The following is a 72,089-nucleotide window of genomic DNA, read 5'->3' as shown; positions in this document are numbered from 1 at the left end:
CCTTTGTTTCTGTTGATGACACGCCCATTGGCCCTGTCCCCAAGCCAGTAACTTGAGAGTCGTTTTTTATTCTCTTTTCCCTACAGCTGATGAGCTGTCATACCCAACAGTCCGACCCTCTCAGTTCTCACCACCACTCTCCCACACTGGTCCTTAGATCCCACACAGGGACCACACTCACTCTCAATGCCTTCACCTCCAGCCTCTCTGCCCTGGACTGCTTTTTGAGAGGTAACATCACATGCTTGTCCAGAAGGCTCTAGTCATTAGTCGTATCACAACCAGACTCCTTGGCCTAGTTCTCAAAACCCTCTGTAACCTCACACCACCAATCCCGTTCTACCATCTTTCCTGCTACCCCTTGATACACTCTCAACTCCAGCCAAATTATCAAAGACCCACTTTCTGCCTTACTCTCCCCCATCGATGCCTGGCCCCATGCTTGTGCATATACTCTTTTTTTCCACCAGATATCCTGATCTCTCTTCTTTAATGGGGTACATGTGATATTTCAGTACATGTAAACAATGTATAATGATCAAACCATGGTAACTGGGATTTTCAGCACATCAAATATTTATAGTTTCTTTGTGTTGGGAGCATTCAAAATCGTCTCCTCTGTCTATTTTGAAGTATACAATAAATTGCTGTTAACTTCAGCACACCCTACTGTGCTACAGCACATGGGAATTTATTCCTCATATCTAACAGTAATTTTATAACCATTAACCAACCACTCCCTGTCTCCCCTCCTCCACACTCTTCTCAGACTCTGGCAACTACTATTCTACTCTCTATTTCTATGAGTTTAGCTTTTTTAGTGCCCACATATGAAAACTGCCTAATATCTTGATGAGACATCCCCAGAAGGATCCCCTCCCAAAGCCCTAACACTCTCCAGGCAAATGGCAGCTTGTTAGACTCAAATGAGCCAAGATTCTGCTCTTTTTACCGGTCATGTAGTCCTGTCTATAGGACTTAAATATAAAGCTGGCTAAGTATGATACATTACTTCAAATGTAGTCCTCAGTGCTTTGTTTGAAATATAAGTAGGTAAGTTGGCTTTCAGTTACATATTCAGAAAGAACAGGTGCATCACTTATGCCCTGGCAACCAAGTTTCACCATATCTGGCCCTTGTCAATAAGAGTTACTTACTCTGTAAATCAGGGGGTCCTGATTCTCCCTCTGGGACAGCCTGAGGCACACCACTCCTCTGGCACCCGCCAAGATCCCATAGAGAAGGTATCACCTCTTCTCTGAGTGGATGAGAAAAAGCTGGTTTCCTAAGCGAGCCAGGGGCTGTGGGAACACCACCCAAATCCTCGTTCTTCCCCATCAGGCCAGGAGAGACTGGAGGCAGCATTAAGCTTTTCTTCCATCCACACCTCCACCTTGTGAGTCTGCGTTCTCTCTAGGAACCACTGGTGCAGACGGAAGACAGCAACTCCTAGCTATACTCCTGAACCTGGAAAGTGACTCCTTAATGGAATCACTAATCCTTCCCTTTCTGCCATCTCGGCATGTGCACAAGCTCCACCTCTGTGGTGGCCAGCGCTAAGGCCACATGGTGTTGGAGGCCTCTCTGGTGCTTTCTCTGAGCTGGCTCTCCTGCTGTGAATTTCCACTGCCCTCCATCAGGGTCGTTTCTAGTCCTGATGCTGCGTTAGAATGGTCCACGGAGCTCTGCAAGCGCTAAAATTCCCACCCCTGCCCAGCTCAACCGCAACCTCCAGGAGATCGGGCCAGGCGTCTGTTCTCTTTACATCACTGGAGCACCCTCGTGTGTAGTTTGGCATGAGGAGAATGGGCCCACAACAGTGTCCTGAATTACAATATTAACGCCCACATGAGTGCAAAATTAAGTCACTCTCCCTTGGGAATGCCCCCTACCCCAACACATACCACATGCCTAGGGATCCCCCACGTGCCCATCATTTCCAAAGCATCCTTTCCCAGAGCTGCCCCACGGGACACACAGACTCCTGGTGAGTGTGGTGAGCAGTCAGCTCAGTGCCCTCCCAGCTGGAAGAAGCCCAGCATCCTCTGCCTGTGGCTGTCCCTGTTTCCCTCGTGGGAGGGAGCCCCATTAACGGTTTTTACAATGTCTTCCACATTTGCAAATAAAATGAACTCTGCCCACCTTAAGAACTCAGTGGAGAGCTGAAAGAAAGAAATCAATTTTTGAAGCCAAATTCACTGAACTAAATTCATAATTTAAAAAAACCTCTTAGATTCTTTCACTGTATTTCCCCCTGTAGTTATTTTTTTATTACTATATTTCAAATTCCTACTTCTGACACCCCTTCTTCACTGAAGTTCAACCTGTTCATTTTTTAAAATATATCTACATCTATTAAATGTCAAGAATGATGGATCCAAACCAACACCAAAGGTAAGGGCACGTTATCCTGTTCTAGGAAGAAACTGGTTACACACATTGTTTACCTCAAACCCCAGCACTTGATTCAGTTCAGGTGCCACTAATTTTGCTACATTAAATTATCTTGCAAAAAAATTCAAACATTCTGAGATCCTTTGCTACTTGTTTTAAATATTATTCATATATTGTCAAAAAATTCTTGATTTTCTTTGTGTGCTCTTTCTGAATAAACGGTTTCCCTTCATTTTCCAAGGTGACTATATTTTGTCTTGAGATCAAAATATTTCCCAAGAAACATATGGCCCATGCCATGGAAAAGCCCTCCCCATATGTCGGAATTTAATTTACAGCCACACGCCTACCTTCAGCAGGATGGATACAGAGATGAGAAATAGCCGCAGCGGCGGTTCCCCGGTTCATCTTTCCCTTGAAGCATCCTAAACTCTGGGGAAGAGAAAACCAAGTATTTTAGAATGGTCAGGTTGGTGTTGCCAAAACAGGGACAAGAGGCCCATAAAGATGATGGCACCGTAAAAAGGTGGCCAGGCTGAACTGCAAAATCATCTAGGAGAAAAGGGAAGGACTAAAATATTTCGTGCTCCTGCGATGCTGTAGGCACAGTGTTCATCCTACTTATCCCAAAAACATAACGAAAAAAACAGGAGGGCCGGGCGCGGGGGCTCACGCCTGTAATCCCAGCACTCTGGGAGGCCGAGGCGTGCGGATCACGAGGTCAAGAGATCGAGACCATCCTGGTCAACATGGTGAAATCCCATCTCTACTAAAAATACCAAAAAAATTAGCCGGGCGTGGTGGTGTGTGCCTGTAGTCCCAGCTACTCGGGAGGCTGAGGCAGGAGAATTGCTTGAAACGGGAAAAGGAAGTTGCAGTGAGCGGGGATCGCTACTGCACTCCAGCCTGGCAATAGAGCAAGACTCTGTCTCAAAAAAAAAAAAAAGAAAGAAAGAAAAAGAAAGAAAGAAACAAGCAGGAGACCTTGTTGTCGCTAAGGATATATTGTGAAAAATCTCTAAAAATAAATTTCAAACTTGCAGCTTACTGAAAAATTACTGTTACCAAAGGCTGGAGAAGACCTTTGGTAACAAGCTCTTCTTCCAGCTGGGAGGGCACTGAGCTGACTGTTCACCACACTCACCAGGAGTCTGTGCGTCCCACGGGGCAGCTCTGGGAAAGGGTAAGCTTTGGAAATGATGGGCATGCGGGGGACTCCTAGGCATGTGGTATGTGTTGGGGGAGGGGGCATTTCAAAGGCAGAGTGACTAAATTTCACACTCATGTGGGCGTTAATACCAAAGCCCCTTACCACTGCTCTATCTCCATCATTGGCATTATTTCCTAAAGCGTGGCTGAGGCTCAGGAATGTGATGAAGTTCATTAAAAAAAAAATGAGAAAAAGGGGTTAAAAACTAAAAAAAAAAAAAAAAAAAGTAAAAGTGAGGGAAGGGCTGGAAGCTAGGGATACACATTGGCTACCTATTGCTGAGTTTAAAATTACCCTCAAAACTTAGTGACTTAAAACAACAAACATGCATGCTGTCACAGGTTCTGTGGGTCAGAAATTCAGAAGTGCTCTGGGCCAGGCTGGATGGCTCATACCTATAATCCTAGCACTTTAGGAGGCCGGGGTGGGTGGATCACTTGAGGTCAGAAGTTCCAGACTAGCCTGGCCAACATAGCGAAACCCCATCTCTACTAAAAATACAAAAACATTAGTTGGACGTGGTGGCGTGTGCCTGCAGTCCCAACTACTTGGGAGGCTGAGACAGGAGAATCGCTTGAACCCAAGAGGCGGAGGTTGCTGTGAGCCAAGAATGCGCCATGGGCAGCACGAGCAAAACTTCATCTCAAAAAAAAAAAAAAGAAATAAGTCACTAGGTCCAGCCCACATTCATAAGGAGGGGAATTAGACTCCACCCCTTGAAAGAAGAGTATCAGAGAACTTGCACTTGGTGGTTTTATTTTAAAACCACCACAGAAAGAGTGAGGGAGCAGTAGTTTGGTAGCAGGGAATTTTGTTGTGTGCATAACTTGGCAATAAGAACACTACTTTTACGTTCTAACACAGTTGCTTCCAAACAGCCAGGTCGAAGTGCCCTGACCCCTCAGTCCCATTTATGATCACCTCCAATGCTAACAATCTGGTCTGGCGCAGTGGCTCACGACTGTAACCCCAGCACTCTGGGAGGCCAAGGTGGGTGGATCATGAGGTCAAGAGGTCGAGACCATCCTGGCCAACATGGTGAAACCCCATCTCTACTAAAACTACAAAAATTAGCTGGGCGTGGTGGCATACACCTGTAGTCCCAGCTACTCAGGAGGCTGAGGCAGGAGAATTGCTTGAACCCGGGAGGCAAAGGTTGCAGTGAGCCGAGATCATGCTACCGCACTCCAGCCTGTATAACAGAGTAAGGCTCTGTCTCTCTCCCTCTCTCTGTATATATGTATGTGATGATATTCAAGCAATCTTGCAAACCACTTTATGTTTAGGTGCTCAAAGCCAATAAGCAATTGTATCAACCTTATTAAGAAGATCATGAACCTGTGGGGAGGCCCAGGCTAAGTTCACTGTCCTCAGACTGACCTCCCAGATTTCACTGACTCTTGCAGTTAAATAGAATGTGTTGAACAATTTGCACATTTGACCCATGTATTAAATTCATGTAATTTTGTAGCAAGAGATGGCTTTGTCCCTGCACAGGCTCCCTCACTCCATCTCAGATAAAAATAAGCAAAGCGCCGCTTTTAGAAGCTTTGTATACTTTCTTCCCCTCTGACAGCCTTCAAGTGGCAGCGTATGATTTGGTCCCTGAGACATACAAAGTGTTTTAATTAAAGGTTGTCTAAAAATACAGAACGTTTCCACAACCACATCTGCCATTAACTCTTCTGACATCTGGCGGCATTAAGTCCTAGAAGATTCTTACATGTTAAAAAGAACCCAAGTATGCCTCTGCTGTCTGTTTGCTCCGGCAAAAGCAAGGAGCCTGTTTGTCGTTGGTGACCACAGTAATTACGGGCACCGTGGCGCCGGCTACAATTTGTTCTTACAACTTCAGAAACAAGTGTACAGATTTTGTGACATTTTGCTGAATGGCGTTATTGAAACATTCTGTGTGGAGGAGTAATGGCTTAAACATCCACCAGACCCATCCAAGGTACCAGCTTTCTACCACAGTTGATCACCAACTCCCCATGACTTTGGAAAAGTCTATCAACTCCCTTGGGCTCCAGGCTTGTTTTTTACTCCATCATTGCCATCGAACAATGACAACAGGCCAAGGACCAAGGACCGTGCGAAGTACTGTATGTTGATGACAGCACCTAATCCTGTCTCATCCCCATGAGCAGGTCCCATTATGTCAATTTTATGTGTTCTTCATTTTGATTGTCTATGCTTTATATCATGGTAAAGAAAGGCTTTCCAGCAGGATTCAGTGTCTCAAGCCTATAATTCCAGCAATTTGGGAGGCTAAGGCAGGAAGATCGCTTGAGCCCAGAAGTTTGAGACCAGCCTGGGCAACATAGTGAGACCTTGTGTTTAAATTTTTTTTATTTTTTTGGAGACGGAGTCTCACTCTGTTACCCTGGCTGGAGCACAGTGGCACAATCTTGGATCACTGCAACCTCTACTTCCTGGGTTCAAGTGATTCTCCTGCCTCAGCCTTCCTAGTAGCTGGGACTACAGGCATGCACCACCACGCCCAGCTAATTTTTGTATTTTTAGTAGAGATGGGGTTTCACCATGTTGCAGGCTGGTCTCGAACTCATGACCTCAGATGATTTGCCCGCCTCAGCCTCCTAGATTGCTAGGATTACAGGCGTAAGCCACCACGCCCAATCTAAATTTTTTTTTTTTTTTCTGACAAAGAAAGGCTTCTCTTTAAGAAGCACTGGAGGGTAGTGGTAAACAGCATATACATTAGAGAAAGAGTATTGAGGGTCAAAGGCTGGCTCTTCCATTTACTGTTAAAGCTGAGTGATCTTGAACTAACTACTTAGCCTCTCTGTGCCTCCGTTTTTCCCATCAATAAAATTCAGGTCTCAAATTTAACAAGATTTATAGGCTTGTTAACATGAATTAAATAAGTTAAAGAGCTTAGAACAGTGCTTGATACATAATGAGTTTGGCCAGAGAACGGTTAATCTGGTATGATCTTGAACCAGTCCTTCACTGCACCAAAGAGGTAGACTAGGGAATTCGATCCTTGATTAGTCAAGGGAGAGGAAAAATACGCTTTCAGGAATGACCTCTGTGCAGACGCCTCAGGAGACACCTACCTGAGCCTGAAAAAGAAAAGCCTTAAGGCTTTCCCGCAGGCCAGGCTACCTGACAGATAAGGCGGAGCCCGCCGCAATGCCAGTCTTCTTTTAGCGACAAGGCCATGAACGGCAGCAAGGCCCTGTCAGATGCACCTCAACAAAGGCCACCTGCACTGCAGGGCAGATGTCATGACATTTCATGCAGATTTCCAAGCTGCTGGGGCCCATTAGGCCCATCATGAGACTCCCTTCCTCAAATTCTCTGTAATCTCTCTGACGACCTTATAGTTGATCAACACCCAGAAGCCTGAATCCAACTTTGGCTACAGGTTTGCTTTGGCCCGCAAATGGACAGCAGCAATGCACGAATAAAATCTTTGCTCTTTCCAGATACTCCTTCCAGATATTCCTCCCTACAAAGGAGATGCTGCCATACCTATTCAATCCAAGGCTGCTGTGGATAGTGCCGGAGTCCTGGTCTTTAAGATAAGAGGCTGAAGGGAAGTTCCCTTAAACAGGAACCCACTTTACATATCTTTGCAAAGGTAACAAAAGATAAAGATTTCATTCACCGGAACCTGAGGAGTGGAGTAAAAAATGTAGATTACTGACAGAAGAGGCTTCAAATAGGAGAGAAGAATTTCTTTCGGGGCTTTTGGCAGCTGGAGGTCATGAATAGACACATATCTGCATTGCAGGAAAGAGTGAACATGTACACACATTCAGCCACCAGAAAACCTGAATCATCACCAGCTGCACAATGACCCAGCCCAAGAGGTCACATGGCACATTTAGAGCACGCTTCCCAGGTTCATACCCATTAACTCATTTACCTCTCACAATACCCCAGTGGGTGGGTACTTGCCTCATCCTACAGATGAGGAAACTGAGGCTTAGAGAGGTTATATTAATTACCAAGGTCACACAGTAGGTGAGTAACAGAGCCAGTACTAGAACTTGGGCCTCCTGACTCCTTCTTGTGAGGTTGAGGCCTTCTTCTCTAAACCCCACAAGCTCCCTGGACTGCTATAATGGATGCCACAGCCCACACAGAAAAGGAATATCTCCTTAATCTCAGTTCTATTGAGTTGAATATTGTGTTTATGGGAACAGCTGCAGTCTGCGAGAAGGATACTTAGAGAAGGAGACATGGAAAAGAATTTTTAAGAAGTTTTTCCATGCATTAAGAATCTCCCCCTTCTTCCTCCAAACCACCACTTGGAGACTTTTCAAGAGACTAAGAAAAACTGGAGGTGTTTTTAATTCTATTATTCTAAGGGACTTTTAATTCTTTTTATTGGTACTATACAAACTTGGGGCCACAGGGGCACCAGTTACAGTTAGATTATATATACAAAACACACTAGCTTCAGAAGCATCTCAATCCCGGGATTCCACACTTCTAAGAACACAATATCCGGGTGAATATTATCTAAGCAGTAGTGTTTGTGCCAAGTCCCCGTAAGAAAATGTGCCTTTTCGCCTTGTGGGCCCTGCAGCCTACATAAGGGACAGCACAGAAGGCAGATCATTCAGGGTAGAATGAGGCTTGCAAGGCTGTCCTGGGGACTCCTACAATCAGGAAGTGACGGAGTTCCAAGAATTCCATGTGGATCCAGAACCGTGAGCTCTCTCTGGTTCCCTTTGTTGTAAATCTCCTATACTCCTAGTCCAGGAAAAGAGGACTGCTCCTCAGAATTCTTTAGTCATAACACAATGTCACTCATAAGACATAAGAGCACACCATTTGTGTAAAAATCGCTGGAAGAAACTGAGCCAGGGACCAGGCATTCTTGTCTCACTAGAATGAGTTATCTCTCTTCTCCATCAAAACAAAAATTTTCTCCACCTTCTCATCTTCCCTTTACTCTCAAATCCTAGACATGTTTGTGAGCCCATCATTCCGACACGGATGATTCATGTCAAAAAAACACCACAGATTTTTTAAATTTTTATGGACAGGTTCTCACTCTGATACCCAGGCTGGAGTGCAGTAGTGCAATCATAGCTGGCTGCAGCCTCCGACTCCTGGGCTCAAGAGATCCTCCCACCCCAGCCTCCTGAGTAACTGGGACTACAGGCACATGCCGCCACACCCAGCGAATTGTGTGTTTTTTGTAGAAATGGGCTCTCACTATGTTGCCCAGGCTGGTCTCAAACTCCTGGGCTCAAGTGAACCTCCCAAAGTGCTGAGATTACAGGAGTGAACCGCTGCCCCCGCCCCCACAGATTTTATTGAGCCCTCATCAGACAAAGCTTCTCATCAGCTTTCAATGCCAGCAACACCCCCCTCATCTTAAACAGTCACCCACCCCCTTGGCTTCCATGGTGAGGCGCTGCCTTAAGTAGTTGTCTTAATCCTAATCCTCTGGCTGGGCCTTGCCACCTTGCTGCAGGCTTTCATTCCTCTACATTCCCATTTTATTTTCCCTCAATGACTCCATCCTAAACTTTCATTTTATTACCCTGTGTCTCTTCCCTGGGCAGTCTCAATGCACACAGCTTCATTACCATCCAAAATGTCAGAACACTTAGTGCTCAAAAGTGCCCTAATTGTACACTTCAAATCTCCACTTGAGCGTCTCCAAGAGGATGCATGTTCAGTGTGTCTAAAACTGAACATGTTATCAACCCTTCAAACTTGGTTCTCTGCCAGTATTCCTCCCCTCAGTAAATACCAAAACTAATAATATGATAGCTAATATACACTGTTTACCAGATGCCAAGCACCAGTCTACACATATTACACGTGACTTCTATAAGTCTCTTACTTTGCATAGAAACTCTGAGGGGTCGCACTTTATTAGCTCTCTATTACAAATTAAGAAATTACAAGAGGTCAGGGGATTTTCCTGAGGCACTCTGTTAATACACAGTGGATTCACAGTCTGCATAGTTGCTGATCTGGTTTGACTGTGCCTCCACCCAAATCTCATCTTGAATTGTAGCTCCCATAATTCCTATGTGTTGTGGGAGGCACCCGGGGGGTAATTGAATCATGGGGGCAAGTCTTTCCTGTGTTGTTCTCGTGATAATGAGTAAATCTCATGAGATCTGATGGTTTTATAAACAGGAGTTTCCGTGCACATGCTCTCCCTTGCCTGACACCATGTAAGACGTCCCTTTGCTCTTCCTTCTTCTTCCACCATGACTGTGAGGCCTCCCCAGCCTTGTGGAACTCCGAACCCATTAAACCTCTTTGTCTTTATAAATTACTTAGTCTGAGGTATGTCTTTATTAGCAGCGTGAAAACAGACTAACAAAGTTGTCAAGCCAGAAACTAGGGAGGCCTCACTGACATTTGCCCTTGTTAACACCCTAATTCCTCACCCAGTTCTGCTTATTTTTGCTTCTAAACAGACGTTGACTCTGTTCTCACAACTCCCTATCGTGGCTACCTCCTGTTTCAGCTTCCATGCTTCTTTCTGAGATGCCTGCAATGGCCTAACCATCTTCCTATGTCTAACACATGGCAGCCAAAATGACTTGCAAAATTTGAATCTGATCACTTATGCCCTTCATGTCTTCCCCTTGCTTTTTAAACAGAACCAAATTCCTAATGATAACCCACATAGATTCTGAGGGTCTGCTGTCCTCCCTCTCCAATTCTCCGGCATGTCATGTACACACTGTCTTCACTTCTTGTTCTGGGCTGCAGCCACACTGTTCTTTCAGTCCCAGGACTGAAATCTTCTTTGCTTTTTGAAATCCTTCTTCTTCTACCCCTGCTCTTCCCCGTGCCTAGAATGTTCTTTACCAGCTCTCTACATAGTTAACACCTACTTGTTCATCAGATCTCAGACCACATTCATTTGTTCAGCAAAAATCCTTTGCCCCCAAATAGTGTGTTCTTTTCTTCCTGGCACTAATCTCATTTAATTTTACAAGCATTCGTTTCACCATTGGATTGATGTCTATCTCCCTACTGGCTGGAAGCACCTTGAAGGCACCAACCATGTCTGTTTTGTTCACCACAGCATCCTTCTTTAACCAGCACAAGACCCGGAAAATAGCTGGCACCCATTGATGTCTGTTGCATGGATAGATGGATGGACACACAGATATGAAATGAAGACGGACAGTGAGAAGCCCAGCCTACTGCCCATTTTTGTCCTCCACATTCATCTGAAAGATGATCTTTTTTCTTCTTTGCACACTCAGTCATGTCTTCGGTATGTGTGTGTATGTCAAGCACTGGAAGACAAGTGATTCCTATAAACCTGAAAAGAGGCTGGCTACCAGGCTCATGATAGCAATGAATAAAACTGGAGGAAAAACAAAAAAATACAGGGTTCTAATCACCGCAGGAGACAGTGCGAAGAGCACTAATGTGGTGTCTGCAAACGTGTTTCCAGGCACACCTTTGTCATCCATTAGCTGCACAATCCTACAGAAATCTATTAGCTTAGTTTCTCCAAATGTTATTTTTTTTTTAAGTTGGAGATACAATGTTGTCTTTGTCTTTAAAATTCCTGTTTGCTTATTAATGTTTCAGTTATTTCTATTAAAGCATTTGAATTCATTACATAGAGCATTTCACATAGGATATAAGATGGAGGTTTAAAATTAGAAAATTCATATAAGAAATAAGTATGGCTTTTAAAGTTCATTTGGCATTGTTTTCAGGCCAGATACGAGTGTTTTGCTGCATTTTAAAACAGCAATTTATATGTTCCATTTCTTTTATTCACTGTAGCCATATATTTAACACTCTATAAACTTTAACATGGAAGAAGCCATGTTACTTAATTATCAAAATTATTAATTTATGTTTATCATAAATGTTGCTAAATAGAGTTAGTTTATATACTACTGTTCAGGGCTGCAGCGTATCATCTGTCAAACTTCAAAACATATTTTCTTTTTTTAAAAAAATCAATAAACTATAAGCACCACAAGTTGAGCTTCATCTTTTTGCTGAATTCTATTTGCACACTTTCCAGAAGTTACTTCTGAAAGGGAAGAAAAGCAAACTTCAGATCTGTGTTGAGTCTAATTAAGATAAGTACATTGGGTGACTTGGAATGAGACCCACACCACCAGGAAACTTCGGTTCATTTCCCAAGTGTAAATAAACACATCCACTTTGCTGTTAATAAAAGCAACGGCAGGGCAATAAAAAGCTTGGCTGACATGAATAAAGATGAAGTTGTGAATACTTAATGACAAAATGAGTTAAGAGAAGCAGACCTGGAATAAGTTAGTCTGAATACATGTGAATTTCCACCAGTGAGGGCAGGACCTCTAAGTTTCACAGTAATGCTGAGCTTCAAATGTGTGAGTTCCATAAATTCATTTTCAAACAAGACTTTGAGGTTTATTTTAGATCTGGCATTTAAAATGCAGTAGAGAAGCAATGCTCATGAATGGTGTACTTGGTGTTTCTTTTTCAGGTGGTGGGTGAACATGGGTTGAAGAGGAGACCAAGTTGGAGATTTACAGACATTCAATTCCCTTTTATATAAAGGTTAATTCCAAATGTACCATCTTAGAAACCTGTTTAAAAGTGTTCATATCCAGAAAGCAAATGAACAGGAAGGAAGAGAGATGCAGGTGGTAGCCATATTTTGTTTAGGGCTCATACAAACTTGCAGACTGGCAAACAGGTTTGTAAGCATCAGCTGGGAGATCTTGGGAAAGTCCCTTCCCCACTATGGGACTCAGTTTTCCAAGCAATACACTTTTTATTTTAAAATGGATGTCTTCCAAAATCCCTTTAGCTATAATATCATAGGATGCTGTAAGAGTATTTTCATGATTTCATGGAAGCATAAGTTGAAATTTTTATTTTATTTATTTATTTATTTGACGGAGTTTTGCTCTTGTTGCCCAGGCTGGAGTGCAATGGTGTGATCTTGACTCACCACAACCTCCACCTCCCAGGTTCAAGCAATTCTTCTGCCTCAGCCTCCCGAGAAGCTGGGATTACAGGCATGCACCACCACTCTCGGCTAATTTTGTATTTTTAGTAGAGATAGGGTTTCTTCACGTTGGTCAGGCTATTCCCGAACTCCCAACCTCAGGTGATCTGCCCACCTCGGTCTCCCAAAGTGTTGGGATTACAGGCGTGAGCCACTGCGCCCGACCAAGTTGAAATTATTTCTGCCTTTGAGTTTTCATTAAAAAGATTTGCCTTCTTATTTGCACTTGAGTATCTTGTAAGTTTGGTTGCTGAAAGTTGTTCCAGACAACTTGAACTACTCTATGGCACCATTCCATCATTAATTCAACAAACACTTACTGAGTGCCAGGTACCATGTCTCCAATAAGTGTCAGGGGATCCTCGAGTAAAAACCAAGCTTAGAAATGAAAGCTTTCATTTGAATTTGGTCACCAGGGAGGCCCTCTCTGTTCAGCATGGGATCCCTACAATCACCTTTATTTCAGTCTTTTCTAACTATATTGGTATTCCCAGTTTTGATCTATATAACTAAAATAAAATTTACGGATGTTTAAGTCTTTGTTACGGCACCAAACTAGACAGACTTAAGAAATTTAAGGAGAGTATTTGGAAGAGTTTACTATATGACATAGAGTATGTGAAACACCTGAAACTTACTTTGAGTGGCCTAAGAGTATACTGAGAGATAGGTGGCCCCCCTCAGAGGCAGCCAAAACTGAGGTTCAATAAGATGTCCTGACATCTGCCAATTAAGAAATAAATACTTTAGGATACTATGAGATAGAAAACTCATTTCATGTATTAGCCCGAAATTCCAAGAAATGATTTGCAATAAAGCTGTTTCTCAATGAGTAGCTGTATGTAGCATGATGAGTAAGTGATAGCAAGAATTCACTTATTTAAAGATGATTGACAGTTCTCCCAAGTAACACTGAAGGAGTCATCTGCTACAAAAAGTTACTTATTTACCCCCATAAGTACTCTGTATTTATGTAAATATAAAACAAACATTTATTAGTATGGGTACTGTGTGGAAAGCAGAGGATTAGCAATGCATTAAAAATGATCTCTACCCCTTTTCATATAATTTAGAGAGAAAAGATAGTGACATAAGTATTCTAGATGTCCAATTTTTAATGGCGGAGTAATGATAGTCCTGCTCCTTTTATATCTTTGAAATCAACCCAAAAATAACAAAGAGTAAATATAAATGTGAAATACATAGTTTGGAGACACACACACACACTACATTTGCAGGAAACAATTCATTGTTGAGGAATAACAACCTCCATTACAAGCGGCCCTATTTCTGCCAAGCTCTGTTGACTAGATAGAAGTTTGAATTCTAAAACGATTCACCCACATGTACAAAACCCTGAGTAATGAGAAACCAGGGACAATTCCTGCTGGCCTAAAACACAGTCCTGATCTCCCCCACTGAAACTTCCTAAAAACAGCTAGTCCAGGGGGAACTTTTCATATTTGAAACAGTAGGAATTTTTGTAAGAAAATATTATATAAAAATGTCACAAGAAAAAAAATGGATACAGAAACTGAAAGAATAAGTGACAAAGAATCCACATGAGAAAACATGAAAGGAGATGAAAATTATAATCAACATGCTGCTATGAATTTTTAAAACTGGAAACAGTTACAACTAACAAAACGAGCACAAGGCAAAAACAAAGAGCTAGAAAAGCTACTAGAAGATTATAAGGAAATGATATATGAACTGGTAGAACTCAAGAAAGAAGTAAAATGAATAAATCATTACTAAAAAAGGTTACATTGGAAGCAGTACAAGAGAGAAAGAGAATTCCTGAAAACATAGTAATGGACATAAACACAAGAATAAAAAAATTATTTTAGGAAATATAAACCAACAAAACATTGTTTAAAGTTTTTTCAATTTTAACTGAAAAATAGACAAAGCACATAAAACATTATAATGGTCACATAGGAAGAGAACTGAAATAAGGAGCTAAATTAAAGGTATATTTTAAACTGTAGTTCAAGAGACTCATCAAAAAAAAGAGGAAGCTTTGAATTGAAAGAGCATATTGTTTCCCAGTTGTGGGGGATGAGAAGGAAGGCAGAGAAAATGGATACAAAATAAACATCAGTACATATTATAGTAAAATTCCCTGATTTCATAAACAAATAATTATTTTGCTAGCCTGAAAAAAAAAAAAAAAGATCAAATTGTTTACTAGGGAGATGAAAAAAAATCGGCTGGGCACAGTGGCTCACCTTTGTAATTCCAGCATTTTGGGTGGCCGAGGCAGGCAGATCGCCTGAGGTCAGAAGTTCGAGACCAGCCTGACCAACATGGTGAAACCCCATCTCTACTAAAAATACAAAATTAACCGGGCATGGTGGCACATTCCTGTAATCCCAGCTACTCAGGAGGCTGAGGCAGGAGAATCACTTGAACCCAGGAGGCAGAGAGTGCCTGGCATCCATATTGGCCAGGATGGTCTCCATCTCCTGACCTGATGATCTGCCCGCCTCGACCTCTCAAAGTGCTGGGATTACAGGCGTGAGCCACTGTGCCCCGCCTAGCCCAATTTTTAAAATGAGCAAATGATCTGAGATTTAAATAGCTATTTCTTCAAAGAAGATATTCAAATGTCCCATAAGCACATGAAAACAAAAAAATTCTACATCATTAGTCTTTAGAGGACTGCAATCCAAAACCACAATAAGATACCACTTCTCACCTACTAGAATGGCTAAAATCAAAAAGATGGACAATAACATCTGTTGGTGAGGATGTAGAGAAATTAGAACCCTCCTACATTGCTGGTGGGGATTTGGAAATGGTGCAGCCACTTGCCAAACAGCTTGGTAAAACCTCAAAAAACTAAATATAGAATCATAATTTGATCCAGCAATTTTACTCTTAAGATATCTGTCTTAATTCATTCAGGCTGCTATAATAAAATGGCTTAAACTGGGTAGCTTATAAATAACAGAAGTTTATTTTCTCACACTGCTACAGACTGGGGTGTTCAAGATCAAGGCACTGGCAAATTTGGTGTCTAGTGAGGCCCCATTTTCTGCTTCATAAATGGTTGTCTTTGTGCCATAGTCTTGCACAGCAGAAGGGACAAGGCAACTTTATGGGACCTCTTTTGTAAGGGTAGTAACCTCATTCATGAGGACTCTGTGCTCATGACCTCATCACCTTTCCAAAGCCCCATCTCCAAATATGAACATTTGTGATTAGATTTCAACATACAAAAATTTGGGGGGAACAAAAACATCCAAACTGTAGCAATATCCGAGAGAAATAAAAACACATGTCCTACCAAAAACTTGTACTTAAGTATTCATAGCAACTTTATTCACCATAGCCAAAAAGTAGAAACAACCAAAATCTTCATCACATGATGAACTGATAAACAAAATGTGTTCTATTCCTACTATGAAATATTATTCAACCGTAGAAAGAAATGAAGTTCTGATACATGAATGAAGCTTTGAAACATTATGCTAGTATTTTAAAGAAGCCAGAAACAAAAGGCCACAGATCCCATTAATATGAAATGCTCAGAACAGGCAAATTTATAAAAAACAGAAAGTATTTTAACGATTGCCAGAGACTAGGGGGAGGGATGCATGGGAGTGGCTGTTCATGGCTATGAGGCTTTTTTTGGAGGTGATGAAAATATTCTGGAATTAGATAGTGACACTGTGTAAATCTATTTTTAAAAACACTCAATTGATAACATTAAAAGCGTGAATTTTATGGTATGTAAATTACTTCTAAACGAAGCTGTTATTTTTTAAAATAAGAGAGAAGAAGGAGGTGCTTTGACATGATTATCAAAATATGTATAATAAAGAAAAAAACAAGGTGATATAGTATGTTTTACATGTGTGTAAAAAACAGATAAATCGGAAGAGATATAGATTATATACAGATATATAGAGAGAAATTTACTGACAGGTGTGGGAGGGCAGCTAACATTTTATTCTATATCCTTTTATGCTTTTTGCTGTTTGAACTATGTGCAGGTGTGATATCTATTAAAATAATATGAATTCAATGGCTTACTCTAAGGAAGACCATGATCATCAGCATATGAGAGGCAGACAAAATGCTCTCCACAGCAAGATGAGCACCCACACAGCAGGTAGAACATGGGAGGACTCCAAGTGGAAAGAAAATTTAATACAAGTCTATGAACCCCAGCACTTTGGGAAGCCAAGGCAGGCGGATGACCTGAAGTCAGGAGTTTGAGAGCAGCCTGGCCAACATGGCAAAACCCCATCTCTAATAAAACTACAAAAAAAATTAGCCGGGCGTGGTGTCACCTGCCTGTAGTCCCAGCTACTCAGGAGACTGAGGCATGAGAATGGCTTGAACCTGGGCGGCGGAGGTTGCAGTGAGCCGAGATTGCACCATTGCACTCAGCCTGAGTGACAGAACAAGACTCCATCTCAATTAAAAAAAAAAAAAAAAAAGATAGAAAAGAAATGTAATACAAATCTAAAAAGATCTGCTGACTCCATTTAATCAGAGCCAAAAGCACTCGCGTCAGAAAGAACTAAAAGAGCAAACAAGTGAGGATCGCCTCTACCGTGGTGTGGCAGGCTAGAGTACAGGTGTCTATAATGGAGGTAGACCTTTGCAACTTGCTAAGCATAACAATACTCACTACTAAAAAATTCAGTGGCATTTATTAACAGCTCTATCACTCTCTTAAATGAAAAAGGGAAAGAATAAGGCAAAACTCTAGGCCAAGCATTGTCTCTAATGAATAATCTAGTATGTTGAATACTCAAAAGTAATGACTCATTTTTCAATGTTTTCTCTCTAACATGTGTTACATTTTGGAGAAAAACAATGACACCAGAATCCCCTGATTCTCCACTGATATCTCCCGTCTTCCTTTCCCACCTTCTTTCCCTCCATACTCTTGTAACCTGCAATAATAATAAATACTTCTAAAGCAAATGCATCTGAAAAGATCCCAGAATTCAGCATGACTCTCCATCAGAGTGACTGTCAGTCAGGACCTCATCAGGGTCCCCGGCACCTGGTGCTGAGGACACAGAGCAAGTCACCAACCACAGCTGCCTTCATCTTTCAGCAGGTACAGCAAGTGTTACATATTTCTCCAAATATTGTTATCATTATGCATACCATCACACTTGGGAGCATTACGGTTTTCTGGCCAAGGCTGAAATGGGAGTACTGGGGCCCATTCTTGCGTTCCCAAGTTCAAGGCTGTACAATCTACGTCTGTTAAAATGTATGTGTCCTCTAACCCACTATTTCTCTTCAAGATATTTATCTTAGAAAAATGACAAATATCCTGTGCAAAATGATTCATATAGGAAGATACATTGAATCGTGGTTTGTAATAGCGAATATGCAGGAAAACAAAATACCTGTTATTATGGAGATGGTTAACCAAATTATGATGTATCCATACTATGAAATATGACATTGCACTTAAAAAGAATGAGACAGATCTACTAGATATACTCACATGGAAAGCTTTTCAAGATTATCAACAAAGGAAAAAATCAAGGTGCAGAACAGTGGGGTATTCAAATAAACACATATATCTTCATATAAGAACATAAATACATTGGAAAACGACTGGAAGTATTCACACCAAATTGATCATGGTTTTGATGGGCAAAGAGACTAGGAAGAGGGCTGAAAGTGAAACATTTGGTTTCGTCTACATTAATTGGATTTCTTTACAACAAACATGTTTTTGTGTATTACCTGTGTAACTAAGACAAAAAACAAAACACTAACTTTGTGAAAATTTTGAAAAATACAAAAATACTTAAAGCAGCAGATTAAATGTACTTATAACCCTACTGTCCAGAAATAGCTACAATTAATATTTGAATGAATTTTCTCCCAATGTTCTGTAGACCTTTTTACCATGAATTGTTCCAAGGTTTTAAAACTGTAAAGTCCACACTAGAGAGCATCAACCATGATGATGTTGAGCAAGGGTTGCACCCCCTTAAATTCTATTAAAAATCAGTCTAGACCCGGCGCGGTAGCTCATGTCTGTAATCTCAGCACTTTGGAAGGCTGAGGTGGGCGGACTGCCTGGGGTGGGGAGTTCAAAACCAGACTGAAAACATGGACAAACCCCATCTCTACTAAAAATACAAAATTAGCTGGGCATGGTGGCACATGCCTGTAATCCAAGCTACTTGGGAGGCTGAGTCAGGAGAATCACTTGAACCTGGGAGGTAAGGTTGTGGCGAACTGAGATTGCTCCACTGTACTCCGGCCTGAACAAGAAGAGCAAAACTCCATCTCAAAAGAAAAAAAAAATTAGTCCAACATGGCATGGACATAATAATTTCAATTAAATGTGAAAACTTATAACTTATAGTACAGAAAACAACAGAAATGAAATGCCCTGAAGTGTCAGAACAGATTATGCTATCACTTATGATTGATGCAGCCCTTAAACCCAATTGTAAACCCGATTTTAAAATATGCAATGATTATATTAAGCTGCTTTTATAATCCAAATAAATCTTCATAATCTTTCAAGTTCTTTCGGGAGCAAAATTTTTAAAAGTGAAATTTTGCTCCTTTTCATCCCTGCTATAAATTCCACAACACCAAATACCAAGGTCTAGCAAGCATGCCAATGCCAGAATCAAAGCGAGATCTCCAATAATGACAAGTCAGAGGGAGGGGAACTGTGAAAAGTATCTCTCCACCTCACCTCATAGGAAACCCAGGCTTGATCCTGTAGGTGGCCTAGCCTGGAAAAAAATAGATGTGACATCTTACTTCTCCCACTGTCTGATTCAAAATGATCTGATCTGTAACAAGCTCAAGATTGGGCAGTGACAGAAGTACATTTTCAGGATGTTCACTGGGAAGTGACCACAACCACCGCACTATCTGATGTGGAGGAGTTCTCATAAGTAGAGCTTGCTGAAGAGAGACAGAAAGAATCTCAAAAGTAGATGAGGGGTGTTGTGTTTTGTAGATTCTCTATTAGTCAGCAATCAGAGAATAGAAAGAATTATGTTTCAACAAAGCAGAGTTGAGAAAGGCAACTAAAGGGGAAAGAGGTGGGATAAAGATTCACTGAAGAAAAAGAAAACACACCAAAAGAGTAAAAAAATCCTCATTGGGGATAGTAAATGCCAAAACTGATGTTGCAGAAAATTGAATTAGTAACGTGAAAAACAACTAGAAAATCATTCTCAGATTTAAAAGAAAGTGATCATTAGACTAGAATGATAAAACGATTTATAAAGGATTATGGAACATATTCTGACATATACAAAATTGAGATTCCTTAAAAGCAAACCATAACAAATAAGAAAATAATCATCTAAAACATAATAAAAGAAAATTTCCCTTAGATCAGCAATTCTCAAAATGTGGTCTTCAAACATTGTGGGTCCCAGGACACTTTCAGAGAGTACTCAAAGTCAAAACTATTTTCATCATAAAGTGATGATGTTATTTGCTTTTTTCACTGTTTTAGTAGTGACAGTCATAGCACAAAAGCAATAATGGAAAAAACTCTAGCACCTTAGCTCAAGTCAAGGCAGTAGCACCAAACTGTATTTGTAGCCATTACTTTCTTTACACCCATGCACTTATGTTTTTAAAAATGCCAGTTGCATTTAAGAATGTCCTCAGTTAAACATTAAAAGTATTAATTTTATCACATCTTGGCCCTTGTAAACAAGCATTTGATACGCTGAGTGATGATTATAGTATGGTATTCAACCTTGAAGCCACCCCAGGCATTCTCTCCTCCTAGGATTCACACTCTTGCATAGGCTCCTCTCACACTAACCAGGGATGACCTCTATAACCAACAGAATGTTGCAAAAATAATGGTGCGTGACTTCCAAGGCTAAGTTATAAACTATAACATTTTTCCTTTCTCTCTTAGATTGCTTCCTCTAGACAAGCCAGCTGTCAGCTTATAAAGACCCTTAAGAAGCCCCAGGGAGGTTTTCACGAGAGGAATTGAGGTCTAACCAATAACCGGCATTAACTTGTCAGGTACATGAATGAGCCATCTTAGAAATGGATCTTCCAGCCCCAGTCAACCCTTGTGATGAAACTGTGTGAGATAATAAATGTTTATTTTTGTGTTAAGTTGCTAAATTTGGGGGTAATTTGTTAGACCCTAAAATCCTATGCCACACAGCATAGTACAATGGTTGCTCCATTAGTGTACAAGAATGGTTTATTTATTGCTCACGCTACAGGCTCTTGATGAAACAGTATCCACTTTGAAAATTTGTAGTCCTCACAGAAGAGGGGAAGGAGGGAGGAGCATGACTTGGTTTCAGGCTTTCACCTGGAAGTGACACATGTGTTTCCTGTTTATAAGGGGGTTATTTTTAGGTGAATTAATTGCCAGTGGAATTAGCCACTTCCTTCATGAAATAGCATTTTTACTGACCAACTATGGGTATTCATATATGAGAAAGGGAATAAAGGGAAAAGAGGTGGGATAAGAATTAACTGAAGAAAAAAAAACCACAGTTGCAGATATTTATCTCAAAAATGAACTAAGTGAATTGTCACTTCAAGGACAACTGACAGCATTTGTTGCCAATGATAAAACTTGGGCTTTTAAAGGAAAATAAAAATTTTGGAAAATGTATATCTGCCACTATGAATCTGGCAGTTTTCCAATATATAAGGTTTTTCTGATACAATGATAGCAATATTAAACAATGTGACTTTTCTAACATAGTATAATGAAATGTGTCAGCATTCAGGAGATCTACACAGTTCAGTCAATCAATATTTTCTAAATGACCAATGCATCCATTCTAAATGCAAGATAGAGCAATGGATTTTAATGTAATGCAGGACAAAGAGATCATTAATATGATTTTCACAGTTCATGTTGCAACTCACCTTTAAGAAATTACCACTTGCCAAGTTTTGGCGAAATATCAAAGAAAATATCCATAATCATTCAAAAAACTTTTAAAATATCCCCTCTCTTCTCTAATTACATAGCTGGGTGACACTGGGTTTTCTTCAAATGCTTCAGTCAAAACAATGTCATACAGCAAAGTGGATAAAGAAGCAGACATAAGAATCTCACCATTTTAACATACTCCCTCTTAAAGAGATTTGCAAAAATAAAAAGGTATTTCATAATATATAGCCAGTTTTCATAATGGACTAAGATATAATTGGGTTTTTCAGGTGAATTAATAAATATTTTTAAATTATCTGTTTTAATTGTTAATATGTCAAATATTGATAGACATATCACACACAAAAGTTTGGAGAGGTAGACCTTTTAAACTTCAGACCATAAAGTTCAAAAACAACTGCCTTGGCCAAAGAAAAAGACATGTGTATGCCTAAAGGAAAAGTTTACCATATCTGTTACTCAGAATGGGCTTGGTTATGCTGTGGTAACAAATGTCTCCAAAATTACAATGTCTTACAACAAGAAAGGTTTATTTATTGTTCACACTATAGGCTCTTGAGGAAACAGTATCTACTTTGGAAATTTGCAGACATTATGGCAGAGGGGAAGGAAGGAAAAGCACAATTTGGTTTCAGACTTTCACCTGGAAGTAACACATGTGTTTCCTGTTCATATGTATTGAATAAGGTAAGTCACAGGGACAAACTTGACTTTGCATGAAAGGGCACTAGATATGGTGAATTGTAATGAAGTGTATCACACCACATTTCAGCAAAAGTCCATTTGAAGAACCCACATCATAGACACATGTGAAAAAAAACTAATTACAGAAATAAAGAAAATAATACAAGTATATATGCAGGGGGAGAAAAGATTGCAAGAAAGAAAGAGAAGAAAAGAATAAAAGAAAAAGGGAAGGAAAGAATGGAGGGAGAGAGGAAAGAAGGGAGGAGAGGGGAGGGGAGGAAGAAAAAAGGAGATGGGGTGGAAACGGGGAGGAAGGTGGGGAGGGGGTGGGGAAGGGGAAGGGGAAGGGAAGGGAATATCAAACTGGGTTCAGTCTTCTCTGCAACTTTAAATGCCAAAAGACAATGGATAGCTACAGAGTTTTAAGGGTAAAATGATGTGACTCAAAAATTGTTTTGGTCCGATTTCAAAGCAGTAGAAAGTCATCTGAGATGTTTAAGGACTCAGAAATATACCACCCTTAAATACAGCTGAGAAATGAGAAAGCTGTGTTATGAATAAAATGTCAGTGAGCCCTGAAACCAGATAAACTAAAATAATGTTAAATATTTATTTGTCATATATGTGATCATAAAATGTAAGGCAAATAACGAAAATTATTTTTGCACAGGTGTATTACTCTGTTATCACACTGCTAATAAACATGTACCTGAAACTGGGTAATTTATAAAGGAGAAAAGGTTTAATTAACTCACAGTTCTGCAGGGCTGGGGAGGCCTCAGGAAACTTACAGTCATGGCAGAAGGGGAACCAAGCATGTCCTTCTTCACATGGCAGCAGGAAGCAGAAGTGCTGAGCAAAAGGAGGAAAAGCCCCTATAAAACCATTAGATCTCATGAGAACTTACTCACTATCACTAGAAAAGCTTGAGGATAACTGCCTCCATGATTCAATTACATCCCACCAGGTCCTTCCATGACACATGAGGATTATGGGAACTACAATTCAAGATTAGATTTGGGACATAGCCAAATCATACCAAAATAGTATATAAAAAATAACAGCTTGGCCAGGCGCGGTGGCTCAAGCCTGTAATCCCAGCACTTTGGGAGGCCGAGGCGGGTGGATCACGAGGTCAAGAGATCGAGACCATCCTGGTCAACATGGTAAAACCCCGTCTCTACTAAAAATACAAAAAATTAGCTGGGCATGGTGGCACGTGCCTGTAATCCCAGCTACTCAGGAGGCTGAGGCAGGAGAATTGCCTGAACCCAGGAGGCGGAGGTTGCGGTGAGCCGAAATCGCGCCATTGCACTCCAGCATGGGTAACAAGAGCGAAACTCTGTCTCAAAAAAAAAAATAAATAAATAATAAATAAAAAATAACAGCTTAATAGTAGCAATCAAGAAATTTCAGATATCTTTCAGATAAACAAAGACTATGAAGTGGGAATTGAATAAGGTATAGTTTTTAAATTTCTATTTCTGAAATTAAATTATATTACTTCCCTCTCGAGTCTGAAAATTGGGGAAATATAGGCTAAAAGCTTTAAATTTTTTTATGCAATTAGTAATCAAAATAAAGATTACATATATTTCTTTCAGATAATATAAAAGATTAAAACAATGAAACTTTCTAATAAAGATATAAAAAAAAAGCTTAACAGAGAAGAAAAAAGGTAAGATTTTGTAATAGTTTGTGAACAACAAATTTATTATCTGAATTTTAAGCCCTTTAAATGGCTTTTAAGATTTTCAATTTTGAAAAATCACAAAAGAAAAGAGAGCAGAGAATAAGAATAATCACAATAAAAATAAAGGTTAAAAAAATTGTTTAAGCAGAGTTAAAAAACAACTTCAGGTAAGTTGAAATATTATAGTTGCATGCAACAAATTCTTTTCTTTTAACATAAAAGACTGAAAAAGCTATGCACATTTTAAGTGGGGAAGGGGAAGGGAAGGGAATATCATAAAACATTGAAAGCAACTACACATATTTATGGAATCTTGAGGCAGAAAATTTATTTGAAAGTCTAACACCTAAGGGAAAGATTTGAACACAGAAATTCTAAGATTTCCTCATGTTAAGGAAAAAATGCACAAATAACATTGAAAGACAACAAACAGAAAATACTTGCAAAGTATATTAAAAAGAATTAAATTGAACACCCAAAAGAAAAGTATGCAAAGGATATAAACAGAAAATTTGCACACATAAAATACTGCTAAATTTTACTAGTGATCAAAGCAAACTTTAAAAATCAGTTATTATTATTTCCTTATTAGATTGGCAAAAATGAAAAAAGTGATAATATTCATTCCTGGTGAAGGTGTGAGCAAACAGATGTGAGAAAACAGAAACAGACTCATACACAGCTAGTGGGAGTATCAATTGTTACCACCTTTCTAACAGGCACTTTGATCTTTCAACTAGATCTTAACATTTCCAAAAATATACTTAAATTTTTACCCAAGAATCCAATTTTTAGAACATTATTGTAAGAAATAATATGCCAAGTGTCCAGTGATACTTATACTTGAAAGTTTATCACAGAGGAGCTTATAATTTTAAAAAGTTGAAAACTACTTGAATATTCAAAAGATGAGTTTTATAAATTAATTAGACTATCATATACACAATGAATTATTATTTAGGCGTTATAATAATGGTGAAGTCTTTCATTTGCTTATCTCAAACTATGCTCTCTTACCAGTGGAAAAAGTTGAATAAGGAGATTGAAACAGTAATTAACAATGTCCCACAAAAGCAAAACCAGGACCTAATGGCTTCATCAGTGAATTCTATCAAACGTTTGAACAATGAATACAAATCTTTCTCAATTTGTTTCAAAACACTAAAGAGGGGGAAGCATTTTCAAACTCATTTTACAAGGCAAGGATTACCCTCATACCAAAGCCAGATAAGGATGTTACAGGAAAAGAAAATTACAGTCCAATATCACTGGCAAGTAGACATGCAAAAATATTCAATAAAATACTAAGAAACTGAATGCAATAGCACATTAAAAGGACCATAAACCATGATCAAGTGGGTGGGATTTATCCCTGGGATGCAAGCATGGTTCAACAGAAATTAATATATGTGATACACCACATTAACAGCATGAAGAGTAAAAATGATACGATAGTGTCAATATATGCAGACAAAACATTTGACAACAACATTCTTTCAATATAAAATTAGAAATAGAAGGAATACACCTCAACATAATAAAGGCCATCTATGAAATGCCCACTGCCAACATCATACTCAACAATTAAAAGCTAAAAGCTTTTCCTCTAAAATCAGAAAAAAGAAAAGAGTGGCCACTCTTACTAGTTCTATTCAATGTAGTACCAGAAGGCCTAGTCAGATAAAAGCCATCCAAATTGGAAAAGAAGAAGCTAAATTGTCTCTGTTTGAGGGTGACATGATCTTATATATAGACATCCCTAAAGACCCTGCAAAAAAATATAAACTGTTAGAAATAATAAATGAATTCAGTGAGGTTACAGAATACAAAATCGACATTCAAAAATCAGTTGCATTTCTGCACAATGACAACAAATTATCTAAAAAAGAAATTAAGAAAGCAATCCCACTTAGAATAGCATCAAAGAATATAAAATACATAGTATTAAATTTAATCAAAAAGGTGAAAAACCTGTATACTAAAAACTATAAAACACTGATGAAAAAAATTGAAGAAGACACATATAAATGGAAAGCTATCCCATGTTCATGTATCAGAAGAATTAATAATGTCGAAATGTCCCTACCACCCAAAGCAATCTACATATTCAACACAATCCCTATCATTCCAATGGCATTTTTCAAGAAATGAAAAAATAATTTTAAAATTCATATTGAAAAACAGAAGATCATCAAATAGCTAAAGTGATACTGAACAGGAACAACAAAGCCAGAAGCATCACACTTCCTAATTTCAACCTGTATTTCAAAGCTGGGCATGGTGATATGAATTTGTAATTTCAGTGACTCAGGAGCCTGAGATGGGAGGATCAATTGAGCCCAGGAGTTTAAGCCCAGGCTTGGCAACACAGAACCCCATCTCTTAAAAAAAAAAAAAAAAAAAAAAAAAAGCCTATATTACAAACTATAGTAATCAAAACAGTACGATACTGGCATAAAAACAGATACATAGACCAATGAAACAAAATAGAAATCCTAGAAATAAACCCATGAACATAAGATCAATCAAGCTTCAACAAAGGTGTCAAAAATATGTAATGTGGAAAGGATAGTCTCTTCAATAAATGGTATTGGGAAAACTGGATATATACAAGTATAAACATGAAATTGGGCTCTTATGTTATGCTGCACAGAAAGAAATCAACTCAAAATGGATTAAAGACAACCTGAAGCCACAAAACTCCCAGAAGAAAACAAAAGAACTTGGTTCTGTCCCTCTCCTCATCTGTCTGTTCTATCTCCTGGGTAAGCAGTTCCTTTACTTCAATACCCTCTGAATGGCAATGACCACCTCAGTGAGCCTCAACATGCTTCAGACTCATAGATCCAAACATATCCTTGGCATCGCACATTTGATATGATCCAAAAAATTATTTCTTTAACCTCTCAGTAAATGATGAATCCATCAAAACAGTAATTTCAATCAAAATTCTAGGGTTTGTTCTTGATTCCTCTATTTCCTATACATCTACGGAAAAAAAAGTTATTTGGGGCTCTACCTGCAAACTCCCTCTCCCTTAGTCCCCTTTTCCTCATTCTTTAGGGCTGTTGCCTGAGTCTCTATCTGGCCAAGTGAGCCCTGCATGGTAACTACTCTCCTCCCTCCACCACCATGATCTAATATCAGGACTTTTCACTTGCTCCTACTTCTGCCTGGAGCTTTCTGTACCTGATGCTTTAATTGCTGACTTCTTTCTGTCATTTGTGTGTAGGATGTATTACCGCCAACCTTGAAGTATCTTTCCTGAACTCATTCTCCTCTGTAGGTATTCTCTATTCTATCACTATTTTATTTTCTTTATCTGAAATCATTGAATTGACTTATATTTTTTTCTTATTGTACATCTTCCTCCTATTGAATGTAAGGTCCTTGATAGCAGGAATCCTGTGTTTCCTTTCACTGTCATGGTATCTTGACACAGAGTAGGGAATGAATGAATGAATGATTTAATTAATGCTTCAAATTACATTTGTTAAGAAACTTACATTAGAACATTTTTGTATTTACAGAAAAATCACAAAGATAATACACAGAATTTCCATATACTCCACACCCAGTTTCCCCTATTATTAATATCTTAATTGGTATGGTATAGTTGTTAAAATTAACCAATACCGATATCATATTTTTCACTAAAATTCAGTTTATTAATATGTGCTTAGTCCTTACCTGATGTCTCATAAGTGGTTAGTCTGTGTCCCACCTAAATCTCATCTTGAATTGTAGATCCCATAACTCCCACATGTTGTGGGAGGACCTGTGGGAGGCAATTGAATCACTGGGGCAGGTCTTTGTCCTGCTGTCCTCGTGATAGTGCATAAGTCTCACAAGAACGGATGGTTTTTTAAAGGGGAGTTCCCCTGCGCATGCTGTCTCTTGCTTGCAAGCATGCAAGACATGACTTTGCTCCTTCTTTGTCTTCCGCCATGACTGTGAGGCCTCCCCAGCCACGTGAAACTGTGAGTCAATTAAGCCTCTTCCCTTTATAAATTACCCTGTCTCCAGTATGTCTTTATTGCAGCATAAGAACAGTCTCTTTTCTTTTCTGGAATGCCATTATGGATACCACACTTCATGTAGTTGTCATGCCTTCTCACCCCTGTTAGCTGTGACTGTTCCTCAGACTTCCCCTGTTTTTGATGACATTGACAGTTGGAGGAGTACTTATCAGGTATTTTGTAGAATGTCCCTTAATTTGCATTTGTCTGATGTTATTCTCATGATTTGACTGTGGTTGTTTGTTTTGGGAGGACGATCATGGCAAAGTGCTGTTCTCATCAGTATGACCTACCACCATCATCACTCATCACTGTGGATGTTAACCTTGATCTCTGGGCTGTGGTAGTTAGTATTCATCAGGTTTCTCCACTATAAAGTGACTTTTATTTCCTGTTTTCACATCGTAATCTTGGGAAGGAAGTCACTGTGTGCAGACCACACTTAAGGAGGGGAATGTTACTCACTGCCTACTTGAAAGCAAAGTATCTGCATAAATTGTTTGGGGTTCTTCCGAATGCGAGATTTGTCTATTCTCTTCCATTTATTTATTTAGTCAATCATTATTTACATTAGTGTGGATTCAGGGATATTTATTTTATACTGTGGGTTATAATCCAATACTACTTTATTTATTTTGCTGCTCAAACTGTTCCAGCTTTGGCCTTTGGGAGCTCCTTTCAGTTGGCTCCTGTGACTCTTTGACATACTCATCTCTCTCTCTCTTTTTTTTTTTTTTTTTTTTAGTATTAATTTATTTTTTAGCCCTACAAGATGCTCCAGGCTTATCTTATATGTTTCCTGCCCCAGACCAAAACTCAGCCATTTCTCTAAGGAGCTCTGCTTCCATTCATCAGGAAATGGTACTAGAAACCAAGATACGGGAACTGGGTATTAAATTACCTTTTTAAAAATATGATTCGATGCTGACAGGATGTGTTAAAACTAGAATTTTTATTTATTGCTGGTGAAGGAGTAAATGATACAATTTTTCTAGGAAAGCAATTTTTCAATGCGTACAGAGCCTTAAAAATTGTTATACAAATTTTGATATTATAGTCGCACATGACACTCTAAAATGCAAATTTTTTTTCATATTACTAATAATAGCACAATATTAGAAAAGCCAAACAATATGGAAAGGGTTAAATTTAAAAATAGGAGTCTTGCTTAAAAAATAAGTTTAAGTCACCTTAAATCATTTGTTGCATTAGGTGGAGAATTAAACAGATACACAAATGTATGGATATCATGGACACATCGGTTTTATGTGAATGAGAAACAGTAATATTATATATATATATAAATACATATATATATATTTGCTTGTGTATGTATCATATAATTTATTTTGAAATATATGTGCTATAATTTATGTGGAAACATTTAAAAATGGAAGGAAAAATTCTAAAATGTTTGTAGTTATGCTCCCTAGATGACAGGATTATATTATGTTGATTCCATTTCTTTATGTTTTTTCTGTTTTCAAGTATTCTTTTAAAGATTGGTACTTATAATCCTAAGAAAACTAAGCACAAAGTAATTTTATCATTTTATATAGTTATGTAAGAGGAACATCTAAACAATTATTGCTGGCTAGTCATAGTTTATAGATGACTGATTTACCCCATTCGCTGAAGGGCACCATGATTTCTTGACAATAAGCCCTTGTTAGCAATAGAGGAGGGGCGCCTTAACCAGGAGCTGTTTCTCCCAAAATCACACAGCAAATCGGTGGCAGTAATCAAACTCTTTACAGCCCGGGGCACTGGAACACACAGGTTGAAAGGCTAGGCAGTCAGACCTCCTCTGGGTTGATTAGCTTTGTCATTCTTCTCTCTTGCTAAGTCTCAGAAACGGATGCACTTTCCTGGGTCATAAGGAGGGGTGGGGAAAGGAGAAGACCAGTCTCAAAGTGTTGCAGGGAGTGGAGCATGTTGAAATTATAAAGTCAGACAAACTTGGCTTTCAGATGATGGCAAGGCGGGTAATTAATTCACATGGGACTTCGAGTTCTGGATTTGTTTTTCTCTTATGTGAATCTGGGTTTGTTTTGGTGAAGTAAGTAATAATTTTGTGTCGTTTTCCCCAGCTACAGAGCTAGGTCACATGACCCAAAGTTTTACCAAAAGCAGCACTTTTATTCTGTAAAGTTGCCAAGGCAACACCAGCTGCTTATGACATCATGTGACTGAGGGGACACAGACTGATTTTAGAAGCCTAAAATTATCACTCAATCTGCTCACCAAAATTTTGAAACAGCCAAGACGGCCCCAAGCCCAAGGAAAAGCTTCAGAAACACTTCTGTGAAAACGATGATGGCAATGAATTATGCATTGTTCTCTAAAGTCTGGTACCACGGCCTCAAATCACATATGAAAACATACTCAAGATCAACATAAGCTGGGCAGGCAGGACACACCTGCTAATCTGTTTTCAATTAAAGTTTTCCCATCACCACGATGGATAAAAGCCATTTTTAGCTTTCGTTAAATGAACTTAAAGATTTAAAATCTATTTTTATATATGTCAAAATTACATCTCAAATCGTTCTAATTCAAGATATACTGAAGATAAAAATTAGGAATAATATTTTGGTTTTTTGTTAGAATATATAATTATACAGTAATTAGAAACATATTCACATAATTGTTTCAATATTTTTATAATAATAAACAACAGCCCATGGACCATACTAAAAGTCTAAATTTTATGGGTTCCCAGAGAGAATGAATTACGTAGACAGATTCAAGAGAACCATAATATAATTCAGAATTGATCATTTTTCAGGCATTTAGAAGCAGGGAAACTGGTCTCAACCTTATATTAACCCCTCCCAAAAGAACAAATACATTAGAATTGAAAGTAAAAATTGGACTAACTGTATTATGTTGCCCAGGCTTCACCCCTTTTTGCTCTCAAAAAACTCACTTTTAAATAAAGATGGTTGCATTGCAATTTATACTTACACTGGCAAAATGACTGATATTATTCCTAAAGGAAAATATCCAGAGTATAAACACTGTTTGTAAAAAGGAAGACTTCCCAGCTCTTTGTAGTTTATTTCACAATCATGAATAGTTGAGCACCTACTATGTGCAGGCCAGTTTGCACTATACTAGGTTCTATGGAAATATCGAGGTGGATTAAATGTCATCCTTTCCTCCAAGGAGATAAAATAAAGATACACGTAACTAAACGAAGATATAAATAACTAAAACTAAAAGCAAAAGAGCCGTGGGAACACAGAAGCAGCAAAGATCCCTCCTGGCTGGAAGGACCAGGGAGACTTCACAGAAAAGTCGGCATTTTGAAATTGAGCCCTGAAGGATGGGTAAGTCTTTAACAAGTTGAGTAGAGAAGATCATGCTAAGAAGAAAACACAGCTTGGGCAAAGGTCAAAGGAGGTAAGGCTCTCGCCTTGGGTAGGAGCATGGGTGGAAGGCAAAGAAGCAAATTATATTTAGGAAACTGATGGAGTATAAGAGTAAAACATAGATTGAGACCATGTCCTAGCAGAAGCTGATACCATTCTGAGGACACTGGACTTGATTCTGAGAATAGAAGGAAGTCACTGAAGATTCTACGCAGAAGAATGACATGTACTGTAGAAAAATTTATTTGGGGACTGTCCACTGAATGAAGGATGACACAGGGGCAGGTTGCTTTGAAATGGTATCAGGGGCCCATGGAAACGATGGCGGTAAGTGGCTATTGGGATGGGAGCTGGGCGAGGAGAATGAGCAAACAGATGGGCGTAAAGCACACGTGAGGGCGTGATTGGCAAGACAGGGTAGCCAGCTGCATGTGTGTAGGCAGAAGGGAGTATTTAGAGACAGTCCCTTGAAATGTGTTCTCAGAAGTAGAATTGCTAATTTAAACGCAATTCGATCTAAATCAAAACGTCTTCACCTGATATATAAAATCAGTCTCTCCCATTTGGGGATATCTAATAGGGAAGAACACGGGATCATGGAATTTCATGCAGCGACCTTCACCATTACATCATCTCTCTTTTTCTGCTTTTCACATGGCAAGTAATTAAGCACTAAAAGCAGGAAGGTAAACTGAGGCTGGTGCCAAATGAACTGTCATTCCAGAGGAAAGTGTATGAGGGGCACATGTTTCCTCATCTTCTGGTTCGAAGCATGGGTCTCTCATTTCCACACCCAGTTCTGACAGCGCCCGACACTGACAAAGATTCTTTACTTGACCAAACTCCTGCCAGGCTCTTCGGAGCCCTCTTCTTGACAAGGCCTCAACCTGACCTATAAAGAGATTGAACATAGTTTCTAAACGCTCGAGGCTATTAGAATGACCTAGAGTACCTGCCTGAGAAAGCTCAAGGCTGCCAAAGGAATGGACTGATTGTCCCAGCCATCACCAGAAGGTAGGGACCCTGTCTCCTAGGCTCTGAGCAAGGGTAGGAGCCTGACTTAAGACAAATGCCAGTTAGCAAACCCAGATGGGTTTCACATGGACTAAGCCCAATGCCCCTTCCTGCTTTTTGTAATTGCTCACTTCCATGAATCCACTGAGGTCCCACACTGCCCTCTCCATATGCCCTCAATTCTCCCTTTGAAACACCCAGTCACCTCCAAATAAACCAAAGCTGAGGTCAGTTCACATGGGACTCTTTCCGGTGGCAATAGTGTACCACAGGTTACAATCTGCACTTGCCACTTTAACCAGCGTCCAGCTTTGGTTATCTTTGACATCTCTCAGAGGCTTTGCCTCCACCTCCCCTGCCTAGTGCTTCAGGCCCATCCCTCAAAGCCCCAGAATCATGGGAAAAAAGCCATAGCAATGAACTGTGATTCAACAAACTCAGACCTAGATGGTACAATGTCAGTATGTCTTCAAAAAAACAAACAAAACAAAAAAGTATTCTAGTGCTTAAACAAAGTTTTCAGATTTTCTTGATTGAAGATTTTCTCGGAGTGTTTATAGTGCTATCATACGCTGTTAATTTCCAAAAGGGAGATACAGTATATGCTATTTTCCAAACTTGTTTGACTTTTGTAAAACCCGCTTTTCTCAGGACTTCTTGAAGGTCTATGGATTAATAGGAAAAGTATTAGGAACACTGTGCCCCACATGACCACTTCCTCCTCCCTTCTACCCAACATGTTCCCTTATCCTATCCATTCCTCTGAAACGTTGAAGTTCACTCACTATAGCAAAGCACTATGTTGAAGTTCACTCAATAGCAAAGCACTATGCTAGTATTTTTGAAACTAAGGTGGTCACTGCTCTCTGTCCCGTTTCTATCTCTTTTATAAACCAAGATTAATGAATCGTTAGCTTTCAAACCACTTTCCCAACAGAACCTTTATTCTGCAAATTGTTCTGTAGTAAACACATGCATATTTAGAAAGATGTATATAGCATGTATCAAGAACAGCGTATGTTTTACACTAAAGCTGAATCCACCTCAAGATCATCAGCTATTCATTATGAATAGGTAAGTAAAGAAGATAAATCAATGTTAAATATCTATGGAAGCAAAAATCTAGAATAATCTGGGTTTAAGCTAAACTATACACATGATGGCTCAGAATGTAGCCATTGGAAAACGAGAACCTGAAAATGCAAAGCCACTTTAATTTTAACACATTATTTTGGAAGTTAGTTTTCAGAAACTAAGTTGTACACCTCCTTAGCAGTCAGTAAACATATTTTTTCTTTATGAAACCCCGCTATAAATGGCTAGTGTGGATAAAATGAAAGCATTTGGTGGACGTCTGTCTCTCTTGGGTTTTCTGCTTAACTGAGGAATATATTATAGACAGAGATTTCCTGAGACATTATAAATACCATCTTGATTAAGACATAAAGTTTCCTGGTTACACATCATGGAAATGGACTTTTGACTCAGACTGTCACTAGTGATGGCCAATGTGTTTAGGGCAAAGCTTTGTTTGCAGAAAGAGCCATAATTTGAGCCTAAAGTTTGCATGTTGTTAGAAACTTTATGTGAAATTTGAGGTTAAGGGACAAGGGTTAGAATCTGCATGTTAGGCTGGTTTCCCACAGTGCACCCACAAGGCTGCTGTGGACAAACGCCTCAGAATCTGGCTTCCTGGGGTCTAGGTGGAGCTGAGCGATATATACATGCCCAGTACCAAGTGGGTCCACCAAGCTTCCACAACTAGAACCCTATGTAGACAAACCCCTCAGCTTCCAGAGACTAAATGCTAGAAAGCTTAAGCATTCCATGAAATAAAACTAGCAACTGTAGCTTGGAAAGTAAGACAGCCAAAAGCTCAAGAGTAGAGAGCATAATGTGTCCTAATGGGCCAACTCACAGCTCCAGCTCTTAGATTCTATGGAACAGGATAGAATTCTATGAGCTGGAAAAGATTGCTGAAAGGTAAAGACACAAAAGGAATGAGAATGACCTGGAAAACACAGAACCCAAGAGGGCTTGGATCTAGAAAGGATTGCCCAGTAATCCAGGCCTTCCCAAGCAGACAGTTTGCTTCTCCCCCTTCCAGAGTTCATCATGACCACAAGTTCTCCTGCTAGCTATCATGCCCTGCTCCTGTTTTCTTATCATCATCTGTGCCCTGAGCACAACCATTGTTGGCATTTGACTACCATGCATTCTGGCCGAGGAGTTCCTGAACATGTCAGAGGTTGTCACAGATCAGTCTTCCCTTCTTCTGATCATAGAATGATGGTTCCACCATTCTCCCAGATCAGGGCCTAGGAGTGAATTCCAGAGTTTCCAACTCCTTCTTCTGCAAATACAGTTAGTGACCCCCCTACCTCTCCCTACTGTTCCCTGCCATCATACTTTGGCCCCGAGCTGGGCTGACTCTCAGGATGAGAAACATCACAGCATGGAGACATTTCTGAATTGACCGAAGAGTTAGTCCTCCAAAATGTCCTGCTGATACTTTAGGGAAGCCACAAAAAAAAAAAACCACTATGACAACAGAATATGTTTCTGAGACCCATTCATGTTGCTGGCAAAAGCTATAATTCATTCATATTTATCTGTGTAGAAATATAATTTTACAGCAAGAAACAGAAAGAAATTCTGTCCTCAATCTTTAAAGTGAATCAGAATTATCTGAAAGGCTTTTTAAAAAGTAAGTTCTGAGTTCTGAGCCCCACCCTCAGAGTTCTGATTCGCTGGGTCCAAAGTGAGATTGAAGAAGTTGCATTTCTAACAAGTTCCCAGGTGACGCGGATGTTTCTGGTCCATGGTCCATGCTTTAAGAACAACCTCTGCAGAGTATTTCGTTGTGTGACTATACAACACCTTATTTATTTTATTGTAATGGACACCTTGGCTGTTTTCATTTGGGAGCTATTATGGTGTTTCCATGAATATCCTTGTACATGTCCTTTGGTTCACACATGTAACATATCACTGTTGGGTCCTCAAGAATTGCCAGGTTGCATATGTTCATCTTTGACAGATACTACCAAGTAGTCTAATTCATTTTCACTCCCACAGGCAATAAATATTCAAAAGTTTCTGTAACTCAGGATTGCCACCAACATTTAGGCATATGAAGCTTTGACGTTTTTGCCAGTCTGGTGACTGTATGTGTGGTTTTCATTGCCGTTTTAATGATGACTAATAAGGTGGAGGCTTTTAATATGTTTATAGGACATTAGAATTTCTTTTTATATGCAGTGCCTCTTTAAGTTTTTAACCCATTTCCTAACTGACTTGAATGGGTTCCTTATACATTTCAGACACTAGGTCTTTGTCAGTTATATGTGTTGTGAACATTTTCTTGCATTGTGTAGCTTGTCTTTTCACTCTTTAGAGGATCTTTTTATGAATAGCATTTTCTTGGTTTTAATGGAGCCTATTTCAATGTTTCTCAGACTACCCATGGTAAGGGACCTATTTTTTTTTCTTCAAAATCAATTAGGACTGATATTTTTGAAAATGAAAAAAAAAAAAAAAGCTTAATGTAAACATGAATAAAATTAAAGGTATTCAAAAACCTTAAGCATTTTATTATCAAGTAATGTGTTCAAGAGACCTATCCCTAAGCCTCACCCAATTTTCTGACAATCCTGTGCTCGAGAATAAAGTAAAACTTAGGAATCAGAGTGGAGATGTTGACATTTCTACTTACCAATTAACTCAAACAAAAGAACGTCAAACTACCAAGTATTTTCATTGCAGAATAAAGGTCACAATAGACATCCTTACCTTGCTCCCCTACTCTTTAATTTCCTCCCACTCTGTTTTTGACCTTCATTCTATTTCTGTTCCCATTCATAAGCCTCTGTCTTCCTTAAAAAACATACTTCCTTAAAAAAGTCATGATGTGGTAAACGTACCTGCACACACAATACTTAATAATAAAAAAACAAGTTTTTAAGCTTTTAAAGTACTTTCAAAATTTCCCTGGAATTTTTTTCTTAAATCTAAGACAAAATGTCATGTAGACTAGGTGAGTGTTATATTCACAGTACAGCTAGATTTTAGCAGAGCATTCAAACACTCTTTTGTAGGATATAGTTACAGATGAGATGCTGCAATAAGAAAAGGAAGATTGCACTGTTAGGTCATAGAAAAGGGAATCTTTGAGCAATATTATTATATAAAAAGAAATTAAGATGTGATGACTGACTTAATTGATATTACCTTTATCTTCTCCTTTGTTAAGAGGACTTCAAAGAATGATTTTGTGGTTTATGGCTTCTGTATCTATCTCCCCCTGACTGTGAGCTTCTTGAGGGCAGGAATTCTTTCTTATTCACCTTTGTAGTAGATTTTTTTTATAGATAATATTTAACAGATTCAGACATTTTCTTCTATTTCTAGTTTGTTAAAAGTTGGCCATGGGAGAGAAAAGCAAGATGGCAGAATGGGACTGTCCAGTGACCAACTATCCACACACAAAAATACCTTTATAAAAGCTAAGGAAACCAGGTCAGAGATCATAGTACCTGGTGATAGCATAATAATTTTTAAAAATGCATTAAAGACATAGGAAGGACAGTTTTACAGTACCCACATCACCCCTCCTCCATATCTAGGCAGCACAGCAGAGAGAGACATATTATTCGCTTGGAGAAAGATAGGAAAGTAAACATAAAACTTTGCCTTGGACCCCAAGACCAGCCCTGCCACAGCAAAACCCAACACCAGGCAGTCCCTATGGCCCCTGTCTCTAGGCCAGTGACTGAAACTATAGATCCACTCCAACACAGGATAGGAACCTATAGCCCCTTCCAGATAAACTCAAGTCCTGGCTTGCATCAATGCTAGCCAACTACAGTGGTCTTGGGCTCTGAATAACCCACAGTAACAGGGCTCAGCAGCCCAGGGCTGTAGACATGCCCCAGTGTTGCACTAGTCTCAGTGGCTGTGGGCTTTGGGTGAGCTCAGTGTTGTGCCAGCCTTGGCAGTCACATGATTCCAGCTCAGAAGTACACTTAGCATGGCAGTTCAGGTCTTAGGGCACCCCCCTGCTTAGCACAGCCACAGCTGCAGCAGTCATGGGCTTAGGGACTATACCAGATTATCTGCCCAGAATCTCTGAACCAACTTACTGCTAAAGGGCATTTCCAGATAAAGCCAGACTGTGACGACTGGAATAAGCACCTACCTCAATGCACAGAAATCAATACATAACCATAAGGAACAACCAGGGAAATGTGACCTCACCAAATAGACAAAATAACGTGCCAGTTACTGACCTTAAAGAGATGGAGATGTATTCATTGCCTGGAAAATAATTTAAAATAGCTATTTTAAAGATGCTAGTGAACATCAAAAAATACAGAGAAACAACTCAATGAAATTAGGAAAACAACGAGTGACTAGAATGAGAAGCTTAATAAAGAGATTAAAATAATTTTTAAAGATCAAACAGAAATCCTGGAACTAAAAAATACAGTGAACAAAATGAAAACTGCAATTGCACCAACAGCAGAATTAAGCAAAAGAAAGAATCTATAAACTTGAAAGCAGGTTATTTGGAAATAAATGGAGAAAAAGAAAAAGAAGAACATTTATGGGATAGCATCAAAAGAGCAAATATACAGGTCATTGTGTTCAAGAGGGAGTAGGAAAGGATAAAGAGGTAGAAATCTTATTTAAAGAAATAATACCAGAAAACTTCAAACCTGGAGAAAGATACAAATATCCAGGAACATAAAGGTCAAACACCTCCCATCAGATTTAATTCAAATAAGATTATCCTAAGACATAACTAAAAGGCCAAAGATCAAAGAAAAAGGGAGGATCCTGAAAGTAACAACAGAAAAGAAGCAAATAACGTATAAGGGAGTTCCAATCCTCCTAGCAGCAGCAGAAACTGGACAGGCCAGGAGACAATAGGATACTATTTTTGAAGTGTTAAAGGAAAAAAACCTGCCACCCAAAAATACTGTACCCAGCCAAGCTATCATTCAGAAATGAGGACAGATAAAGATGTTTCTAGACAAACAAAAGCTGAGGAAGTTCATCACTACCACACCTGTCTTAGAAGAAACCTTAATGGTAGTCTTCAGACTGAAAGAAAAGGTTGCTGATGAGTAACATGGAAACATCTAAAAGTATAAAACTCAGTAGTAAAAGTAACTACACAATTAAATTCAGAATATCCTAATATTGTAATGATGGTGTATAAATCACTTAAATTTTTAGTATAAAGGTTAAAAGACAAAACTATTAAAAACAAAAATAATTATAATAATTTCTTGAGGGATATGCAATATAAAAAGATATAAACTGTGTCATCAAAAATTCAAATGGAATACCTGGAACCAACCCAAATGCCCATCAATGATAGACTGGACAAAAAAAATGTTACATATACACCATGGAATACTACACAGCCATAAAAAAACAATGAGTTCGTGTCCTTTGTAGGGACTTGGATGAATCTGGAAACCATCATTCTCAGCAGTCTGACACAAGAACAGAAAACCAAACACAACATGTTCTCACTCATAGGCAGGTGTTGAACAATGAGAACACGGGGACTCAGGAAGAGGAACATCACATACTGAGGGCAGTTGGGGGGTGGCTAGAGGAGAGAGCGAGGGTTGGGGAGGGTGGGGAGGGATAACATGGGGAGAAATGCTGAATATAGATGAAGGGGGAATAGAGGCAGCAAACCACCTGGTTATGTGTACACCTGAACAACCCTGTATGACCTGCATGTGTACCCCAGAGCCTAAAGTAAAATTAAAAAAAAAAAAAATTCAAATGGAGAGTGGAGTTAAAGTGTAGAAGATTTGTTTTTTGCAATCAAAGTTAAGTTGTTATCAGCTTAAAATAACCTATTGTAAGACGTTTTTCTAAGCTTGTGATCATCACAAAGCAAAACCTATAACAGATACACTAAAAGTAAAAAGCAAGGAATCAAACACACTACTAAAGAAAATTTAACTATGAAGGATGGCAGTAACAACAGAAGAAAACATTTACAAAATAACTAGAAAACAACTAAATGACAGTAGTAAGTTCTAACCTATCAATAATTACCTTAAATATAAATGGATTGAATTCTCAAATCAAAGAACAGAGTGGCTGAATGAATTTTTTTAAAAAGACCCATAAGTGTGCTGCCTACAAAAGACTCATTTTACCTGTAAGTGAAGGACACACACAGACTGAAAGTGAAGGAATTAAAAAGGACATTTGATTCAAATAGAAAATAGAAGAGCAAAAGAGTAGAAGGAGCTATACTTACACCAGATAAATAGATTTTAAGTTAAAATCTGTAAGAGTCAAAGAAGGTAGGTATATAATGATAAAGGAATCAATTCAGCAAGAGGATATAATAATTCTAACTACTGCACCCAACATCAGGGCACTGAGATCTATAAAGCAGACATTACTCTGAAGGGAGAGACAGACTGTAACACAATAATAGTAGGGGTCTTCAACACTCCTATTTTAGCAATGAAAAGATCATCTGACAGAAAATCAACAGAGAAATACCAGATTTAAACTGCACTTAGACCAAATAGACCTAACAGACATATACAGAACATTCCATCCAACAGCTGCAGAATATACATTCTTCACAACAGCACATGGAACATTCTCCAAGACAGGTCATATATTAGGTCACAAAACAAGTCTTAACAAATTTAAGAAGACCAAAATCAAATGTCAGGTATTCTTTCTGACTACAATGGTATAAAACTAAAAATCAATAATAGAAGGAACTTTTAAAAATTAACGAATACAGGGAAATTAAACAACATGCTCCTAGAAAAGCAGTGGGTCAATTAAAAAATTGAAAGGAAAATTTTTAAATATCTTGAGACTAATGAAAATGGAAACACAATGTATCAAAACCTGGGGCATACAGCATCAGCAGTTCTATGAGGAAAGTTTATAGCAACAAATGCCAACAACAAAAAGGAAGACCTCATACAGCCTAACATTGCACCTCAAGGAACTACAAAAGTATGGACAAACTAAACTGAAAATTAGTAGAAGGAAAGATATAATAAAAATCAGAGCAGAAAGAAATGAAATAGAGAATAGAAAAAATAATACAAAAGATAAACAAAAGGAAGACTTGGTTTTTTTTAAGATTAACAAAATGAACAAACCTTTAGCTAGGCTGAGAAAAAAAGAAAGAAGACTCAAATAAATAAAATTAGAGATGAAAAAAGACATTACAATTGATACTACAGAAATACAACAGATTGTAAGAGGCTATTATGAATAATTGTATGCCAAAAAATTTGATAACTTAGAAAAAATGGATAAATTCCTAGACACCTACAACCTACTATAACTGAATTATGAAGATACAGATCTGAACAGACCAATACCCAATAAGGAGACTGAATCAATAATAAAATGTCTCTTACCAAAGAAAAGTCCAGAATCTGATTGTTTTGTTGATTAATTCTACCAAATATTTAAAGAAAAGCTAATATCAATTATTTTCAAACTCTTCCCAAAACCTGAAGAGGCTCTTCTTCTAAAGTCATTTTATAAGGACAGCACCCTAACATCAAAACGAGACAAGGACACGGACACACACGCACACACACACACACACACACACACACACGAAAACTACAGGCCAATATCCCTGATGAACACAAAAGCAAAAATCCCCAGCAACATGTTAGAAAACCAAATTGAACAAGACATTAAAAAGATCACTCATCATGATCAAGTGTGATTATATCCCAGGGATATAAGGATGATTCAATAAATGTAATATATCACATTAATAGAGTGAAGGACAAATAAGATAATTTCAATACATGTAAAAAAAAAAAAAGTGTGTGACAAAATTCAACCATCTCTTCATGACAAAAACCCTGAACAAGTTAGGTATAGGAATGTACCTCAATGCAATAAAGGTCATCTATGACAAACCCACAGCTAACATAATACTGAATGGGGAAAATTTGAAAGCTTTTTCTCTAAGATATGGAACAACACATGAATGCCCACTTTCACCACTTCTATTCAACATAGTATGGGAAATCCTAGCCAGAGCAATTAGGCAAGAGAAAGAATTAAAAGGCATCAAAATTGGAAAACAGGAAATCAAATTGTCCCTCGTTGTAGACAGCATGATCACATACCTAGAAAACCCTAAAGACTCCACCAAAAACACTGTTAGAACTAATAAACAACTTCAATAAAGTTGCAGGATACAAAATTAACACACAATATGAGTAATGTTTCCATATACCCATAGTGAACTCTCTGAAAAACAAATCAAGAAAACAATCCCACTTAAAATGGTCCCCAAAAAAGATACCTAGAAATAAACTTAACCAAAGAGATTGAATGTTCTCTATAATGAAAACTACAAAATGCTGAAGAAAGAAATTGAAAAGGATACAAATAAATGAAAGGATATTCCATGTTCATAGATATACCATGTTCAAGAATTAATATTGTTAAAATGTCCACACTATCCAAAGCAGTCTACAGGTTCAGTGCAAGCCTTGTCAAAACAAGACTATTCTTTAAAAAAAATATAGAAAAAAAATTCTAAAATTCACAGGGAACCACAAAAGACCCCAGATAGCCACAGCAATCTTGAATAAGAAGAACAAAGATGGAGGCATTGTACCACCTGACTTCAAAATACACTGCAAAGCTACAGTAACCAAAACAGCATGGTACTGGCATAAAAACAGAGACAGAATAAAGAGCCTAGAAATAAATCCAAACTTTTACAGCCAACTGACTTTCACAAAGGTGTTATTTATTGGGAAAACTGTAAATATACATGTGGTAAATTAAGATTCATTTTATTTTGTGCTTTCTACTATTTTTTTCATTTTCACTTTCTTTTGTTAACTATTATTATCATTCCTTTCTTACACTCTTGTGGATTAATTTTATTTTTTACTTTATCTTTTCCTTTACTAGTTTCCTTTACTAGAGAACATGCAATGGGGAAAGGACCATCCCTTTAATAAATAGCTTTGGGAAAACTGGATATACACATGTGGAATAAAATTAGACCCTTATTTCTTACCATATATGATACCAACTCCAAATTGGATTAAAGACTTACATAGGCTGGGTGCAGTGGCTGATGCCTGTAATCTCAGCACTTTTGAGAGGCCAAGGCGGTGGATCACTTGAGGTCAGGAATTGGAGACCAGCCTGGCCAGCATAGCAAAATCCCATCTCTACTAAAAGTACAAAAATTATCTGGGCTTGGTGGTGCATACCTACAATCCCAGCTACTCAGGAGGCTGAGGCAGGAGAATCACTTAAACCCAGGAGGAGGAAGCTGCAGTGAGCTGAGATTGCACCATTGCCCTCCAGCCTGGGTGACAGAGTGAAACTCTTTCTCAAAATGTAAAAAAAAAATAAAAAGAGACTTAAATATAAGACCTGAAATTATAGAACTACTAGAAGAAAACACAGGGGATAAAACTCTGTGACACTGGTCTGGGTGATGATTTTTTTTTAATATGGCCTCAAAAACAGAGGCAACAAAAGCAAAAATAGACAAATGGGATTGCATGAAACTAAAAAACTTCCACACAGTAAAGACAACAATCAACAGAGTAAAGAGACAACCTACAGAATGAGAGAAAATATCTAGAAACTATACATCTGATAAGGAGTTAATATCCAAGATATTTAAGGAACTCAGATAAGTCAGTAATAGCAAGAAAACAAATAACCTGATTTTAAAAATGGGCAAAAGACCTGAATAGACATTTTTCAAAAGAAAACATACAAATGACCAACACGCATATGAAAAAGTCTTAATATCACTAATCATCAGGAAAATGCAAATTAACCACAAGGAGATATCACTTCACTCCTGTTTGAATGGCTGTTGTCTGGCTGGGTATGGTGGCTCACACCTGTAATTTCAGCACTTTGGGAGGCTGAGGCCAAGGTCAGGAGTTTGAGACCAGCCTGACCAACATGGTGAAACCCAGTCTCTATTAAAAATACAAAAAAAAAAAAAAAAAAAAATTAGCGGGCTGTGGTGGTGGGCTCCTGTAATCCCAGCTACTTGGAAGGCTGAGGCAGAAGAAGCACTAGAACCTAAGAGGAGGTTGCAGTGAGCCAAAATCATGCCACTGCACTCCAGCCATGCAACAGAGTGAGACTCCGTCTCAAAGAAAAAATATAATGGCTGTTGTCAAAAAGACAAAAGATAACAAGTTAGTGAGGATGTAAAGAAAAGGGAACTTTACACAATATTGGTGGAAATGGAAATGTGTACAGCCAGCATGGAAAACACTATGGTGATTCCTCCAAATGTTAAAAATAGAACTGTAATATGACTTGTACTTTTTTATCATTACATATGGATCTTCTTTGTCTCTAATAATGTTTTTTACCTGAAAATTTATTTTGTTTGATATGGCTACACCTAGACATGGTTTGTCTGATATAGCTATACCTATGTGGTTAATGTTTACCTGAAATATATTTTTTCCATTCTTTTACTTTAATCTTTTAAGTGTGTGGCTTGTAAGCAAAAAACGGCTAATCTATCCTTTATTATATATATACTTCTGTTTTTGAGATAGGCTCTCACTCTGCACGCAGGCTGGAGTGCAGTGGCACAATCACAGCTTACCTCCTATCCTTCCACCCCAGTTTTCCAAGTAGCTGGGACAACAGGCATGCAGCACCACATCTGGCTAATTCTTTTGATTTTTGTAAAGATGAGGTCTCACTATGTTGCCCAGATTGTTCTTGACCTACTGAGTTCAAGGAATCCTTTCATCTTAGCCTTTCAAAGTGCTGAGATTGCAGGTGTGAGCCACCGTGCCTAACCTAATCTGTCTTTTAAATTTCATGTGGCAGTATTCACTCTTAACTCAGTAATCTATTTCATTCACATTTATTGGAATAAATGGTGAATGAAGATTCATTTTATTTTGTGCTTTCTACTATTTTTTGCATTTTCACTTCCGTTTATTATGACACCTTTCTTGCATTCTTGTGGATTTATTTTACTTTTTACTTTATTTTTTCCTTTATTAGTTTGAAAGCTTTGCACTCAATTCCTATTCTTTTGATGATTACTCTAGAAGTTGTAACATGCACATATAATTTAGTAAAATCTTATGATACTCAATACCCACCTCTTAAACAGACTAACAACTTTAGTATATTTTAACTCCGATTAATCCCATCTGGTAGTTTAGTGTTATCTTGTCTTTATTCAAATTAGTAGTTATTTTTGTTAAGTGTCTAATGTTTGTTTTGCCCTGACCACTCTTAATTCCTGCATTTTCTTGCTTTTGGCATCTGAAGAGTACTCCTACTTTCTTGCTAATTTAGCACTTAAATAAGTTTTAAATATAGCATATGAGATGTATTGCAGCAGAAGGCTTTTATGGATGTATCTAGGATACCAAACTACTTGTAATGGACATCTCCTATTCATCTTTGTAATCCTTTTGCCTCATTCACTCTCTGGTATGTAGTGGGTGCTTAAGTAATCATCACAGAATGAAGAGAAAAAGAGTTTTAGCCTGTGGCCTTGAGAAACTGTAGCTACCACTGAGGGAAACAGGGAAGCTTAGCAGCAAAAATAAACTGGACTTAAAACCAGAAGGTTCTAGATGTATTGAGTTTGAAGTTGACTGTGGAGTTTCCAAGAAGCAATGTCCAACTGTAAGTTAAAGACATTATAAAATCTTACATATGGAACCTAAATAGTCATAATGTTCAAATTAGTATCCACCACAGGAATCCTAATGATAAAGATCATTACACCCTATACCTTAACACCAAAAAAATACAGTCTGCACCCATTAATGCTAGAGTTGGACATCTTTAACCTTAGAAAATTCTACCTTAAGTATCAAAGTCTATCCTTTTTGTATTTAAACTCTTTTTTGTCTAACTTCTAAATTAGTGCAGATTATGTCAACTCTCTTTCCTGGTGATAATTCTTCAATGTGAGTTCTCGCTGACCTACTCCACTAGGGGCTCTCTTTATACCCTCCCATATTTTCTAGAACCTTCCATTTATACAAATATTCACCAGCTGGTGATGTTAACATTGAAAGCAGGAGTAATTTCACTAATGGGGGCTTATATACGTAAGTGGCTTATGTATACACCCTATATATGTGGGCTGACAGAGTCACTCATTTAATGCAGATCCTTTTACTAAAGCCTAGTAATTCAGGATTGAGGGAGCCTTACCTTGTAGCTTGAAAGAAGTAGCTGAACCTGAGACAATACTGACATAGACTTGAACCTATGTTGAAAAAGTTTTAGGGAAATGGCTGAACAACATATCATTGACACGTGCACATCCCTCTATAATTTACTAAAAGTTTTTATGCACATTACTTTACAAGGGAAGTAGAATCATGATCCATAGTGTTCAGATGAAGAAAATGTCTTAGAGTGTAGATTACCCAAGGTCCCAAAGCATGAGGGAAAAACCTAGAGCTTGAATCCAGATCATCTAGTTGTCAACCACGTCATTAGTCACTTACCCATTATAGATTGTTAGAGTAGCTAGAGTCATTCCAGGAAGATAGCTTTAGATCTTTGGGCCTCATTTCAAAGACAATGATGAAACCACTCTCCTCCTACCTGTCCATACCTTGACCCCCTTAATGGAAGCCTTTTCTGTGGTAAGCAGATAATGCCTCCAAAGATGTCTATGCCCTAAACCTGTGAATGTATTACCTAACATGGCAAAAGAGAATTAGGTTACAGATGCAATCAGAGTTGCTAATCAGATGATTTTGAAATGAGGAGATTATTCTGGATTATCCAGATGGGCCCACTCTAATCACATGAGTCCTTAAAAGTGGAAGAAAAAGCTGAAGAGAAACCTGCAAAATGACAGCATGAAAAAGACTCAACCCACCCATGATGGATTCAAATATGGAGGAAGGAAACCACAAATCAAGGAATACAGGTGGCTTCTGGAAGCTGGAAAAAGCAAGGAAACAAATTCTCCACTAGAGCCTCCAGAAAGGAACACAGCGCTGGCGACACTTTGATTTTAGCCCAGTGTGGCCAAAGCCCAGTGTCACACTTCTGACCTAGAGAAACGTAAGACAATCAATTTGTATTGTTGTAAGCCACTGTTGTAATTAGAAAATAATACGCCACCTCTTAACATTAGTTTTCCTAAAGATTATTTGATCTTCAAATTTTATATTTACTTAGGAACACTTTTTAAGATTCAAAAAATATCTACAAGCTGATGCCTCCAAAATCAGCATCTTTAGCCTCGACATTCTCCCCAAGCTTCAAATGTCTACATCCAACTGCTTATGGGGTGTTTCCATTTCCATGCCCCATGTTTCTACAAACTCAGTGCATCTTGATAGAACTCAACTTCATTCCTTCCAATCCTGCTCCTCCTTGTATAATATACTCCCTTATCTGAATTAGGGGTTGCCTACCTAAACACCCACACCGGAAACTCAGGAGTCCTGTTTCATGGGTCCCTCAATTCTCCCTGTCTTCCACCAGTCAGTTGATCATTGCATGTTCTTTTTACCTCCGAAGTTATTTTTTCCTATTTTTTCCTCTGCTGTCCATCCCAGCGACTTACCATTGTCCTATTCTCACCCTCAGTATCTTTATTGTAACATTCCCTTCTCTGGTCTCATTGCCTTTCAACTGGTCCCCCTGAAATCCAACCTCCACAGAGTTGAAAGTGATAACACCTAAAGTTTAAATCTGACCAGATCACTCTATTACTTAAAAATGTTCAGGCTGGGTGCAGTGGCTCATGCCTGTAATCCCAGCACTTTGGGAAGCTGAGATGGGAAGCTCTCTTGAGCCCAGAAGCTAGAGACCGGCCTAAGCAACATAAGAAGACTTTATCACTACACAAAAAATAAAAATAAAAATAAATTAGCTGGGCATGGTGGTGGTAGTCCCAGCTACTCAGGAGGCTGGGGTGGGCGGCTCAGGTGGAAGGATTGCTTCAGCCCAGGAGGTCGAGGCTGCAGTGTGCCATGATCACAACAATGCACTTAGCCTGGGCGACAGAGTGATCAAAAGAATAAAACATAAAGAAATAAAGTTAAAATGTCCAAAGCCCACACTTCTTCACACGGCCTTTGTGCAAGACGTCTTCTGGCCTAGCCTCTTACTCTCACTTTTGGGCCATCTCCTGCCATTCTCTGCTGTCCCTTCTCCCTGCCCTTAGAGCCTCTGCTATGTGAAATGGCTCTGTAGCATGTTAGAGCTGTGAAAGTAATTTTGCAAATAGTATCTCATTTCTCAAAATAAGTAACGAGAGAGATAGAAAAAATAAAAACCTTGTGTTATTCTCATTTTACAAATTAAAAGGCTGAAGTTCAAAAAAGCTAGGTGATTGCTGAGGGCATACAGCCAGGAGGAAGTGGAAGAAGACAAGAATCTCCTCCCTCCCCATACCTTTGGGCACATTGACCAGTGCTTGTTTTAACTGTTTTAAATGACAGCACAAGGGAACAGACTCTACCAATTAGAATATGAAAGTAGAGGCTGACACAGTGGTTCATGCCTACATCCCAGCACTTTGGGAGGCCGAGGCAGGTGGGTCACTTGAGGCCAGGAGTTGGAGACCAGCCTGGCCAACATGGTGAAATCCCTCTCTACTGAAAATACAAAAACTAGTCGGGCATGGTGGCACGTGCCTGTAATCCCAACTACTCAGGAGGCTGAGGCAGGAGAATCGCTTGAACTCAGGAGCTGAGGTTGCAGTGAGCCAAGATCACTCCAGCCTGGGTGACAGAGTGAGATTCTGTCTCAAAAAAAAAAAAAAAAAAAAAAAAAAGAATACGAAGGCAGAGAATGAGGGGAACATGACACGTTGAAGGTTTGTTTAGTTTTTCTGTTTTTGAAACACTGTGATTATTTCTTACTGTTCCAGTTCTAAATGATGTTCAAGCCTCCAGATGTGTTAAAGGACAGATGTTATAGCCTGCCGAACTTTTGGTCCCTTGAAGATGAAAACTTCTGCTTCCTGAAACTCTCAACTACCAAAAGTAATTGTGTGGCGCTGAATAAATCGTCACTGAGGCAGTCAGCACATAGGCACGGCAGTGTCTTAGATGTCATAGAATAAGAGCGATTACACCAAACGTGTTGCTACCAAGTTCTTTCTCAATGGAGAAAGCTTCTGCTAGAAAATATACATATACATCCTTATTTTCTACCCCTTATTTCAAGATAAGAAGTAGAGCACATTAATAAATGGTCTGGTCATACAGAAAATAATATTTATTACATGATCTAGCCAAATGTCCCTGGCAGGGTCCCCCAGGCAACCGTTGTCCACCCCAGGAATCCCGGGCTCTTTTGTGTACTTTGGCTGTCACAGAGTCCTCTCCAAGGCTTTTACTCTTACTCTCTCCTGGACACATCAAGAGGGTTTAATTCTCACTCTAAAAGCAATGAATTTGGCATCAGATGGACAAGTGTGCAATTCCAGAAATCCCGTCCAACCCTTCGTCAGTGCAGCCATGGGACTTTCCTGGGGCACCTCACATCTCACCTACCAGAAAGAAGTCACTGACCACAACACTCCCAGGACCTCCTAGAGCCTCTGCCTCCACGCCACAGCAGCGATTTAAGCTGCTTCTTCCTGCTTCTAAGCCAGAGTCACACTTAAAGGCCACATGTTCCTGTCCCAGCCCTGAGACCCAGCCAGTCTGCGCTCTCGTCCAGTTTCATGGCTCTCCCGTTTAACCACTGCTGGAATCTCGTCTTCCGGGTTCCAGTCTCAGAGGCAGTCAGGGAGCCCCAACGGGGCTGCCGAGGGAACTTAAGTGCGCGCCATTATACGGGCCTGCAGCTCCTCCTCAGCAGGGAGTCCCTCCACCCCCCTTGCTCATGGTGCTTCCCGGGTCTGCAAGGACTGCGAGCCCACAATTAGAGACGGCATCGACGCAGCCTCCAGGAGCAAGCGGCAGGCACACGCTCCTCCCTTACCTGTCCTGTCGCCAGGCGGAAGTGCAGGGCCGAGATCCCGGCTCACGGCAACTTCCGGTTTCCGGTTCAGGCAATTCTGCCTCAGCCTCCCGAGTAGCTGGGATCACACGCATGCGCCACCACGCCCGGCTCTTTTTTTTTTTTTTTTTTTTTTTTTTTGTATTTTTAGGAGAGACGGGGTTTCACCATGTTGGCGAGGATGGTCTCTATCTCTTGACCTCGTGATCTGCCCGCCTCGGCCTCCCAAAGTGCTGGGATTACAGGCGTGAGCCACCGCGCCCGGCCACCTATCCTCTTTTATCCTCAGAGGACTGGGTTCAGCCTTGGGTCCGGGTTCTCTGCGTTCCTTCACCTTAGTCACGATGAACGCTCTTGAATAGAGTAGGAAGCAAGTGGTGACCACCACCCCGTATTTTTCTGCTAGGCAGAAAAACTTCACGACAGTTTTACAGGATTCAAACACCCTATCCCGTGGGGTTAGAAATTTCTAAATGTGCCCTTTTCATGGGCTTAGAAAATTCCTTTTCTTCAGTCTTTCATATGATTTTATTTTCTTCCTTCAGCCATAATAATATGATATCCAGATTTTGTCTTAACTGGTGGGTCTGTAAACACAGGCTTACCCATCCACTTACAGGCAAGGCAAATGCTGCTTCTTGAAATGGCCCCGCCATGGACCCTGTGGTCATCTAGCCCAAGTCTCCCCCTTGTCTGGCTTTATTTTCCCCATGTCGTGTGGCTACTTCATTGAATCTCATCCCAGACTTTCAATTTTCCATGGCTTCCATGATTTTGCCATGTTTTTCACATAGAATGTGTCTGACCTTTACCGCATTGCCACCACCTTTGGGACCTTGAGCTTCTTGTCAGCACTGTCACTCCCAGAGGCTGCTGCCCCTTCCCCCCTTTTCCAGAACTACTTTTTCCTTTGGGCGGCATCTTGGAAACTTGCTGTTGAACGCCCCAGGCTTAGAAATTTCTAACCCCATGGGAAGGGTTTTCGAATCCCGTGAAAATGTCACTGGAATCTGAAACATGGAATTGCCGTATTTTGCAGGCTCAGTAAGATCTCATCACAATGAGGTCTTCCAGAATCTACCTCTGAATCCCCCTAACACATTTCTCTCTTCTTTTACTCTCTAGAGCCAAGGGTAACTTCAAGCGGAACAGTATTAATTGTGGGAGTCCCCCGCTGAGACCGAAGCACAACTGGAAGAAAGAGAAAGTAAAAAAGAAATTGCTGGTTGCAGAGAAGCTGCTCCCGAAGGGGTTCTGTGGACTGCTTGACTGCCCCTGCATATGACTCGTTAGCATCTCACCCTCGCTTCCATCCTTAACCCTGCCCTCTTCTCTCTGAGAGCCTCACCTCCAGTTCCCTTAAGAGTACTACCTCTTTCTAGGGAACTGCAATGACATTATTTCTGCATTCATCTCATCTTCACCCCAGTTTCATTCCGCCTGTTGACGACTGTTCCCCACACCTGTGCCTTGGGCATCCTCCCTGCTCCACCTGCTGGGAGCTTTGTTCATCAGTCTTTTACATCTCTGCCTTAGCCTGAAATCTCTCCCTCCCTCCTGGCCCTTTCCCCTCAGTAAATAAACATGTCTGTCTGTATCTCCCTTTTTTTTTTTTTTTTTTGAGATGGAGTATCACTCTGTAGCCAGGCTGGAGTGCAGTGGTGCGATCTTGGCTCACTGTAACCTCTGCCTCCTGGGTTCAAGCGATTCTCCTGCCTCCTGAGTAGCTGGGACTGCAGGTGCGCGCCACCACCTGTAGTCATGTCAGCCAGGATGGTCTCGATCTCTTGACCTTGTGATCCACCTGCCTCGGCCTCCCAAAGCGCTGGGATTACAGGGCTGAGCCAACGCGCCGAGCCATATCTCCCTTTAAAAAAAAAAAAAAAGGCCGGGCGCGGTGGCTCACGCCTGTAATCCCAGCACTTTTTGGGAGGCCGAGGTGGGTGGATCACGAGGTCAAGAGCTCGAGACCATCCTAGTCAACATGGTGAAACCCCGTCTCTACTAAAAATACAAAAAATTAGCTGGGCATGGTGGCGCGTGCTTGTAATCCCAGCTACTCAGGAGGCTGAGGCAGGAGAATTGCCTGAACCCAGGAGGCGGAGGTTGCGGTGAGCCGAGATCGCGCCATTGCACTCCAGCCTGGGTAACATGAGTGAAACTCCGTCTGAAAAAAAAAAAAAAAAAAAAAAAAAATCCTACCTTAATCCTGTGTGGTAGACAGAATATTGCACCCCTCCGGCAAAACATAACCACATCCTACTCCCTGGAACGGATGAATATGTTACCTTACATGGCAAAAGAGACTTTGCAGATGTGATTAAGCTAAAGGTCTTGAGGTAGGGAGATGATCCTGAATTATCCAGGTGGATCCGATGTAATCGCAAGAGTCCTTAGATGAGGGAAACAGGAGGGCCTGAGTCAGAGAAGGAGAAGGAGATGGGAACACAGAAACACAGATCAGAGCCGCCATTGCTGGAAAGGGGCCGTGAGCCGTGGAACACAGATGGTCTCTGCAAGGTGGAAGAGGCAAGGAAAAGGTTCTCTTTTAGAGCCCTCAAAAAAAAAAAAAAAAAAAAAAAACACACACACAGCCTTGGTGACACCTTAATTTTAACACCATAAAACCCCATTTTTGAACTTCTGATATCCCACAACTGTAAGACAATTATGTTTCTATTGCTTTAAGCCACTACGTTTGTATGATCTGTTAAGGCGGAAAGTGGAAATTAATATACCCTGCATCCCTCTTTAGCTAATGTTCAAAACCTGTCCTCTCTTTCTCCTGCAAACCTCTTTATCAGCTCAACTTCTTTCCCATTAATTCTCCAAATCACTGTAATCTCTGCCCAGACTGCACCCAGCATATTTTCCTACCAGTTCTCATTCTGGAATATTCCAATGTCTAGAATTTCATCTACCTGTATCCTCATCGTTTTAGCTATAGCCTGGGTGTGGTGACTCACACCTGTAATCCCAGCACTTTGGGAGGCCAAAGGCAGGCAGATGGCTCGAGCTCAGGAATTCAAGACCAGCCTGTGCAACATGGCGAAACCTCATCTCTATCAAAAATACAAAACGTTAGCCAGGCATGGTGGTGCACACCTGTGGTCTCAGCTACTCAGGAGATGGAAGTGGGATTATTCCCTGAGCTCAGGAGGCAGAGATTGCAGCGAGCTGAGATCAGATTGTGCCATTGCACTCCAGCCTAGGCCACAGAGTGAGACACCGTTTCGAAAAAAAAGTACGTAATAAACATAAAATTTTCTCTTAAAACAAAAAAGACCGACACGAGCCCTAGCGACCAGAAAACATCGGAATTCATGAATAGCAGACCTGCCTCTGCTCTTGGGGGTTTTCTTCTTTCTATGGATGAAAATCTCTGTGTCGGTGGATTTCTTGGAAGAAGGAAGAACATAGAAACAGCTGGTAAAAGTTATTTTCCTCATTGCTCATGTCCTTTCACATCCCCTTGTGCCCTCTGTCAGCCCTGGCGCCTCATCCTGCACAAAGCTCAGCCCCCCATTCCTTCACCCCACCCACAGTCCCTCATCCTAAAGCCATCCTCCAGCCTCCTGCTGTCCATCAGAATCTGCACCTCTCAGCCATTCACAGCATGGCTCACCCTGACCTCCTGAGGACTTCAACATGTCATCCAGGTTCTGGCTCCTCTTCTTTTCCCAGGGTCAAGGTGTCCCTCTGAGTCTGTCCTGGTCTCTGAGGTCGCTGTTCTGTCTCTTCCCAGTACACTATCTCCTGGGACCCACACTGGCGGTGTCATGTGGGTGGATGAGGCAGATGGTGCCTTGAAATGTCTTGAATGTCATTGAGTAGAGACTGCTCCCATAGACACCCAGATCCCTGTTTTTCCTATTTGCTATATGAAACTGAAGAGTCTGGGTGAGTCTGTAGGCATTGTCCCCTCTGTTGAAAGAACCGCCTGCCTCTTATCTCCGCCTCAGCAACCGTTGTGTCTGCTTGTCCCCCTTTCTTTTTACACATATCATTTTTGGCGTCTAGTTTTCTCAGCTTGGCTGACACTTGATGCTACCACATCGCCAATATTTTTTTTTTTCTATTTGGGCTCCAAGGTTCTGAGGATGAGAGTCTTGACTCTGACTCCTCCTTGAAGGCTCAGCAGCTAAAAGTATCCTCCACCCCATGCAAGTGTGCCCTAGAATGGCCTCCTAGGAGACAGACAGCAGCTGGTCATGCAGCGGAAGTGCCACGCTGTGTGCCGACCAGCCACTTCAGGGTCTCTTCTCTCTTCCCTGATTAAGAACAAGCTCACATGTTTCAGCCACTACCTCCTCCACCAAAGACCTGATGGGATTGACAAAAAGCAACAACCGATAAACAAGAGCAAGCTTTAGCATTTTAAAAATCCGCTCGCCAGAGTCTATTTTACATTTTCTTTTTCTTTTTTTTTTTTTGTTTGAAGACAGGGTTTCACCATGTTGGTCAGGCTGGTCTTTTTTTTTCACCTGAACTCCCGACCTCAGGTGATCCACCCGCCTTGGTCTCCAAAGTGCTTGGATTATAGGCATGAGCCACGACACCCAGCCTATTTTACATTTTCAATAGAAGGGTGACAAGATAAAAGTGAGAGACTCTTGTATGTGTATGCATCAAGCCCAGAAGATCAAACAATTCAAATACAAATTCCAGAAAGATCTGTTAAGATCTATCCAGAAAGATCTAGACATTAAGAGACTCTAGTAATTAAATTTAATTGGAACCAGATTTATAAAACAGGGAGAAACGTATTCAAAAATGAAAGGAAATTTTCCCCAACTGCAGGGAAGCACTGATTTTCAAATTAAAAGGCCCCACAAAGTGCTGGGCCAGGGTGACTGAGAAATGACCCACACCCAGACTCATCATTGCAACATTTCAGAACACCAAAAATGAAGCAAAGAAGTCTGAAACTTCCAGACTCTAGAGAAAATCACAAGAATCACTTGAACCCAGGAGGCAGAGGTTGCAGTGAGGCAGTGAGCCAAGATTGTGCCACTGCACTCCGGCCTCAGCAATAGAACCAGATTCCGCCTCCAAAAAAAAAAAAAAAAAAAAGAAAGAAAGAAAGAAGAATTAAATATAAGATTCCCATCAGTAATACTGGTTGGCAGTAGAACACCCTGCTCCCCAATGGAGCAGTTTCTTTAAAAGTTTAGATAACTGATTAGTCAGAAGAAATGAGATCCAGGAAACAGTAGCTCCAACCCAGCCCAGCCATAAAGGGATGTCCCATTATGACACTAATGCAACAGGCCCAGAAAAAAAAAAAAAAAAAAAAAAAAAAAAAAACTGCAGACTGCAACAGACTGGCTGAAATACATTTACATTATAAAGTCAGTGTTCTCCCTTCTGTCCACAAATATCTATTGCACACCTATTATGCAGCCAGCAAGGTACAGAGGATATGGCAATGAGAGAAACAGACTGTCCCTGCCCTCATGGAGCTTACAGTCTAGCCGAGAGGATACTCTTGGTTGGTCCCAGATTTTCTTCCAGATATGCAGTCTGGCTGTTTTCTGGCTGCATCCCAGAGCTGCAGCTTCTTGGCATCTCAGTGAAGCCATATGAGACTCAGCTGCTCTCAGCTGCTGGTCATTCAGTGGGAAAAGGGATTCCAGGGATGGCATTCCCCTTCTGACCCATGGCCCATCCTTCTGCCTTCCAAGCCAAGATAGTGTTTCCTCTCATCCTTCACCAGCCCACTGCTTCTTAGAAGGGGAACCACAGTGAGTGACCAGTGCCCTTCTCCAGGCTGGTCCCCTCTGTACTCCACTGGCAGAAGTGGAGTACACACTCCTCCAAAGTGTGGCCTGTAGATGACCTCTTCCCTGAGGCAGATGCTTCCCAATTTTGTGTCTTTTTTGATTTTCAATCCAAATGCAATGAAAGTAAAGTAAAATGGAGAAAGTAATTCGATGCATATGATAAAGCTGCTATTTTACCCAGAATCAGGATGAGCTGAGAGATTAAGGAGAGAAAGAAAGAAAATTGGAAGTTAATTGCTATTTAATAGCAGAATAAGGAACTGAGAATGGCTTGCTTTACTTATTATCAGTCCTCCCTGAATTACAAAATAAACAGGAAAAAACTTAGTATTTTCTCTATGCAGAACAAAGGGTGACATTAAAAGGCTCTAGTAATTAAATTTAATTGGAACCAGATTTATAAAACAGGCTGTGAGCTGTTGAGGACAAGGACTCTGTCTTATTCACCTTCGTCTTCCAGTAAAGGCTGGCTATTGTCACTGTTGTTGATGTTGTTATCTAATTACTATGTGTCACAGAATATAGAAATAATTGCATCAAAGGATGCACAGAAAAGGATTTTATTTTTATTGATAAATATTAGATTTTTCTAAGCTAAATCATGGCTAAACAGAAAGAACATGTACTGCCTTTTTTCATTTTCTGGGACGGAGTCTAGCTCTGTCACCCAGGCTGGAGTGCAGTGACGTGATCTCGGCTCACTGCAACGTCCGCCTCCCAGAGTCAAGCAATTCTCCTACCTCAGCCTCCTGAGCAGTTGGGACTACAGGCATGTGCCAACATGCCCAGCTAATTTTTGTATTCTTAGTAAAGACAGGGTTTCACCATATCAGGCTAATCTCGAACTCCTGACTTTGTGATTCACCTGCCTTGGCCTCCCAAAGTGCTGGGATTACAGGTGTGAGCCACTGCGCCCGGCCCATCTACTGCTTTTTAAGGGATAGCTTTATATAGTAGGGTCTCTATGTAAGCACCAGGAATAATATTTGTGTGAAGGCTCTTACAAGAATTTGTCATTTCAAAAAGCTTTTTCTCCTCCTTGATCATCTGCACATCACACTATCGATCCATGAAAAACAAAACTGCGTCTCTTTAAGCACATTCACCTGCCCCTCTTGCAGACTGACCTCCTCCATCGAGGCAAATGAATGCTTTGTTGGAAAAACCAGAAGCATGTCCACATAGTCACAGGCAGGATGTCCAGAGCGCAGAGGGTGAAGATGCCTCTGTGGCGTGGCCTGAGTGGCAGGGAAGCCCCAAGGAGGAGGAGCAAGGAAAGGGGAAGCCGGGAGGACAGAGTAAAGGGCCAAGGGAAAATGGGAACAACGTAAGGAAAAGGAGAGCCTTGTGGAGGGAGAGGATGCAGCTTGGAACAAGAGAAAGGGAAGCAAGAGTGAGAAACAGCAACAACAAAAAAGCAACTGAAAACCTAAGAGAGAAGACATGCCTTTGTCGGCGGATGCTGGGCAGTGTCACGTGGCCGTGTGTCCGGGGAGAAGTGGGCTTGGTGAACAACCAGCAGTGTCAGCCACAAGCCACCCCTCTGGGCACAGCATATCTTTTTCTCCCTTCTTAGGACACAGAAAACAAGGGGATGTTTTCTGGGCCAAGAGGATGCTGAGGCAGGAGTCACCCTCCGTGCTTGGGTCAGAGTAACAGGAAGATGCAGGAGAAGGCTTGTGGGGAGCGAAATGGACAGTAAGTTCGCTTCCTCCAGTTCCAAATTTTTCCTGAGGCAGGGACAGTGTTATATGCATTTTCAATCACGTAAGCACGCATAATATATGCCTAATATAGGACAGAAGAAAATAAGACTAATAATTCTAAAACTAGCATTTATGGAGGTACCATGATTGGCCATGCCTTCTGCCAGGCACAATGCACGGGTTATTTCACTGAATCCTCCTAACCAGCCTGTGAAAGGGAGGTTTTTCTGTTCCTCTGTTACAAATGGGAAAAATCATTCTGAAGGGGATTAAAGAGCTTTCTTCATGGTCGAACATAAAGTGATGTGTGTGTCTAGATAGAACAAGACCTAAAAACTTACAGAGTTTTCAAAGTCTGACAACAGTTTGATGAGTCTTATTACATTTGCTTTAAACATTTACCCAGTACGGGAGGCTGAGGCAGGAGAATCTCCTGAAACCAGAAGGTGGATGTTGCAGTGAGCCGAGATCGCGCCACTGCACTCCAGCCTGACAAAAGAGCAAAACTCCGTCTCAAACAAAAACAAAACAAAACACATTTACCGAATAAAATAGTCAGATTATTTATTAATACTCTCATAGGACAAATGAATAAACAGGCGTTCAAGTCACACAGCCAAAAAAAAAAAAAGTGACGGAATTGTGGCTATGGCCAAATCTTCCAATTCTCTGATAAATTATTTTCCACACTTCTTCAAGCTGACGGAAAAGAGGTGAAATTGACTATGGAAGTGAGCATGGTTCTGAAAGGAGCAGAGACTCACCAGTGAATGAGGGAAAGCAAACATTGTTCCTTTGCAGTTATGTGAGTTCAGATCACTCTGCTGCTGAAACAGATAAACCCCCCAAATCTCAGCAGAGTACTAACAGGATTCCTTTTCATGTGAAGTCCGAAAGGTGCTCTCGGCCATCAGGTAGCTTTCCTTCAAGTGGGGATCCGGGGCCCAGGGTCTCCTCCTGTGGCTCTGCCAGCTTCAACACGTGGTTTCCATGGCTGCCAGGACTGGGAGGAGACAGGATGGGTGGGAAGGTTTTATGGCTGAGCCTGGGAGTAGACCTCTTACCTTCACCCAGATTCCAATGGCTGAAAACTCGGACATGCCTGTGGCAAGGGATCCTGGGCAGTGTCGTGTGGCCATGTGTCCAGGGAAAAGTGGGCCCGGTGAACAACTGGCAGTGTCTGCCACAGGCCATCCCTCAGGGCACAGAATATCTGTTTCTCCCTTCTCAGGATACAGAAAACAGACTCAAGCTCATGCCAGTCCCAACAACCAGCTCACAGCCCAAGATCCCTGGGTCTAGGTGTGGCTCCTTGTGGTGCCACAGGACAGACTCTCTGCCCTCCACAAATACGACAGTCAAACTGTGGTGGGGTAGGAACCGGAAATCCACAGTAAGTCCCAGCCAGGCCTGGGAAGAAGGGGAGACCCTCAGTGTCGTAAATCCAAAGCAGTGATGCAGTCCTGCCTGGCCCCTTCCCCTGGCCTTACAGGAAGTTCCCTTACTTAACCCTGATTCTGCCTCAGGGAAACATTGCACGTCCATTGTTCTCACCACCACCTGCTCAGCCTTCTGGGAGGGTTTTCCTCGCCCGCTAACCCGCTACTCTCCAGGTCACAGTTGAAGGGGGTACGGGTGAGTATGAGGTCCTGCGTTCACAGCCCACCTCCACTTGTGCAAGGCTTGTATAGTGGGGATTATTTTAAGTCTCCGTCAAAACCTTTTTAAATGCAGGCTACCGGTTTCCTTGGCAATCCGGTGATCTCAAAAACTTGGCAGGTTTCTGATGTATTTTCTTCTAGGTAGTTCCATGTGCCAGGAATCATACCCCAAATTCTTTCTTAGACACAATTTTCAAGCCTGATGTCTTTATTGCCTCTTCACCTCCATTCCATCTCTCCACCTAATGCTCCTACCTTGAGGCCACTGCAAACAACAGGTAATAAGAGCACTCCTTTCATCTGATCTTCACTACAGGACTCAGTGGCTGTGTTTCACTGATACTGGCCGTGGTTTTTAATACGTGTTGTCTAAAAGCACTGGCTTTTCTCTATATTCTTTTTCATTTATGCTTGCTAATTGGCCAAACATTTCCTGAGAGTATTTGTATTCATAGTATAATACAAAAAGTAAAAACCAACACATTTTTTTCTAGAGCCACAGTTCTATTCAATATGTAGTCTGCCTTTAAAATGATCAAAGGTGATAGTTTTACCAAATGTCTTGGCACTGCTTAACGCAGGTGTCCATCTTTCCGTCATCTGTTAGCAATTCTCTCACTCCATGACTAGACGGCATGTCAACACCACACATTTTGAGTTCAGTTACAGAAAAACCTCACTTCAAGGTACCAAATACCAGTTTCTCAACGAGGTACCACCAGCTGTAATACAGCAGGTAAAGCACAAAATCTCAATCGCATCCCATAATGTTAGTACATTTCTGGCTCATATGAATCCAAAATAGGTGTTTGTGATCAGCAAGTAACTCGTCTCTAGTGGTGATTCAGGTGCCCCGAATCCCTCCATCTTGTAGTTTTACCTTCTCCAAGGTTAGTACAAAAGGTCAAGAATGTATGGGAGCCCAGAACATAAAGCAAGTCCCTTTCACTCGCATTCTGTTGGCTAGAACTTGATGACATGGCCACATGCAAAGGAGGCTGGGAAGTGTCATCTAGCTGTATTCCCAGGAACAAGAGAAAATGTATGTGGTAATTAGCTAGCTCTGCCACATACATCCAGTTCCCAAATTCTAATTTAGCATTCTCTGCTGGTTTCTAGATATAGAAAAAGCCAAAATAATTAAGGACTATTTAAAGCAATTTTGCTTCAGACATTTATTGAGCATATACTATATGCAAATCAGTGGGCTAGATAGGGTGTGAAATCTGTTTGGAACAATGTATGTGAGTGGAAGATTCTCTGAAAGAACTCTTCTATTATTTGTTACTGCCTTCTTTCCAAAAGCAGGAATAAAAGACACATATTGTGTTCCCTGGGACTTATTTCAGGATGGAAGATGAAAGCGATTGTTTTGACTGAAGCCCCCTTTTAGTGGGGGAAAAAATGAATGCTCTTGCTAAATGTTCCTAAGATCATTTCCATTTCCAAAAGAGCACTGCCCACCCCAGAAATGGCGTCTCTCTCTCTCAACTTCTGGGCATCAGGACTTTCCGTCCTGATTTTCAAGGAAAGGAAGATATCTCCCTGCCTGTCCTCTACTCTCTATCACACCAGGAAGGTTCAAACATGGCAGCCAGCAGACGACTGGCACTGAAGTTTCCCTATGCCCACTCCTCTCTGTTTCAATAGAAACCCAATGCCTTCCAAGATGGCTTCTCTGAGTCACTTCAGATTCTGTTCCCAAGGCCCGGGCCGCTAATACTGAAAGCTCTAGGGCTTCCTAGCACACCTGGCAACTATAACCTGGGCATTCTTTGCCCTCCCACTAGGCTGGAGCCAACCGAAAGGAAGGCATGCTCCTACCCCTCCCTCTGGGATTCAGATGGCCCCTTTACTCCAATACCCAACCAGCCCCCCTTCTCTCCTGTCCCTTCAGGCATGGCTTGTTTCATTCTAGACCTCACATCTCAGAACTAATCAAGCCATCCCAAATTAAAAGGAAACCTCAAATATGATCACGTTCCTGTCCAAAGCCAGCCAAACCCACAAAATGTTCTAAGCCATTGGTAAGCCTTCTCATCCCAGAAGCTCCTTGGGGGTTCCCTTTAGGGGATTCCAGGGAACACCAAGTCAAAGCAGTGCCCAGGGAGACTGATGAGGTCATAAACCAATATCTGTATGAAGAGATTCCTCCTTTGCTACTGCTTTGCAGGCTGTCCCTGGGCCTTTTCTTTTTATTTGTTTTTTTTATTTTTTTTAATCATTTATTTCCCTGGGCCTTTTCTATGACAGGCTGAGCTCATTGAGGCACCTCTGGATTTGGTTCTGGTCTTTAAGCTCCTCCCAACTCTGAGCCATCTTTGCCTCAGTGACCAGAGGGCAATCAGGATTGGAGTTGGGAGCAAAGGACCATCACAGTGGGCTTCCTCCTCTAGCCCCATGTTTCCCTGCAAGAGGAAGCAGGCAGCCTCCAGAAGCCAGTGGAGAGAGCGCTGACAGCGCCCAGCAGGGCTCCACTGTGCAAAGAGGCATCCACCCTCTAATTAATTAACTAATTCATCTAATCAATCCACAAACATATGCTGATGCTTTCTCTCTGCCAGTCCCTGTGCTGGGCAATGGAGACAGGATGACTCACACAGCCTCCTCCAACACCTCATCCCGGGGAATTTTCCTACCAGGAGCCTCTTGGTTCATTCTAGCACAATCCCTTTGCTGAAGTGTTTGATGTCCAATGTCCCCTTCACAGGACATTGGACATCAAATAGAGATAAAAATTTTAATGTATTTTCCCCCCTGGAGGTATGGGTGAGAGACTTAAATGAAAACAATCCTCTTCAAGCCAAATAGCCTTGACTCTGTGAACTTGAATATTTTCCTGGATTGGGCTCTCCTCAACTCCTTGCATGGCTCTCAGAAGACAGATTCCACTCCCTGCATGGAGATTGCTGGGAAGAAATGGAAACATGATGGAATTTGGATAAAGGGCTATAGACCCATTTTTCCTACCCAGTAAGATATCCACATGGCCTGGCGACTGTTCTGGCTCTTCACGTTGCAGAGAATTGGGTCAAAGATCAGCCCTACACAAACATAAACACCACACACACATACAATACACACACACACACACACACACACACACACTGCTAATGCTCCTAGGGCTTCTCCTCTCCATTTATTTCTCATCAAGATGTCCCTCCCACAAGACAGTGAGGCTCACACTCAGATGCTGAAGGCTTTGCCTTCCATAGGAGGCCCTGGTTCCACCAGTTCTCCTGGGCATAGGTGTCCCTTTAAGGTCAGCTCTTCTAAGCCTCCTCTGAGAACATCTGTGCCTGGGGTCAGTCTTGCCCTGCAATCCGGAGAGGGGTTGTATGCTAGATTCAAGTGCCTCCAGTGGGAATTTCTGAAGAGGATGCAATGCTCCCCTACTGAAATCTCTTTCAAAGTTGAAGAGTCTCATCCTCGGTCCTTAGGTATTAGTTCTTATCTTGAGAGCAGGGAATTCCTTTTCTTCCTTCCAAGCCTCCAGGTTTTTTCCGTTTTTGCAGCCTGTCCAGCTGTTCTTCCAGCCTGAGCAGCTGCCGTCTCTACTCACCCGACCGCTCTTGCGGGTCTCAACATGTTTCTTCCTTTGCCTCCTCTCCCATCTTGGCAGCAGGCCCAGTAAAAGGAGACACCAGTAGTAACCAGCTACTCAAGCTGGGGTCACTGCCTGGGCTTTCCTCCTACCCCCGCTCAGGGACAAGCTCTGCTGTTCAGATTCTGTCTCATCTTCAGAAGTCCCATTAGAACTGACCAGGGGCCTTGTGTTAGTTTCGCCGGTTAGAAAACCAATGCTGCTGTCTCCTGAAAGCTGTAAAATTTGGTATGAGGAAAAGGGTTCGTCGATGAGCATAAACATGATCTCTGCTTCCCATTCAATTGCCTTCATCTGCTTCTTCAGTGCCCCGCAGGCACAGCTCGTTAGCTTTGAGGGAGACCCACAGCTACCTACCAGGCTCTCCTGGGCCTGGTGGGATTCTTGGTTTGGAGGATCTAGCCAAGAATATCTTTCCTCTTCCACTAATGGAAAGCGCCATGAGGTCTCCGGATCTCCGTCCTTATTTATAATCTAAGGCAGATTCCGCACCAGGGCAATTTCCACCCACGCCACACCCCTCAGGAACATTCGGCAATGTCTGGAGGCATTCTTAGTTTCATAGGGGGGAGGAGGGATGAGGCGGCGTCTAGAGGCAGAGGCCAAGCCTGCTGCTAGGCATCCCACAGCACACAGAAAAGCCCCTGACAGGGAAGAATAACCCGTCCTCAAAGCTCAGTCCTGGAGAGGTCGAGAAACCATGCCCTAAGGGTTTTGGTCTTACAGAATCCATGAAGTTATCGCCAAAATGGCAGTCTATGAAGTCGCGTCAATTTCTTCCCACCCTCACCCCAGAGGCTTCCCCTCCCCTGATTTGAACTTCAGGGAAATATTCAATGACAGTGTTTGATTTCAAAAAGGCCAGTAATAGTCATAGCCTAATGATAAAATTTTATTCACTTTAAAAAAAAACCTTCCTTATATGTAGGTTGCCATCTTTTGTACATTTTGCATTCGTAGAGCACACGTCAGTTTAAACTTTTTAACATTTCAACTCATTTGTTGAATGTTGGATGAAGCCATCCTTTGAGACTTGGGGAAAAAATGTTTTACGAAAACTTCATGATGCAGTTTTATCTCAATGGAGGAATATGTGATTTTCCTTAGTAATTTTGTAGCGAAGTAGAAGAAATGCTGACCTCTTTGAAGGTAAGCTGTTCCACATCTGCAACAGTGCTTAAAGAATGAGAGTGAATCTTATCTTTCTGTAAAGGCTTTTGACGAGCTATAGAGGTGTTCTCCTTTCCCCTTGACAATAGTAGAACAGGTTAATTATAGACCGCAAAGTAGTGAAATTGCCTTTCTCCAAACATTTCCTCTCAGGCCAAAGTTCTTGAATTCAGATCAGCCTCTAGAATGACGCTGAATAACTGACATCTACTGTATCTGAAAACTTTGACGTCAGAAGCCAATGGCTCGGTCAAAAGCAGAGCCCAGGAAATGCAAAGGGAGGAAGAGTTTGTGCGGGTGGCATGCGTGCTTGTGGTGGCCTGGAGCAGGTGCTCGGGCGTGTTGGGAGAGCAGGGGCTCTGAAGGGAGAGAGGGGTGTCTATCAGGAGAGGAAAGGAAGGCAGCAGGAAGAATAAAAGGGCCAGGGAATGGTGATGGTCACAGAGGAGAGTTCCAGAAAAGAGACGGGACAGAAGGACAAACAAACCAGGGGACAGACAAAGAAGAGGGGACACCGAGGGTCACAGGGCTGAGAGAACAGGAGAGACATATGAGAAACAAACAGTGGCAGCATGCTCATTTGAAATCAGAATTAGAAATTCCACACTCTCCAGTTACGCAAAGCAGTTTTGTTTTTTTTTTTTTATAAGACTTTCGCTCTTGTTGCCCAGGCTGGGGTGCAATGGCGTGATCTTGACTCACTGCAACCTCTGCCTCCCGAGTTCAAGCGATTCTCCTGCCTCAGCCTCCCGAGTAGCTGGGATTACAGGTGCCCGCCACCATGCCCAGCTAATTTTTTGTATTTTTAGTGGAGATGGGGTTTCGCCATGTTGGCCAGGCTGGTCTCAAACTCCAGGCCTCAAGTGATCCACTCACCTCAGTTTCCAAAAGTGCTGGGATTACAAGCGTGAGCCACCGCACCTGGCCCAGATTTTTTTTTTTTTTAATCAGAAAAAGATGAAGTTTTTCCTTGAGAGTTTCTTGATCCCTGAGTGCTGGGTGGATGGGAGAGACAGAGAAGGGTAAGGGAGACTGGGAGCCCAGGCTGAAGGGCCTTCCCAGGCGCACTCTTCGGCCTGAGTCCATCCTTGCTTCCGCAGGGTTAGGGTTCTTGCCTCCAAGCTCCAGCAGCTAATCGACTCAGTGATAGCTGTCCTCAGCAGGCTAGGGCTGACTGTAGGTGAGACACTCACAAAGCTGGGCTTGTTCATGGTGATTTGCAGAAGGCCTGGTAGCAGTCCCTCACTACCAGAAGCAGGGGACCACAACTGCTACAACGTCAGAAGGGTAGCCAACGGGGCTTGACCCACAGGGAGCTGTGAAGATGGTTTATACAACATGGCACCCCGAAGGGCGAAACAGACAGGAACCAACAAGGGTACTGTTTTGACATCTATAGTCAGAATAAGTCAAGAATGAAGGAGAAGGAAGCCGATGGAGATCACTCCAATAAAAACGTCATGATTCTTCATTCAGTTCCCAGACCTGGAGCCAAATTTCAGATCCACGTAATCAGCGGAGTCCTGGCTAACGTCTAGCTTACAATTGGTCCACTGGGTCACTGGATACAACTGGTGGCCATTTTCCCAGTTCTAGAGTACATAGTTGGGGTTGATGCACTTGTCATTTGGGGTAACCCCTGTAATAGTTTCCTGTAATGCTGTAACAAACCACCACAAACGTAAGTGGCTTAAAATAACAAAAAAAGTATCATCTTATGGTTCTGGAGGTTAGAAGTTCAAAATGGATTTTACTGGGCTAAAATCAAGATGTTAGCAATGCGGTGTTCCTTCTGGAGAGTCTAGGGAAGAATCTCTTGCAGGGTTTCTGTTTGTTTGCCTTTTTTAGCTTTTAGAGGTCACCCACATTCCTTGGCTTATGGCCTCTTCCTCTGTCTTCAAAGCTAGCAATTGCAAATGCAGAGGTTGTCTGCATCCATCATCACATCTCCTCTGACTCTCCTGCTTCCCTGTTTCCCTCATATGAACCTTGTGATTATTATGGGTCCACCAGACAACCCAGAATAATCTCCCTTTATCAAGGGCCTTAACTTACATCCGCAGTCCTTTTTGCTGTGTAAGTAGCATATTCACAGGTTTTGGGAATTAGAACATGAGTATCTAGAAGGAGCCATCCTTCTGCCTGTCACAACCCGACATGGGGCTCTTGGCCTTCTTCAGGCTTGGACTGTAGACAAGAGGTCTGGGGTTGCCGCAGCCATCCTTTGACCCTGAGGCACCAAGCATTTAACAAATGACAGAGCAGAAAGATGGAGAGAGTGGTGGTTCCTGATTGTGTCTCTGAGAAACCAGATCAGCCCCGATCTGCTTACTTTGGGACTGCCTATGTGATAAGCCAGTCAAACTCTGCTTCAGCCACGATAGGAGGTTTTCATTCATTTTGATCTCTTCTTTGGAGTGGAATTGCTGAAATCTGACTGGCACTTGGCCCTAAATAGTATTAATAGATACTGAGCTATTGAAATGAAAGTTTTATGACAATAACACATTGATGTATGTGCTCCTGCAAAGGGATTTAAAATGCTACTAATAATAAATGAATCTCAAACTGAAAGAAGACATGCTGCAGTCACGAACCCCAGTATCTCAGAATGTGACGTTATTTGAAGATAGGGATTTTTACAAAGGCAGTCCAGTTAAAATGAGGTCACGAACGGGGTCCTAATTCAATATGACTGATGTCCTTATAAGAAGTGGAAATTGGCCAGGCGTGGTGGCTCACGCCTGCAATCCCAGCACTTTGGGAGGCCGAGGCATGTGGATCACAAGGTCAAGACACTGAGACCATCCTGGTCAACGTGGTGAAACCCCATCTCTGCTAAAAATACAAAAATTAGCTGGGCGTGGTGGCATGCGTCCGTAGTCCCAGCTACTCGGGAGGCTGAGGCAGGAGAATTGCTTGAACTTGTGAGGCGGAGGTTGCAGTGAGCCGAGATTGTGCCACTGCACTCCAGCCTGGCTCCTGGTGACAGAGTGAAACTCTGTCTCAACCAAAAAAAAAAAAAAAAAGTGTGGAAATTTGGGGATGTACATATACAAGGAAGACAAAATGAAGGCAGGGAAGGCAGCCACATACAAGCCAGAGAGGCCTGGAGCAGATCCTTCCCGCACAAGCCTCAGGGGAAACCAATCCTGCTGACACCTTCATCTCAGACTTCTTGCCTCTAGAACTGAGAGACGATATATCTCTGTTGTTTAAGCCACTGAGTTGGTGGTACTTGGCAGCCCTAACAAATGAACACAGGAGGCTGTTCTGTTCTTTGAAACTGGATACATCTTCATATGATACAGCGAGGCAGTCTCCCAGCTCTGCCACCAATCCCACACCCACCCTAAATGTGACCTCAGCAATCATCAGATATAATCCAACATTTGGAAAAATCTCAATGACTAGACAACTGTCCAGTGAACTTGTAGGGACAGCCAGTAGATGGAGGCTTAATGAGCCATTAAGAACACTGAGTAGCTGGGGAGATTCTCTGCACTTCGCCTCAGAGTTCTTAGCAAGGAGCAGGGGCTTAATTCTTCCCTCTCACACAGGGAGCCCATGCCTGCCTTAATCGCTTCAACTTGTGTGCAGACTGTCCATGGCCATGGAGTCCTAGCTAGGCCTTGATGCAGTGAGATAGCACCACACAATGATGTGTTTCTGCATTTTTACTGTCCTGTGCTCCAAATCCTGCATACTCTGCCGTTGTGAGAAGCTTCTGAGTTTGATTGATTAATTTTGGAGATTGGTCTGGATGCAAAAGTTTCAATGTTCTCATCATTAAGGAAGGATTAATTGAGTTGCCCTGGAAGGGACTTCAATGGACTGGTTTCCAAATTTAATATATGGCCTAGTTCCACCAAGAACCTGGATTATTCACTCTCTTACAGTGAGCTACTTGGCAGCCCCAACCTTACTAAGCAGAGAGCAAGATATTTAGGCAGTAAATTCAAACTTCCACTCCCTCCGCCATTTACTCAGTCCCAAACTTCTCATAAATTTTCAAGTGAAATTCAAGAAGGTTTTTCTTCCTAAATGGGAAATATAGATTGGAGGTTTTCATTCATTTTGATCTCTTCTTTGGAGTGGAATTGCTGGAATCTGACTGGCGTTTAGCCCTAAATGATATTAATAGATACTAAGCTAAGAAAATGAAACTTTTATGACAATAACACATTGATGTACATGCTCATACAAAGGGGTTTAAAATACTACTGCTAATAAATGGATCTTAAAAGCATCCTAATAACTGTTGGTCTTTGATACTCATTTAATGCTGGCTGGATCCAGGGTAAGATACACTGCTAAGCAAATCCTAATAGTTACCTTAAAAATAATAATACATTTATTTATTCATTCTTACATGTCATTTGAATACAATTAGCAGTCCTTTTTTATTCTCAGATAAATTTTAGTGAGTCTGAGGCTCAGATATGTCCCCAATATGTGTTCATACTGCTGAGTGTGGAATTGTATGTGCTCTTTGCAGGTTTTGGCTTTGTGTGCACACCATGTGAGTGGTTCTTATACTAGAGAAAGCATTTTGGACAGATGTTTAGATGAAGCTTCTCCATCACGCAGCCTTTAGAGTATTTGTCTAACGTGTTTTAACACCTTCCCCAGCATGTTGTATTTCAGTGCTCACAGCTGAAGCATGTGTCCTATTTTGTGCCCTTCCTCATAATTACTGCTTGACGATTATTCTGCACCTTGTACGTCTAAATGTTCAGTTTTTCTTCCTATTTGCAATGATTCTCCTCGTTTCTCAATGTCCTTTGTGCATCTTTGCTGCTCCCTTTGCACTGCCTCTCAAAGGTCACTGTGGCTCCTTCTCTGACTTCCACAGTCAAGTTACACTTCATAAAAATTCTAAACTCATTTTCAGAAGCTACAAATCTACACTTCTTTAAAATCTCCAAGCTTTGATTGTGTAAATAAAGACTCAGAATCACAAGATTTCTTTAAAAAAAAAAAAAACACTATTGGCCATCGTATGTTCAAAGGAGGCAACAAATATTTAACCTTATATGTTGTAGGCTTTCTAAACTTAATTTTAAAAAAAAGACTAACTAGTGCCAATATGTCTATAAACTCACAATGAAAATTTTCAGATCATCTAATTGTGTATTCATTAGTTGGAAACAATCATGTAAAAACCACAGCCCTGAAGCTGGGTAGCATAGAAACAAGAAGATTCAGCTTTCATGGTTGGTAGCTTCGAATCTCTGAAGGGTTGTCAGGAAAGAAAGAAAGAAAACAAAGGAAAGAAAGAGAGAGAGAGAGAGAATGAAAGAAGGAAAGAAAGAAAGAAAGAGAAAGGAAAGGAAGGAAGGAAGGAAGGAAGGAAGGAAGGAAGGAAGGAAGGAAGGAAGGAAGGAATAAATTTGACTTGATCTATAAAATTAAAGTTGCCGGGCAAAGTTTGGCTTTTTACTCCTGACAAAGATGAGCTCTCTCATAGGTAGACCAAGGCACATGAGTGACGAATTTCATGGCCTCAAAATTCTTCAAGAAAATAGTAGATTGAGGAAGTGATCTGAGCATTAATAGAGGTGCTGATTGAACTGGATGACATTTAAGCTTCCTTCTTGCTCCAAGATTCTGTGAGGCCATGAAGCATGCATTTCATCCCCACTCCAATTGCTATCTCCCTGGCCTGGGGCCATCACCACCTCAGTCTGGGGTCACTGATCTCTTTTGCAAGAAATCAATCCTGCCTATCACCTGCAACTTCATCTTCCTAAAATGTCACTTTCCTTAAGGCCTGCTCTGTTCAAAGGCCAGTTGCCAACCAGAACCAATTTTACATGATTGTATTTGTCCTTGATGAGCTCCTCTCACCCTGTGAGGTCATGAGCTCTGCTCCAGGTAGACTGGCCTTTCTGTGCCCCCACCTCCCGCCCACCTCTCACTAGTCCTCCACAGGGATCTTTATTTTTTTTTTTTTAATCAGCACATTTCCTAGGCAGAGAGAGTGTTTCAAGCAAAGGCACAAATACATAAAAAACACTAGATGTACTCAGGAAATAGTAAGCAAAAGCATTTGCTGTATGACTCCCATCTAGATCTGAAGTTCCATAACACTGCATTCAGTCATTGCTTCTAACATCCTCACTCTTCTATTTTTAATAACGGGGCCCAACCCACCAAGGCTCTAAACCCCCAAATCTCCCTGTCCATCTTCACTCCCAGATATGGCCCCTGCCACCTAACATTGTCAATTTAATTGGGTCAAACTGCCTGAAATTACCATTACTGAAGGTCAAAATGGTCTGGTATCAGCAATTTCACATGATTCACTGTAATATTTTTTCAAGGTCCCTACAACTCTCTCCTCTTCGCCTCTCACCATCCCAGACACTCTTCTGCCTCTCGCCTCTCCAGCCACCTCCTGGATCAAGGCCTTGGCTCCTGGCTTGCCTGCTGGCACTTTCCCAGGTCATCCAGCTCCTGGTTACCAGAAAACAATATAAAACAGTGTTCTCCAGTGCCTGCAAGACACACCCTAAAACTCTCAGTTGAGCCTCCCAGACTCTCTACGGTCTGCAACTGACTTGCTTTTCCAAGCTTGCTTTTTACTCTTCAGTTCACCTGAAATCTTCACTGGAAGACACCCTAGAGCTCACCTCGTCTCCTGGTTCCCAGACCCACTTCACAGCAGAATCTCCTAGAAAGCTTTTGCTTTATCAGTCATTCTATCTAGCTATCTAGCCATACATTTATTCATATAGGGGTTTATTGTGTCTAGCACTGAATTTTTTTAAATTAATAGACTTTACTTTTTTTATTGTGCTTTAAGTTCTGGGGTACATGTTCAGATCTTGCAGGATTATTGCAGAGTACACACATGCCATGGTGGTTTGCTGTCTCCATCCCCCGTCACCTACATTAGGCATTTCTCCCAATGTTATCCCTCCCCAACCTCCCTACCCCGCGCTGTCCCTCCCCTGTTGTCTCCATATTTTTTAATGATCGCCATTCTAACTGGCATGAGATGGTATCTCAATGTCATTTTGATTTGCATTTCTCTAATGGCCAGTGATGATGAGCATTTTTTCATTATGTTTGTTTGTCTCATAAATGTCTGCTTTTGAAAAGTGTTTGTTCATATCTTTTGCCCACTTTTGAATGGGTTTGTTTATTTGTTTCTTGTACTTTAGTTCTTTGTAGATTCTGGATATTAGCCCTTTGTCAGATGGGTAGATTGTAAAAATTTTTTCCCATTCTGTTGGTTTCCGATTCACTCTGATGATTGTTTCTTTTGTGTGCAGAAACTCTGAAGTTTAATTAGATGCCATTTGCCTATTTTGGCTTTTGTTGCCATTGCTCTTGGTGTTTTAGTCGTGAAGTCCTTGCCTATGCCTATGTCCTGAATGGTTTTGCCTAGGTTTTCTTCTAGAGTTTTTATGGTGTTAGGTCTTACGTTTAAGTCTTTAATCCATCTGGAGTTAATTTTAGTGTAAGGTGTAAGGAAGGGGTCCAGTTTCAGCTTTCTGCACATGGTTAGTCAGTTTTCCCAACACCATTTATTAAACAGGGAATACGTTCCCTATTACTTGTTTTTGTCAGGTCTGTCAAAGATCAGATGGTTGTAGATGTGTGATGTTACTTCCGAGGCCTCTGTTCTGTTCCATTGGTCTATATCTCTGTTTTAGTACCAGTACCAGCTGTTTTGGTTACTGCAGCCTTGTGGTATAGTTTGAAGTCAGGTATTGTGATGCCTCCAGCTGTGTTCTTTTTGCTTAGGATTGTCTTGGCAATGCGGGCTCTCTTTTGGTTCTATATGAAGTTTAAAGTAGTTTTTTCCAGTTCTGTGAGGAAGGTCAGTGTAGCTTGATGGGGATAGTGTTGAATCTATAAATAACTTTTACAGTATGGCCATTTCTTCCAGGTTTACTGGCTGATGGGCATATAGTTGTTTGTAGCAATCTCTGATGTTCGTTTGTATTTCTGCAGAATTGGTGGTGATTTTCCCTTTATTATTTTTTATTGCATCTATTCGGTTCTTCTCTCTTTTCTTTTTTATTAGTCTGGCTAGAAGTCTATTTTGTTGATCTTTTCAAAACACCAGCTCCTGGATCTATTGATTTTTTGAAAGGTTTTTGTGTGTCTATCTTGTTTAGTTCTGCTCTGATCTTAGTTAATTCTTGTCTTCTGCTAACTTTTGAATTTTTTTGATCTTGCTCCTCTAGCTCTTTCAATTTTGATGATAGGGTGTCAATTTTACATCTTTCCTTGCTTCTCATGTGGATATTTATTGCTATAAATTTCCCTCTAGACACTGCTTTAAATGTGTCCCAGAGATTCTGGTACATTGTGTCTTCGTTCTAATTGGTTTCGAAGAACATCTTTCTTTCTGCCTCCATTTCATTGTTTATCCAGTCGTCATTCAGGAGCAAGTTGTTCAGTTTCCATGTAGTTGTATGCGATTTGAGGTGAGTTTCTTAATGCTGAGTTCTAATTTGATTGCACTGTGGTCTGAGAAACTGTTATGATTTCCATTCTTTTGCATTTGCTGAGGAGTGATTTACTTCCAATTTTGTGGTCAATTTTAGGGTAAGTTCGATGTGGTGCTGAGAAGAATGTATATTCTGTGGATTTGGGGTGCAGAGTTCTGCAGATGAATAGACTTTACATTTTAGAGCAGTTTCAGTTTACAGTAAAATTGACCAGAAAGTACAGCGAGTCCTCACGTTGCCCCACCCCATACATACAGGCAGCCTCCCTACCATCAACATCCCACATGAGGTGCATTTGTTACAATTGATAATCAACACTGACTCATCATTATCAACCAAAGAAAAATGGTTTTGAATAGCCAAGGCATACTTTTAAAAAAAGGATCCAAGCAGTATAAAAAGATATACAAGGAAACGTAAGTCTCTCTC

The 72,089-nt window shown here is 40.9% G+C and overlaps 1 long non-coding RNA gene and 1 pseudogene across 1 annotated transcript; both read right to left on the bottom strand.

Moving 5' to 3' along the window:
• Window positions 1-46,744: 46,744 nt before the first annotated feature.
• Window positions 46,745-71,264, bottom strand: LOC116540988. Its single transcript, XR_004264676.1, has 3 exons — window positions 71,073-71,264; window positions 62,380-62,383; window positions 46,745-46,756 (listed from the first exon to the last, which is right to left on the bottom strand). It is a non-coding gene; the product is annotated as an uncharacterized LOC116540988 (long non-coding RNA).
• LOC116540987 lies at window positions 49,779-50,210 on the bottom strand (annotated as a pseudogene).
• Window positions 71,265-72,089: the final 825 nt, after the last annotated feature.

Source organism: Sapajus apella, unplaced genomic scaffold (assembly GCF_009761245.1).
Source record: "Sapajus apella isolate SASKATOON/1434 unplaced genomic scaffold, GSC_monkey_1.0 scaffold147, whole genome shotgun sequence".
NCBI classification, from domain to species: domain Eukaryota; kingdom Metazoa; phylum Chordata; class Mammalia; order Primates; family Cebidae; genus Sapajus; species Sapajus apella.
Note: the sequence above shows the minus strand (reverse complement) of the source record. Positions and strands in the feature narration are given on the sequence as shown.